General features: G+C 45.0%; 1 long non-coding RNA gene across 1 annotated transcript; it reads left to right on the top strand.

Annotated features, from left to right (window-relative positions):
- Positions 1–34785: 34785 nt before the first annotated feature.
- LOC116988254 lies at positions 34786–42851 on the top strand. The gene is made up of 3 exons (XR_004415901.1): positions 34786–34798; positions 37864–37867; positions 42699–42851. It is a non-coding gene; the product is annotated as an uncharacterized LOC116988254 (long non-coding RNA).
- Positions 42852–72089: the final 29238 nt, after the last annotated feature.

Raw genomic sequence — 72089 nt, 5'->3', positions numbered from 1 at the left:
GCAACTCCAAAATAGAGTGCGTTACAGTAATCCAGCCTAGATGTAATAAAGGCATGGATTACTGTCTCAAAATGCTGCCGCTCGAGAATGGGCTTCACCTTTGTCAGCTTCCTTAAGTGAAAGAAGCTGGACTTAACCACCGCGCCTATTTGGTGATCTAACTTAAAGTCACTGTCCATCCTAAACCCCAGGTTCAAAACTGTCGGCTTCACATACCGTGACAATGGACCTAAATCAACAAATGGAGGTTCACGGCAGCCATTGGGATCAAATAAAATCACCTCTGTCTTCTTTTCATTAAATCCTAGAAAGTTTAGGGCCATCCAGGACTTAATGTCCTCAAGACAAGACAGAAGTGATTTTACAGAAAAGGCGTCTTCCTTCCTCAGCGGCAAATAAAGTTGGGTATCATCTGCATAACAATGGAAAGAGATGCCATGCTTTCTAAGGATGGAACCCAGAGGAAGTATGTATAGTGAGAAAAGCAGGGGCCCCAGAATCGAACCCTGTGGAACCCCATATGACAGGGGAGCGGAAGAGGATTCAAAACCAGCAAGGCTAACACACATGGTTCTGTCTGCCAGATAGGACCTGAACCATCCCAGGGCACTGCCGCAGATGCCCACTAACTGCTGTAGCCGAGATAATAAGATATTATGGTCCACTGTATCAAAGGCGGCAGATAAGTCCAGCAGGACAAGAACCACACAATGTACAGGTTTGGAGGCTAATTGGCTTGGCATAATTGTAAATTGTCCCTGGAGTGCAGGACAGTGTTAGTGTGCAGGGATCACTGATTGACATGGACTCGGTGAGCCGAAGGGCCTGTTTCTGCATTGTATCTTAAAACTAAACTAAACACTGCTTAGCAAACCAAGACGGATAAGAATGGATGACCCTAAACTTTATCCAAGAAAGAGATTTTTGTGTCTACCTTCGATTTAAACGAGCATCTGCAGTTTTTTTCTACACATAAAAGATTTTAAGGGACAGATTTTGTCTATTGACTCCATCTACACTTCATGCTGCCTCGGCAAGGCCAGCAGCATAATCAAGGACCAGCCTCAGCCTGGCCACACCCTTGTCTCCCCTCTCCCATCAGGCAAGAGATACAGAAGTTTGAAACCACATTCCTCCTGATTCAGGGACAGTTTCATCCCAGCTGTTATCGGGAAACTGAACTGAACCATTCTCTCACCTGCTAGAGAGCAGTCCTGATCCTACCATCTACCTCATTGGAGACCCTTGGACTATCTTTTATCGGACTCTAGTAGACTTTATTTTGCACTAAATGTTATTACCTTTCCTACATGTGGACGGCTTAATTGTAATCATGTACAGTCTTTTCGCTGACTGGATAGCACGCAACAAACAAGCTTTTCAAGGGACCTAGGCACACATGACAATATTAAACTAAACTAATTTTGCCGAGAACACCAGAGATTAGGCACTTGGCAGCCAAAGGGAAAGGAAAGGTGATGCAGATATTACATTCCGATTTAGTGGATTGCAGGTATCTCAGGGGCTTAACACAAAAAGCTGGTGTAACTCAGCGGGACAGGCAGGATCTCTGGAGAGAAGGAATGGGTGACATTTCGGGTCGAGCCTGAAGAAGGTCCCTTCAAAGACAAAAAGGCAGCCAGCATCATCAGACGCACACCACCCTTGGCCACGCTCTCATTTCACCCCTGCCATCGGCAAGAAGGAGCAGGAGCCTGAAAACTGTAATGTCAAGGTTCAGGAGCAGCTTATTCCCTGCAGCCATCAGGCTATTAAACACTACAATCTCCAAACAAGCTCTCTGAACCACATAGACTTGGGGACAATATTTTTGATTTTGCATTGCTATGGTCTGTTTCTTTTTTTAATATCATACCGAACTTCTTTTGTTGGGTGGTTATAGGTTTTACAGAGTACTATGTTTACATATCTGTTGTGCTGCCGCGAGTAACAATGGAATTGTTCTGTTTCAGGACATATGACAATAAAACACTCTTGACTCTTTAATGCAAAGATGAGTTGGAAAATATTAAAAAGGTGATGCTGGAGAAATACAAGATCTGCTAAATATTGAAGTTAACACACATTGATGTACAATGAACTCTCTGGTCTTGCGGCACTTCCAATCAAGGGTTCTTCTACAATCATATTTCAGAACTTTGTCATTGTCATTGGTAGTTGTTAGGCACTTTCCCCCCCCTGGTGAATGCTATGTACTTACCTCTCTGTTTCTCTCCCAAGTACAGGCCTCGTGGCTGTGAGTCTGGAATCGAGGGGTTAAAGGCTCCTGTACCCGATTGGCCCAGCTGCGTCAGGTGACGGGTGACTCATCTGAAGTATAAATACGAGAGCTTCCCAGGATTCTCTTCTCTTCGTCGTAGACTCTGACTGATGAGCAGACTGTTGGTGGGGGCTGAGGAAGCCTGACCACATGGCATAGAACTTTGTGTATTTTCACCATTCCTTGTTAACATATATTGAATTGGGATGGATAAGGGCTGACCTTAGAGTTTTCGTGTATTTTGGTTTCAGGGTTGTATCTCTTTGGGCAGGTTTTGGAATCTCCGGTTCGACGGCCCATGGCGTGGCTGGCTGGAGCATTGTTAAATTGTTTGTCGGTTTATCCATATCCCTGACTGGGTTGTTTAAATCAGGTTTGAGTTTTGTGTTCCAAATAATAATTAAAACTGTTTTTTGAACCTGAACCTGGTTTTTGACTTGTGTTACGTGGCTCTGAAGTACTTGCATTCGGGAGTCGTAACAAAATGGGGGCTCGTCCTAAGTTTTGAGGACCCTAGACGTTTTTAGGGGGTTGTTTTTTGGTAGGCTTCTGGACTGAGGAAGTCTGTGTGTTGTGAAGGAATTTTTTCTTCCCTGTTTGTGGTAGCATTAGTGCCCAGGTTTTAGCTGGTGGTTTGGGGCTACATTAGAAAATGGAATTTAAGGTGAAAGAATTTGTTGAGGCTCCTAGTCGGGAGTTGTTTGATAGATGTACGAAGGAGCATTTGATTTTGCTGGCTGAGAACTATGCCGTGACTATTGACAAGCATTCAAAGAAACACTCCATTAAATCGGAGTTGTGGGCTGCGTTGGTGGAGGCTGGGGTTTTGCCTGGTGGTACAGACAGTCCCCCACCTTCTGTTCAGCCTGGTCAGAACATGGAGGCCGTCATAAAACTGAAGGAGATGGAGCTTGAGTCACAGAGAATTGCCTCTTTGTTAAAAGAGAAAGAGCTCATGCATGTTCTTGAAATGAAACGGCTTGAGCTTGAGGAGGAAACCAAAAGGGCTGAATTTCAGCTGCGGGAAAAAGAAATAGATAATTCCCTGGTTTCTTCTAGGGAGCGGGAGTTTGATATGAGCAAGAACATCCGCCTGGTTCCCCCGTTTCGTGAGGAGGATGTGGACAAGTATTTCACAGTGTTTGAATGGGTGGCTTTGTCCTTGAAGTGGCCTAGGGACGTGTGGACCTTGCTATTGCAGTGTGTCCTTGTGGGTAAAGCACGGGAGGTGTACTCGTCTTTATCTGTTGAAAGCAGTCTGGACTATGAGTGTGTGAAGTCTACAGTATTAAGGGCTTATGAATTAGTTCCAGAGGCGTACCGGCAGAAGTTCCGGCGCTTTAGGAAGTTTGATAGTCAGACTTATGTGGAGTTTGCTAGGGAGAAGGAGGCACTTTTTGACAGGTGGTGCGCTTCTCAAGGAGTGAAGGATTTTGAGCTACTGCGGGCCTTGATAATTATGGAAGACTTTAAGAACTGTCTCCCTGAGAGGGTTACTACTTACCTTAATGAGCAGAAGGTGAATGAGGTGTCTAAGGCTGCGGTGTTGGCAGATGAGTATGTATTGACTCATAAATCTGATTTTGTTGGGCAATCCTATAGTTTTGGTGCACGGCCGGTTGATCGTGGTGGTGTCGCCGGTGGCAGTGTCAAAGCTGTTTCTGTGCCTGCAAGTGGCAGCACGTTGATACAGGGGGAGGTCCGAGCTGATAAGGTTGATGGAAATGTGAGGACTAATGAAGGTCCTGTGTGCTACTATTGTAGAAGGAGAGGGCACATGTTAAAGTCGTGTCCCGTTCTGAAGCAGAAAAATGCAAAGCCTGTGGCTTTGGTGGGTGCACAGAAGGCACCTGTCGTACCTGAGGTGCCTGAGTCTGATGAGTGTAGGAATTATTCTGCGTTCATCATGAATGGTTTTGTTTCTCTAGAGGATGGGGGTGATAGAGTTCCAGTATCCATCTTGCGTGATACTGGTGCTACTCAGTCCTTTATATTGGATGGTGTACTGCCGTTTTCTGGGGAATCATCGGTTGGGTCAAGTGTCCCAGTGGTAGGATTCGGGATGGATGACATGGTAGTGCCTTTGCATACCGTGCGTCTCGAGTCCGAGTTGGTTTCAGGCCGGGTAACTGTTGGGTTACGGCCGTGTTTTCCCGTTGGGGGAGTTTCTGTGATTTTGGGGAATTACTTGGCAGGAGGTAGAGTTTTAGTCACTCCTGAAGTGACGGCTGTTCCGATGGTGCAGAGTCCTGATAGATTGGCTATGCAGCATCCAAAGGTCTTCGCAGCTTGTGCTGTCACGAGGGCTATGGCTAAGAGCCAGGCGAAGTTTGAGGATGTGGTGGTCCTGAGTGAGAGCATTTTTGGGGATCAGGATGATAGATCCTGTGTTGTGAAGGGTGTTTCTCCATCTCAAGATGGGATAGTGTCTGGAAATGTGCCGGTGTCACTGTCACGTGACCGGCTGGTTGAGGAGCAAAAGAGTGATCCAGGTTTATCTGATCTGTGCGACTGCGCAGTGCCTGAGGGGGATATGGATTCCACAGCAAAGGGGTATTTTCTAAGGGATGGCTTACTGATGCGAAAGTGGTCTCCCTTGGATATATCTGGGCATGATGATTGGAGCGTGGTTGATCAAATTGTGATGCCTCGTCGGTATAGGGACGAGATACTCTGTTTGGCTCATGATGGTCCCCTGGGTGGACATTTGGGGGTCAATAAGACGTATGACCGCATCTTACGGAATTTTTTTTGGCCAGGGTTGAAAAAGGACGTGAAACAGCACTGCAGGTGTTGTCACATTTGCCAGGTGGCAGGAAAGCCGAACCAATCGATTGTTCCTGCGCCTTTATATCCAATCCCTGTGGTCGGTGAGCCGTTTGAGCGGATTCTAGTTGATTGTGTGGGCCCTCTACCTCGGACAAGGATGGGCAACAAGTTTTTATTAACAATTATGTGTGCGACTACCCGCTTTCCGGAGGTGGTCCCTTTGCGTAGAATTACTGCCCCTGCAATTGTTAAGTCTCTCACTAAGTTTTTTTCGTTGTTCGGTTTGCCCAAGGTTGTGCAAAGTGACCAAGGTACCAACTTCATGTCGAAGGTTTTTAGTCAGGTAATGAAGTTGTTAGATATTAAGCATTGTTACTCCAGTGCGTATCATCCTGAGAGCCAGGGAGCTCTCGAGAGGTTTCACCAGACTTTGAAATCTATGTTGAGGACTTACTGCCTGGAGTTTGAAAAAGACTGGGATGAGGGGGTTCATCTAGTTATCTTTGCGGTGCGTGAGGTCGTGCAGGAGTCTTTAGGGTTCAGTCCTGCTGACCTGGTGTTCGCGCATACTGTACGTGGTCCGTTGAGGGTCCTGAAGGAGAAATGGTTGCAGGAGGATACAAAACGTAGTATTTTAGACCACGTCTGTACTTTTCGCTCTAGACTGAGGAGGGCATGCGAACTGGCAATGGGTAATCTTGCCTCTGCTCAGTCTAGGATGAAGGACTGGTTCGACAGGAAGGAGCCTGTGGAGGTTGATGGGTCGGAGCTAAGTCCTTCTAAGCATGTTTTGGCTGCAGTGGTGCTGCCCCCTGACACGGGTGGTGATGTGGGGGAGGCACGGTTGTCTGTGGCAGTAACGCAGGGAAAGCTGAGTAACTCTGAGGCTTTGGAGACGCTTCCCTTGTGGTTGTCTCATTTGACTGGCATATCCGTGGCAAGGATGATGTATTGGCTGATGCATTGTCACGCCAGTGATGTCTGTGTTACTGAATAGTTGCTGAAATTTGGTGGTGTTTTTTTTAGTTCATTTTCAGAAACTTATTCAGTATCTTTGGGTGGGGGTGTTAGGCACTTTCCCCCCCCCTGGTGAATGCTATGTACTTACTTCTCTGTTTCTATCCCAAGTACAGGCCTCGTGGCTGTGAGTCTGGAATCGAGGGGTTAAAGGCTCCTGTACCCGATTGGCCCAGCTGCGTCAGGTGACGGGTGACTCATCTGAAGTATAAATACGAGAGCTTCCCAGGATTCTCTTCTCTTCGTCGTAGACTCTGACTGATGAGCAGACTGTTGGTGGGGGCTGAGGAAGCCTGACCACATGGCATAGAACTTTGTGTATTTTCACCATTCCTTGTTAACATATATTGAATTGGGACGGATAAGGGCTGACCTTAGAGTTTTCGTGTATTTTGGTTTCAGGGTTGTATCTCTTTGGGCAGGTTTTGGAATCTCCGGTTCGACGGCCCATGGCGTGGCTGGCTGGAGCATTGTTAAATTGTTTGTCGGTTTATCCATATCCCTGACTGGGTTGTTTAAATCAGGTTTGAGTTTTGTGTTCCAAATAATAATTAAAACTGTTTTTTGAACCTGAACCTGGTTTTTGACTTGTGTTACGTGGCTCTGAAGTACTTGCATTCGGGAGTCGTAACAGTAGTAAAGAAGGCAAACACAACGCTAGCTTTTTTTTCAAGAGGGCTTGAATACAAAAACAGGGTTGTATTGCTGAAGCACATTAAGGCACTGGTCAGGTCATATTTGGAGTATTGTAAGCAATTTTGGCCTCATATCTGAGGAAAGATGTGGCTGGCTCTGGAGAGGATCCTGAGGAGTTTACGAGAATGATTCCAGGAATGAGTGGGTTAACATATGGTGAGCGCTTGACAGCACTGGGCCCCTACTCACTGGAGTATAGAAGGTTGAGGGGGGACCTCATTGAAACTTACAGAATAATGAAAGGCATAGATAGAGTGGATGTGGAGAGGATGTTTCTACTGGTGGGAGACCATAACCTCACAATTAAAGGACATTCTTTTAGGAAGGAGATGGGGAGGAATTTATTTAGCCAGAGGGTGATGAATCTGTGGAATTCTTTGCCACAGAAGGCTGTGGGGTTAATGGATATTTTTAAGGCAGAGATAAATAGATTATTGATTAGTAGAAGTGTCAGGAATTATGGGGAGAAGGTAGGAGAATGGGGTTTGAGAGGGAGAGATAGATCAGCCATGATTGAATGGCGGAGTAGACTTGATTGGCCAAATGGCCTAATTCTGCTCCAATCAGTTATGACCTTATGATTGACCACAGCACTTTCATCCCGTGTTGTGATGAGTTTAACGATGCACATCAACAGATTATAGGCAACGGCCTGAAAATAATCCAAATTGGAATAAAGTTTGTCAGGAGGTAGGTCGTGTGACACCTCGCAAATAAATCTTGATGACAGGTGTCAGAGAGTTGGTGAGTTAGATGCCTGTCCCACGATACGAGTTTACCCAAGAGCTCTCCAGAGTTAAAAAAAAAATAAAACTCTTGGTAAGTACGTAGAATGTACGTAGTGGGTACGTCGGAGCTCGGGACGTCTCTTAGTGGCTCGTAACGCTAACAGCAGGTACTCGGGAAACACGGTATGCTCGTGAAGTTTTTTCAACATGTTAAAAAATGACCATGAGAGCCCCGAGTACCTACCAGCGGCTGTTACCTTTATTCTCCGAGTTTGAATCAGGGGAAACTTGGGAGAACTGGTGAATTACCTCGTAAGGTGGGAGAAGCCCTTTATATCTCGTTAAAGGTGTTATGGAAAAGTAATGTGTTTTAAAGGCATTACGAATAATAAACATCCAATATGGAAATGCTGGTCAGATTACATAGAATCTTTGGAATGTCAAATGAAGATGTATGTGCTGAAACTCCACATCCTTCAAATACAATACACAGGTCAGAGAGCAGAGCTAAACGTCCATTATTCAGGTAGAAACAAGAAATTAGGAAACATAGTTAAAAATTAAAGAATTAGAAAAGGAAATTCAAACATTGGTTGTTTTAAAGTGCTTAACAAATAAAGTTGGATTGGATCTCCATCTGTAGATTTGCTGCCTTTCACCGCCAGAGACCCGAGTTTCATGGGTGTTGTCTATACGGAATTTGAACGCCACAGTTTTAGAATAAAGGGGAGGCCATTTAAGACTGAGGTGAGAAAAAACTTTTTCACCCAGAGAGTTGTGAATTTGTGGAATTCCCTGCCACAGAGGGCAGTGGAGGCCAAATCACTGGATGTATTTAAGAGAGAGTGTGATAGAGCTCTATGGGCTAGTGGAATCAAGGGATATGGGGAGAAGGCAGGCACGGGTTATTGATTGGGGACGATCAGCCATGATCACAATGAATGGCGGTGCCGGCTCAAAGGGCCGATTGGCCTCCTCCTGCACCTATTTTCTATGTTTCTATGTTTCTATTTTCGTGTGACCGTATGGGTTTTCCCCAGATGCTCTGGTTTCCTCCCACATTCCAAAGACGTGTAAATTTGTAGGTTAATTGGCTTCGGTAAAATTGTAAATTGTCCCTATAGTCCCTAATAGTGTTAGTGTATGGGGTGATCGTGGTCAGCATGATCACCCCATACTTCAGTGGGCTGAAGGACCTGTTCCTGCACTGTATCTCTAAAGTAGAATCCAAATCCTCAAGGGCCTGTCCCACTTAGGTGATTTTATAGAATCGTAGCAGGTCGCCGAGGCAGGTCTACGACAAGCTACAACAGAAGTCGATGTCATGCTACGGCAAGCTACCGACAACCGGTGACCCATTAGGACGTCCACCTACGACCACACCTACGACATCCTACGATCACACAGGCGACAACCTACGACAACTGAAGTCAACCTACGTCCACCCGCGACAAGCTACAACAAGCAATGACCCTGTCGGCGACAACTGAAGACAATTCAGTCGCCGGTACCTGTCGCCGGTTGACATAGGTTGACGTAGGTAGTCGCCAATGGAATTCACCAAAGTCAGCACCGGCGACAACCTATGTCACCTGGCGACAACCTATGACATCACCTATATCAGGAGAAGTCAAGCTACGTTCATTGGCATCAACCCACTGTCACCAACTGTTGGCAAACATTTTTGAACATGTTGAAAATCCAGCGGCGACCAGAAAGACGCTTTGGTCGACTGAGGCAACTACTCACGCCCATACAAGCAACACCCCAGTGACCATGTCGCGACGTCTAGATGCCTGTTGTCGCCTAAAAAATAGCCTAAGTGGGACAGGCCCATAGATTATAAAATTACTTTAAAAAATGTAAGGTTGTTCTTAGACTGCAATGAAGATCAGCTCTGTGAGTTGAAAAATAATATCCTCTGTCCACTGGAGTTGATTTAGTGTCTTTACTTCTTTAGATCACTTAATAGATGTGACATCTTGACATACAGAGTAGGCGTATGTTTGCACTCTATGAAAGAACAAACACAATGCTGACAATGACCTTAATTGTGTTGAAGAGCTATTTCAGTCATGTCAAAGAGAGCAAAGGTGCCAACTATCAATCACAGGTTCCCCTTGCTACTGTGATCTCTGTCTTGCTGTGAGATTCTGCCAGTTACATTAAATGCGTTGACATTTTCACTACTGTTCTTTCAAAGTTTAAAGTCATTTCAATCTATCTTTAGTTCCTATCTAGACGGCAAAATATTGCAAACAGGAATACTGTAGCTCCAAGTTCTGCTGTTTATTAATACTTACACTGGCTTCCATCATATTGTCTTTGAGAACACATCATAGAATTTTCAGATACAGATCATCAGACATCTGTGGCTCTGCTATCTATCCATCCCTGACTCAAACTGAACCAGTTAAGCCACAAATCTCCAGGGCCTTCTCCTGTACATTAAACTGCTGATCTAAATCAAAAATGAATAGATCGTGTGACAAATAGTTATGAGACAGGAGGAGATTGGATGTGTGCACGACGTTGCAGTGGCGCAGCGGAAGAGTTGCTGCCTTACAGCGCCAGAGACTCGGATTCGATCCTGACTATGGGTGCTGTCTGTATGGAGTCTGTAAGTTCTCCCCGTGACCTGTATGGGGTTTGTCCTGGAAACTTTGGTTTTATCCCACACTCCAAAGATGTACAGGTTTGTAGGCTAATTGGCTTGGCATAAATGTATAAATGTCCCTCGTGTGTGTAGGATAGTATTAGCGTGCGGGGATCGCTTATTAGCACAGACTCAGTGGGCTGAGAGGCCTGTTTCCGTGCTGTATAGAGTCATAGTCATAGAGTGATACAGTGAGAAACAGGCCCTTCGGCTCAACTTGCCCACACCAGCCAACAATGTCCCAGCTACACTAGTCCAACTTGTCTGCGCTTGGCCCACATCTCTCCAAACCTGTCTTATCCATTCACCTGTCTAACTGTTTCTTAAACGATGGGATAGTCTCTGCCTCAACCACCTCCTCTGGCAGCTTGTTCCACACACCCACCACCCTTTGTGTGAAAACCTTACCCCTTAGATTCCTTTTAAATCTTTTCCCCTTCACCTTGAACCAATGTCCTCTGGTCCTCAATTCCCTTACTCTGAGCAAGAAACTCTGCGCATCTACACGATCTATTCCTCTCATGATTTTGTACACCTCTATAAGTTCTCCCCTTATCCTCCTGCGCTCCATGGACTAGAGACCCAGCCTACTCAACCTCTCCCAATAGCTCACACCCTCGAGTCCTGGCAACATTCTCGTAAATCCTATCTCAACCCTTTCAAGCTTGACAATATCTTTCCTATAATATGGGGCCCAGAACTGAACACAATATTCACAATCTCCAAACTAAACTAAACTAAACTAAGAGAGATTTCCCTGGATTAGAGTTTTCATTTGAATGAGTTGGATTTTCAGAGCAATTTAACTGTTAATTGATTAAAAAAAATACAAAAGATCTTGGAGTTATTCGTGCAAGTTATAACAAATGCAAATTGAAGTTTCACAACTTTTTGCATTCGCGCAAAAGTCAGCATCATCTGGGAGTTTGCCGATGTTGGAGGGGCCTTTTAAAATTAAACTGTTTTGGGGAACAAAGCCACAAAAGGGCACATTTTAAAAGCTTTTGATTTAACAAAATAACATTGCATTGACTATTTTTCACCAATTACACCAAGGATAAATTGCAGTAATCATGACTGCAATGTGGGGAGAAGCAGGAGTGTCAGAACAAAGCCCTCCGAGAGGACACATGGAGACAGCTCCACATAGATAACAGATGGGGGCAGCATGGTGGAGCTGCGGTAGAGTTGTTACCTCACAAGCGCCAGCTTCAATTCCAATTCAATTCAATTCAGAGACCCGGGTTCAATCCTGACTACGGGTGTTGTCTGTACGGAGTTTGCACATTCACCCCGTGGCCTGCGTGGGTTTTCTCCGGGTGCTCTGGTTTCCTCCCACACTCCAAAGACGTGCAGGTTTGTAGGTTAATTGGGTTTGGTAAAGATTGTAAATTGTTCTTAGTGTGTAGGATAGTGTAGGGGATCACTGGTCAGCATGGACTTGGTGGGCCGAAAGGCCTGTTTCCGCGCTGTATCTCTAAACGTAACTAAGCTAAATAACACTGAAGGCCTGGCAATATGAGGCAGCAGTGCGACCTGCGGTGTCACAGCGCTGCCCCAATTTTGTATGATAAAATCGTTTTTTTTAAATGTCACTGCCAGTAATTTAAAATAATTTTACTCACAGGAGGTGGCTCAGCCTCTGATTGAAACATTTATTGTCTGTGATTGTCAGCTACGTGAATTGAATTTCATTATTATCATTCACATGCAGCAAGGATGAACCTTTCAAGGGGAATTGTAAAGTTATTTTGAAATGAAATGGAATTGTATTGGCCGTAGCGAACTCTTGCATTTGATAATTGAAAATAAATATAACCAGAATCTGAATGATAACCATATAACAACCATATAACAATTACAGCACGGAAACAGGCCATTTCGGCCCTACAAGTCCGTGCCGAACAACTTTTTTCCCTTAGTCCCACCTGCCTGCACTCATACCATAACCCTCCATTCCCTTCTCATCCATATGCCTATCCAATTTATTTTTAAATGATACCAACGAACCTGCCTCCACCACTTCTACATCATAGTCTTTACGCTGACTGGTTAGCACGCAACAAAAGTTTTTCACTGTACCTCGGTACACGTGACAATAAACTACAGACGAAGAAGTGGCTTTTGGAATAATGTAATGGAAGTTCCCCAAAATGCTACCAAGGTTCTAAGTGCAGAATTATTAAGAAAGGGAATATAAACCAGAGTAAAGCACAAGATGCTGGAGTAACACAATGGGTCAGTCAGCACTGGCAGACATAGATAGGTGATGTTTTTGGTCAGAACTTTAAGGCTGACTGTATTGGGTGGCCATGAGGGGTGATAAATCTGGAGATGAGGTGGGAGCAGGACAAAGCTCGGCAAGGGATAGGGAGATAGACACAGAGCAATGGAGTAACTCAACGTGACAATTAGCATCTCTGGAGAGAAGGAGTGGGTGACGTTTCAGGTCGAGACACTCATATCTCTCATTTCCCTCCCCTGACTCAGTCTGAAGAAGGGTCTCGACCATTAATGATTTAGATGAAGGAATTAAATGTAACATCTCCAAGTTTGCAGATGACACAAAGTTGGGTGGTAATGTGAACTGCGAGGATGATGCTATGAGGCTGCAGGGATACTTGGATAGGTTGGGTGAGTGGGCAGATGCATGGCAGATGCAGTATAATCTGGATAAATGTGAGATTATCCACTTTTGTAGCAATAACAAGAAGTCAGATTATTATCTGAATGGTGTAAGATTAGGAAAAGGGGAGGTGCAACGAGACCTGCGTGTGCTTGTACATCAGTCATTGAAAGTAAGCATGCACGAGCAGCAGGCAGTGAAGAAAGCTAATGGCATGTTGGCCATTATAGCGAAAGGATTTGAGTACAGGAGCAAGGAGGTCCTACTGCAGTTGTACAGGGCCCTGGTGAAACAACACCTGGACTATTGTGTGCAGTTTTGGTCTCTTAATTTGAGGAAGGACATTATTGCTATTGAGAGAGTGCAGCGTAAATTCACCAGGTTAATTCGCGGGATGGCGGGACTGACACATGATGAAAGAAAGGATCGACCGGGCATATATTCACTGGAATTTAGAAGGATGAGAGGGTAACTTATAGAAACATATACAATCCTTAAGGGATCAGACAGGCTAGATGCAGGAAAAATGTTCCCGGATGTTAGAGGAGTCCAGAACGAGGGGTTACAGTTTAAGAATAAGGGGTAGGCCATTTTGGACTGAGATGAGGAAAAACTTTTTTCACCCATAGAGTTGTGAATCTGTGGAATTCTCTACATCAGAAGACAGTGGAGGCCAATTCACTGGATGTTTTTAAGAAAGATGGAGCTCTTAGGGCTAACGGAATCAAGAGATATGAGGAGAAAGCAGGAACGGGGAAGTAGTTTAGCACCATCAGCAATGATCATATTGAATGATCATATTGAATGGCGGTGCTGGCTTGAAGGGCCGAATGGCCTACTCCTGCACCTGTTTTCTATGTTTCTATGTTTCTATGACCCGAAAGGTCACCTTTTCCTTTTCTCCGGAGATGCTGCCCATCCCGCTGTTTTACTTTTTGTGTCCATCTCCAGATTAAACCAGAATCTGCAGTTCCCTCCGACGCAAGTGATAGGGAGGTTTGATGAGCAGATGAGTGGAGTAAAGGTGAAAAGGAGAGTGGCTAAAGGTGAAAAGGAGACAAAAATATATATCGAACATACTGTAGAAAAGTACAGACACAAAATGTTGGAGGAGCTCAGCGGGTCAGGTAACATCTCCAGAGAAAAGGAATAGGTGATATTTCGGGTAGAGACCCTTCTTCAGACTGAGAGTCAGGGGAGAGGGAAATGAGAGATACGAAAATGTGGAGAACAAATGGATGAAAGGTATGCAAAAGGACAAAACAAAGTCAGCAACGATGATCAACGAAAGGTGAAGCCTACAATGATTCATTGTTGGCTGTGGAGAACATCCCAGAGAAAACAAACCAAGTTTATCCAACCTCCTCCTGTAGCTAAAACCCTTTAATCTAGACAGCATCCAGCACCCAAAGCCACATTTTCCTGTCATGGGCGACCAGAACTGCACGCAATATTCCAAATGCGGTCTGACTAAAGTCCTATAGAGCTGCATCATGACTTCCTGACTCTTATTCTCAATGCCCTTAACAATGAAGGCAAGCATACCATACATTGAAACATAGAAAGTGGTGCAGGAGGAGGCCATTTGCCCTTCGAGCCAGCACCACCGTTCAATATAATCACGACTGATGATCCAGAATCAGTGCCCCGTTCCTGCTTTCTCCCCATATCCTTTGATTCCCTTCTTCTTTACCATTATATCTACTTGAACAATCACCTTCAGTGACCTATGAACTTGAACTCCCAGATCCTTCTCCACATCAATGCTGTTCAGGATCTTGCCGTTAACTGTATGCTCTCCCCTTACATTCAACCTCAATCTGCCCATTTCTGCTGCTGATCGTCTTCCTTATGGGCCTATCCCACTTAGGCGACGCTTTAGGTGACTGGCAGGGACTAGTTTTAATGGAATTCATGTACTACACCTGGTGACAACCTACGACAGCACCTACGTCAACCTATGACAACCTACGACTGCAAAATTTGCCGCCATTGTCGCCGAAAAATTTTCAACATGTTAAAACTTTTGCGGCAGTCGCCTGTAGTCGCCCAAAAAAAATCACCTAAGTGGGACAGGCCCATTACTGTTTGCAATTTCTCCAATGTTGGTGTCATCAGCAAACTCACAGGCGTGTGATCCACAGTGACTATCGTTTGGATTCACAACTGGTTTACTCATAGAGGGATTCTACTTGGATTAGAGGGTAGATTGTTTTTTTCTGGAATGTCGCAGGATGAGTGGAAACGAGATAGGTTTATAAAATGAAGAGACGCACAGATTGCACAGACAGTCAGAACCGTTTCCCAGGGTGTAAATGTCAATGACTAGAGGGCATAGGTTTAAGGTGAAAGGGGGAAGGTTTAAAGGACACCAAGTGTTGGAGTAATAGCAAGTCAAGCAGCATCTATGGAGAATATGAACAGGTGACATTTCGGGTCGAGAACCTTCTTCAGACGTCTCAACACGAAACGTCACCTATCCATGTTCTCCAGAGATGTTGCTTGACTTGCTGAGTTACTCCAGTGTCCCTCTGTGTATTAACTAGCATCTGCCGTTCCATGTTTCTATGAAAGTTTAAAGGAGATGTGTGAGGCATGATTTTAGAGAGTGGCGGGGCGCATTGCCAGGTGCGGTGTTGGAGGTAGATATGATAGTGACGTTTAAGAGGCTTCTAGATAGACACATAGATGTGCAGGGAATAGAGGGATATGGATCACATGCAGGCAGATGAGATCAGTTTAACATGGCAGCATGTTCAGCACAGACATTGTGGGCTGAAGGGCCTGTTCCTATGCTCAACAATTCTATGTAATTTAAGGACAATAAATAGTAAGATTAAACGAGAACTTACCAGTTTGAAGTTTGATCTTTATTTTGTGAGGAGTAACGTTGAGGGATTACGTGAAGACCCCGTCCAGTACGCATGCGTGTCAAACTTCAAAGCAGCGATGTGAAATCACAGACAACAGTTGTTGAAATGAACATAGTAAGATAAGAGAACCATAATACCAGTTGAACTTTATGATAGAGGGCTGGGAGCGGAGGGCACGTAAACCCTCAACGTACTCCTCATAAAATAAAGATCAAACTTCAAACTGGTAAGTTCTCGTTTAATCTTACCATTTTACTTCGGAGTCACATGAGTGACCATGTGAAGATTTTAAAGCTCTGTGATTTCATGCCGTGGAACCAACTCCAGGCGTCATACACTGCATCAGTAGGCCAATGATGAGTGAGCATTGAGAATGCAATCAGACATGACATAGATATAGACATGTTGATGCTATTAATGAATAATAGTGGCAATAGTAACCTCCCTCAACCTGGAGGAAGTATGAACCATACCTAACATAGAGTTGGCAAATTCTCCTGTTCTGGCAATAGGTTTATTCTGTATATTTGGATAGATCAATAGTTTGACCATCCTGCAACCGCAAGGATGTGGTCCATCCCCGCTGCTGAGATATAGCGGTCCTGGTGGAGTGAGACTCAATGTCAATGTACACTCCTGTATATGCCAGACCCATATAACCATCTGGAGAAGGTTCGTAGTGATACCTTCTAACAAGATTTTATGTAACTTATAATATTGCTGTCAGTCTATAAAGCTCTTAGGAACCTTGACATACTGGTGTAAATGTGTGATCACACGCAACCCAAGGTCCATGGGGTATGCAACTCTAGTTAGGTCTTATGTCCCTGTCTAATCTGCTTGATTAATCATAAACAAACATGTTATAATAGCCCGCAGATATGATCATCCTATCCAGTGTTGCAATGACTGGACCCATAGCGCTGTACTCAGTGCCATGGCGTAATCACTAGTACGTGAGTATGACCATGGGCTGGGATGTTGCTGATGCCCATCGGTGAAGTGATGTAGTACAATGTTAACAACCCATATCTCTGCGTCCCTAAACCTGGGAGGTTTTAAGCTGACGGTACCTTAATTCTCTGGATATCAGAGGGTGAGAACCGGACAGAGTGATTTATGTACTCATCAGCCAAATGATTAGGAGTACTTAAGGCACAGTAATGGAATAGTAACTTAATGTTACAATCCCATAAAACTGAATTTTAATGTGTCAGTCATCCGTGCCGAGTTAAACGTAAGGAAGCATAAACAATGCTTCCCATCTCCTATGCAGATTGCTGCTATTTGGTGCTATCCCTGCAATCTGTAGTGAGCACTCTAACGCTCATGGTTTGACAACCCAAGCCGCAGAAACGATCTCTCAGAGTCTGTGAGTCTATGATTGATTATATAATGCAGAGGATGGTTTCAACATCACAACTGAACCAGCATCTTTTTATCCGGAATTAACCATGTAAGGTTTTATGTTCATTCTTCGCCTCAGCAGGAGCCATAGGTGTATAACCCAGGCAGGCACTATGAAAACCCGGAAGCAGGAATCTTGCTGAATTTTGCAAAACCCGTCTATTGAGGCCAAATGGAGGAAGACATAAAAGAACATTCCTTCCTAGTGTAGCGAGAATGCACCCTTCGCCACTCTATGCCTCGTTCACTGTTGATTGAAACTGGATGCAAGCAACTCAATAGTTAGTGTTCTATCAATCCACATTGTCATTAAATACTTTGTGATCACACATTCATTCTGTGTTGTCATTGATTTTGCATAATAATACACCAGTGCTAAATGCGGTTTGGTAAAACTATCACCGGATATTTTGATTTGATTGTACCTTTGTGATTAACATATACCACCACCAAAGTGTATCACCTTGGACTTGTGCATGCCGCATATGCATATCCACACACCCTTTAATGCCCAGAATGCACCTGGTGTCCATTGGCAGTTGATACCATGACTGAACACTTGATAACTCATGCTAATCCCATCTGCCTCCGTAACTAGAGATGGTATTAGTAAATTACCCATCTTTGGGCAATAGCATCAGTTTGGAAATGACTGAAAATTTACGGATAAGAGGTTTTAGTGGAGCAAAGCTGTCCATCATAGTGACTTTGATTGTTTCAGCTAAAAACAGCAGAGGTCTAATTTTTATCTCAGAACTGATCCCAGACCAATAAATGGATGATTGTATCCCAACAATCAATAGATTCAGTTGGTATCAACTTAATTTAAATTTAACTGGACGGGTGTGAACCTATTCCTCAAATATAGCTATGTGGCACATAAGGCTAATTTAGTAAAATACAGTATGTTCAATATCATCCAGATTGGCCATGCTACTTATTTGTTAGCTCTGTGCAGTCGAAGCACTGATAGTAGTGATTTGGTAAATAATCTGGAAACTGGAGTTAGCCCATTGTAACGCTACTGAGTGAATCGTTGCCTCATCCAGTTAAATTTCAAATATCTTCAACCCTGTGAGTGGAAATGATCACATGGAAGTTATTCAGAAAAACAAGCGGTTTGAGGCTGTTGACAATGATCAGTCCACATCCCATTCTTGTGAGCCTTGTCTTGAAAGGCAACTCCAACCATACCTGTGTGCAGTATAAACTAATCTAGTGTTATCCCAAACCAGTGTAAATATTCAAACTCGTTTAATATTACCAACTTTTATCCGTGACTGGAGACATCATCGATGAGGTTCCATACCTTTATCCGAATGGGAGGACTTATGCAACCCGACCAGGAGCTGCCTCAAACATGTGTGCATGATTACATCTGCTCCTGGAGGTAGAGGAGCTCGCGTACGAGGTCGGCGCATCTTCCAACGAAGTCCGTTCTGGGCTGTGGCCTAAAAAAGACCTTTGTCCTGGTTGTACGGCCTTCAAGCTTTCACCACCTTCAGTTCATCTTGGTTTGCTGGTGGGTGCGTAGGGGTGCTGCCGTCGAAGATGTGAGGTCTTGCGTGATGATGTGGCCTTCCTGAACCCGACACCACTTGTCGAGCTCCTGCTGCTGGTAGTGTTGTTCCTGCACCCCCTGCACACTTGTGGTTTCTTCAGCCAAACCCCTTTCTTCAGAGTCAGCCCAGAAGTGACTCCTAATACACCCCTCTGTCGAGGGAGTAGCATTATGCAGCCCTCAATAAGGTGCTGCTATGGGCGTCCAAGGACCCCCTGGTGACTAGGCTCCATATACCGGAGCATGTCACATAGGAGCTTCTGATCCATCAACCGCTCCATGCGGGATATGCGATCACAGTTGCTTCCGCCGGCGTCCATTCCTGTAACATATTCTCACAAAACAGCACACAACGACCTTCGAGTAAGGAATTTACCTGCATGTCCTTTTAAAACCTTCTGCTGCGGGGCAACACTCCTCCCGAGCCTGGTCTCGTGGTCGTGGTTTGTTACAGGTGGGGTTCCTCTGTGGTCCTTGTAGAAACACTCCATTGCGGGTTATTTCTCCCCCCCAGCTTTTTCTCCGCAGTCCCTTATAACAGGGCTTCTCCATGGTGTTCTCCAGCTGGGGCTTTCTTCCCCCCCCCCCCCCATCTGGGTATCCCCGCAGTAACTGCAGCCGGGATATCCCTGCGGTCCCTATCAAAGGGATAGCCGCAATTTACAAAGTCGGGGGGGGGGGGGTATCCTGCTTGGGGGGGAGGGGGGGGGGGGGGGGGTATACTTACTGCCGTCTGCTCCTCGCATCCCGCAGTCAACAGAGCGGGTTCTTGGTCGCTCCCCGTATTCTACGGTCTCCGGAGCGGCTGTCCCGGTGTCCCCGGCACCAATATGAAGCCGCTGGCACCACTGCCAGCAGCTCGAAGGTGAATCCACCGCCGTCCGCTCCCCGTTTCCCGCGGTCTCCGGAAGCGGCTATGCAGGTGCCCCCTGCACCAATATAAAGCCGCTGGCTCCGCAGCCAGCGGCTCGAAGGCGAATCTGCCGCCGTCTGCTCCCCGCGGTCTCCGGAGCGGCTATGCAGGTGCCCTCCCCAGCACCAATATGAAGCCTCTGGCTCCGCAGCCAGCGGCTCGAAGGTGAATCCGCCGCCGTCTGCTCCCCGCGGTCTCCGGGGCGGCTATGTAGGTGAATCTGCCGCCGTCCGCTCCCCGTGGTCTCCGGAGCGGCTATGCAGGTGCCCTCCCGAGCACCAATATGAAGCCGTTGGCTCCACCGCCAGCGGCTCGAAGGCGAATCCCCGCCGTCCGCTCCCCGCATCCCGCGGTCTCCCGAGCAGGTTCTCCACCATATGAAGCCGTTGGTTTGCTGCCAGCGGCTCAATGGTGAATTTACCGCCGCTCACTACCCGCATTCCGAGGTTACGAGCGTCTAGGTCCGTGGGCGGGATTCCCCGTGACCGGGGTTCCCTGAAGTTCGAGACTGGGGTTTCCCCTCCGTCCCGACTTAGCCCCGGACTTTAAGCAGGACCTCTAAGTAGAGGTTCATGCAAGAAGATTTAACCTGAAAGTATTTAAAAAACTTACCTCAGGTCTGTAGTTGGCAGGAGAATCACTTCACCCTGCCAGTCGTCACGCAATGCGATAGACGATATGGACACGCATGCGTACTGGACGGGGTCTTCACGTAGTAAAATCCGTAAAATGAGTAAAATCTCAGCATTCCCTGCACTTCTCACATCCCACAAATAGAAGAATTAACTGTACTGAATATCACACAAACAACTAGTCTGGAAGCTTTGACTTTGTTGTGACAAAATAAATGGTATCAGTGACTCCAAGATCGAAATTTTAATTATTGAAAATGGGCATCATCTTAAAAAGTAATCTGTTGACATGAAGATCATTTCAGTGAAGCGTTTTTCATACTGGATGTGATGAAGTCTTGCTTTCCAAACTAATAATTTGCAATGCTTTTGATTTATTACCATCAACTGATTGATCAGATCCTCCAAACAGTATCAATTCTGTTCAACATCCTCCAAGGAATGTAGAAAAGACCTAAAGATGACAGATATTAGGGTGGCACGGTGGCGTAGTACTATCTCGCAGCGCCAGAGACCCGGGTTTGATCCTGACTACGCATGCTGTCGGTGTGGAGTTTGTACGTTCTCCCCATAACTTGCGTGGGTTTTCTCCCAGATTTTTGGTTTCTTCCCACACTCCAAAGACGTACAGGCTTGTAGGTTAATTGGCTTGATGTAAATGTAAATGTAAAAATTGTACCTAGTGCGTATCGGATGTGCTGGGTCGGTGCGGACTTGGTGGACCGAAGAGCCTGTTTCCATGCTGTAGCTCTAATATAATCTAAAACATTACACAAAGCAAACACCAAGGTGAGCAGTCAATAGTACGCTATTGACAATAAACAACTAGACTTGTACTCCTCTGCACAATAATGAAAGGCATATCTCAATACCACGACATTATTCACTACATGGACAACTAAAGTTGATGTGCCTCTTTAAAGGATTCACATTCATCTTATTCACCGAGTTACTGCTTATAGATTTCTTGAACTTGATCAATCTGATGTTCCCAAAAAAGTTTCAAAGGCAATTATCTTGGATATTGTTTAACAATAATAGTGAAACTGCCTGCGTTCACTTGCGTAAATCTGGCAATACCTCCTACATGCCCTGACCGCAGGCTATACAGATTTAGCCTGCTCATGGAGGAGGTGATCTTATAGAGGTGTAACTGATCAAGAGAGAGAGATAGGCTAGATTCACAGAGTCTTTTATTCCAGAGTAGTGGAATCATGAATCAGAGGACATAAGTTTTTAGGTGAGAGGGGAAAGATGTAATAGGAATCTGAGGGGCAACTTTTCACACAGAGGGTAGTGGGTATATGTAATGAGCTACCAGAGGAGGTAGTTGGGGCAGAGACTATAACAGTCATAATCTCATCTGCCTGCACGTGATCAGTATCCTTCCATTCCCTGCATATCCATACTATCATATCTGCCTCCATCACCACACCTGGCAATGCATTCGAGGCCTCCACCACCATGCAAGAGATTTGGACAGATACACAGATAGGGAAGGTTTAGAGTTCATGTTCATAAGTGATAGGAGAAGAATTAGGCCATTATGCCCATATAATCTATCCTCTCAACCACATTCTCCTTCCTTCTCCTCATAACCTCTGACACCGGAGAGGGATATGAGGCAAGCACAGGCAGGTAGTACCAGTGTAGATGGGGCCCCTTGTTCAGCATGGGCACACTGGGCCGCAGCGCTTGTTTCTGTGCTGTACAACTCTATGACGGGCTTGGCTGCCTGAAAGTTAAGGAATAAAATACAAGGAGAGGTAAGTTTTTAAACCAGATATGGTTTGACTGACACTGTGTCACAGAGGAAGATTCTTCAGTTTTGGGAAAGCCTCCACCAGTGGACTGGGCGGGAATGCAGTCCAGAGATTAAATCCCTGAGAGCAAATGTCTGAAGAAGGGTCTCAACCCGAAACATCACCCTTTCTGCCTCCCCAGAGATGCTGCCTGTCCCACTGAGTGAAGGGCCTGTCCCACTTTCACAACCTAATTCACAACCTTTTTTACTTGTGGACATTTTTCATCAGGCTAGAAAAACGCCCCGAACTACTTGATGCCACGAGTACCTACGACTAGCATCACGGCCTACCTACGACCTCCTACGACCTCCTACGACCTCGTGACGACCATGCTGCGAGTATGAGTCAAGGGCAAACTCATCAGAGGTCGTGAATTGGGTCGAGAAAGTGGGACAGGCCCTTTACTCCAGCTTTTTGTTTCTATCTTTGGTTTAAAACAGCATCTGCAGTTCCTTCTTACACAGAACAATAGTTTAGTTTAATTTAATTTAGTTTAGTTTAGTTTAGTTTAGTTTAGAATTACAGCGTGGAAACAGGCCCATAGAGTCCGCGCCGACCAGCAATAACCCATAAACTATTTCTAACCTACACACTAGGGACAATTTACAGAAGCCAATTAACCTATAAACTTGTAGGAAGGAACTGCGGATACTGGTTTAAACAGAAGATAGACACAAAATGTTGGAGTAACTCAGCGGAACAGGCAGCATCAGAGGAGAGAAGGAATGGGTGACATTTCGAGTCTGAAGAAGGGTCTCGACCCGAAACGTCACCCATTCCTTCTGTCCAGAGATGCTGCCTGTTCCGCTGAGTTACTGCAGCATTTTGTGTCTGACCTATAAACATGTACATCTTTGGAGTGTGGGAGGAAACCAGAGCACCCGTCGAAAACTCACGCGGTCACAGCGAGAATGTACAACCTCCGTACAGACAGCACCCAGGATCGAACCTGGGTCTCTGGAGCTGTAAGGCAGCGACTCTACCGCTGCGCCACTGTGCTGCACAAGATCTATCGACAGTTATCATTCAGCACATTCTGAACCTATTGTAGACCACAGTAAACTGGGACAGGCCTACCTGTTAGATGCTGAATGCTAACTGCTCGCTTGGTAAATGCAGGCCACAGTGACCACATCTCCAGGGTAATTTATTGATGGTGAAGATCTTTCAGACATCATGAGTGTGTGAAAGATGTTACACACACATAACCTAGGGCCCTTTGTTCTGATATTAACTTTTTATTTAAATCTTCCCATCTAAACTCCTTGAAAGAGCTATATTAAATCAGCTAAATTTCCTCGTTGGCACAGTATTCATTTAAATAATAATCCATTAATGATATTTCTGTCTTCGACTAGGATCTGGAAGTACCATTGCAAGAAATAAGACATTGAATGTTTAAGGTTTTGGTTTAATAAATCTTATACCTGGGTCAATGTAATTTGTAAACCAATGTACAAGTACTAATCTTGGAGGCAGATTGGAAAAAGACATTCAAAATCCATACATTTCTACGTTCTCCCTGTGACTGCGTGGGATTTTTCTGGGTGTCCGGATTCCTCCCACACTCCATAGACGTACAGGTTTGTCGGTTAGTTGGCTTCTGTAAATTATAAACTGTCACGAGTGTGTAGAATAGTGTGTGTGTACGGAGTGATCGCTGGTCGGTGAAGACTCGGTGGGCCGGAGTGCCTGCTTCCACACCATATCTCTACAGTTTTAAGTTTGAAGTAATGTATTGCACCTAAACTATGTAAGACTAAGAACAAACTACAGTTGTACTTAGTTGTACCGCAAGGGGACTGACTAAATGCTCTGTCAACTTTGTCTAATCAGAAACTATAATTATTTTTCAATTCAAATAAAGACAATTTCCGTTTCCATTTTTTATTCAGATTTAATATTTTCATTCAAGATTTCAAGTAAATATTCTATTTTTCCATCTACCCCCTTCAAGACTTAAGTTATTCTAATCACATTATCATTCTTTTTCACTGTTTAGTTTAGTTAAGATGTACAGTGCAGAAACAGTCCCTTCAGCCCACCGAGTTCGTGCCGACCAGCGATCTCCACCGGTACACTAATACTATCCTACACACTGGGGACAATTTAGTATTTTACTGAAACCAATAAGCCTACAAACCTGCACACCTTTGGCGTGTGGGAAGAAACCGGAGATCCCGGAGAAAACCCACGCAGTCATGGGGAGAACGTACAAACTCCATACAGACAGCCCCCATAGTCAGGATCAAACCCGGGTGCCTGGAGCTGTAAGGCAGCAACTCCACCACTGTGACATCATGCTGCCCCTATTGTTATCTCCATTATCATTTAATCTCCATGTAATATGCCGTGCACTTTGTTTTTTCCTCCCCTTTCCCTGGATTATAAAACTCATTTTATCTCTAACTTTTCTCATAGTTCTATTTACAATTGAAACATTTGTCTCACTACAGATATTCTTGCCCTGTCAAATATTTTCAGAATTTGCTTCCATTCAAGGATCAGAAAATATAACCTCAGTTTATCCAGAGATTATAAAAACAAGGATATGGATAATGATCAGTGAAGCTGAACGTCATCTAGAATGTTAATGGTAGTTGCAGGCTTTGCCTGTTCAGTACTGACATAAATATCAGGAAACTAGCTTGTCCTTATCTATTCTGTCAGCGACAAATTGTAAAAACCACAACAGAATTGTCTCACACCATATCCTTGTCATAACCCATGTTGACTTTGCACAGTGCCATTAATATCGTCTGAGGAGTCTGCCATCACTTCCTCAATAATATAAACCAGCATTTCTGCTCCAATCCTTCCCAGATTGCACACAAAGAGTGGAGTGACTTTGAACAGGTCCAATCTCAACATCAAACGATACAGATAATGCAATGGAGGTTTACCAATATCATAAGTTCTTGATTAGTATGGGTGCCAAAGGTTAGAGCAGAAGGCAGGAGAATGGGGTTGAGAGGGAAGGATAGATCAGCCATGATTGAATGGCAGAGTAGACCTGAGGCACCGAATGGCCCAATTCTGCTCCGAGAAAAAGAACCAGCCATGATTGAATGGCGGAGTAGACTCAATGGGCCGAATGGCCTAATTCTGTTCATGCAACTTATGAACTTACTGGGTTGATTCCTGACGGAGGTTTATTGCACAAGAACAGATTAAGCAGAATGAATATACCTTCTCTTGAGTTTAGAAACATATCTGATTGAAACACATAACCTTCTTACGGGACTTGGCTGGCTGGATGCAGGGAAGATCTTCATTTGGGTTCCATAAGAATGGTCATACCTAAAATATTAGCTGTTTCTCATCCTACCGATGCTGCCTGACCTGACAATTAATTGGAGCACTTTTTGTTTTATTTTTTGGATATCATGAGGATAAATATTCTTCTTCCACTGAATCTGTCGAATTCTCTGATCAGAGGTCCATGGAGTCTTAGGTAGTGGGAGAATTTGGGAAGGAATCTGATAAATTATTAATAGAACCAATAAACTACAGGGAGAGGTTGGTCAGCTGGGACTCTATTCCTTGGAGCACAGGGGGATGAGGAGTGATCTTGTAGAGGTATATAAGATTATGAGAGGCATAGATCTGGTAGACGACAGGCTCTTGACCGGAGTAGAGGAATCAAGAACCAGAGGACATAAGTTTAAGATGGGAGAAAAATTTAATAGGACCTGAAGTGGTAACCTTTTCACACAATGAGTGGTCGGTGTATGGAACGAGCTGCTGGAGGAGGTTAGTTGAGGCAGGTACTTTGCGCAAAGTTTAAGAAACATTTAGGCAGGTACATGGATAGGACAAGATTAGAGACATATTGGCCAAATGCAGGCAGGTGGGACCAGTGTTAATTGGCCCAGCTTGGCCAGTGTGGGCAAGCTGGGCAGGTGGCCCTGTTTCCATGCTGTATGACTCTAGAGTATAGAGTCCATTCACTATGCTAAAAAATATAGGGATTTTGTTGGGAAGAATTTCACCAAAATGAATTTCTTCCCAATTGTCTCAGGACAGCACTGGGTAGAAGTGAAGTGGATCGTGAATCCAATGCCACCAAAACATGGTGTATGAGCTGCTGAACAGATTGGATGGTACAGATATATAGTTCTAATAACACTCTGGTACTGCCAGATGTGACTTGGTAGCTTTGCTATTCCTCAGTGTCACTGATAGCATGCCGCTGTCAATTAGTGCTGTGATTGAGAGAGACATGCCCTGTTCCCGCGCGGCCTCACGATTTATGTGTGCAGTTAGCGCTTGCAGAAGTTGACCTGACACAATGCGATGTCCTTTCCTGACTCCATTTGTTTTCCCTGCTGGATGTCAGTCAGTTCATTCACACTTGAAGGATGATGAGGTATACCCAGATCTCAATCTCCTTATAACTGCGACTCAAATAGTTCCATTGCTGAAGTAGGGAAGATGTGATTCGTAAGATCATAAGGTCATAAGTGATAGGAGTAGAATTAGGCCATTCGGCCCATCAAGTCTACTCCGCCATTCAATAAAGGATTCAAATAATTTCATGCAAGTCAATGTCACGGGTTCAGAAAGAAGAATTTAAAGCAGGAAATCGAAGTTTGAGTTCTAGCAGGCTTGTTTCCGAGTCAAAATAAAATAAAGGCCTAACATCGATAAAAACTTAGAAACATAGAAAAATAGGTGCAGGAGTAGGCCACTCCATCTTACGAATGATCAATATGATCATGGCTGATCATCTACAATCAGATTCTTGTTCCTGCTTTTTTCCCATATCCCTTGATTCCTTTAATGCGGCTTTTACACGGGGCGACTTGACGCAAGAGTTAACCAGAGTTCAACATCGTGGGAACCTCGTGCGATAACAGTGCGGCATTCGTGGACCACCGTGGACCACCGTAGCGCTAACGGCAGGTCATCGTGTAACTTGGTCACTCGGGAGAAAATTCAAGAAAATTGGAATTTCTCCAAGAGTGACTTGTACACTTGTGGTTGAGTATTGCAACATTATATGAACGTAGTGGCCAGTGCGATATCCGTGCGATATCCGTAATAACTCTTGCGGGTACCGTGGGAACTCCTGCGAACGGTGAACCCGGAAGCTGGACAGAGGGGACAGAAGGTGATTAAAAAAGGTGGTCTCAAAAGGACACATGGGAACATGTGTCCTTCGAGGACGTCCCACCTAATTGTCATTGTTGGATAATCTTTTTAACAGGAACACTTGCAGAGATGGCTCCCAGAAAATCTCAAAGGAAGGGGGAAAAGCGGGTCAGAGATGTTTTTGCCATGCAGGAGAATGAGGAGGAGACGCAGCAAGAGAGACAGGTGGAGAGGCAACAGGAGATGCCACAGATAACACTGCCTGTGGGCTCCTTGGAGCAGGGAGAGGGTGAGCAAGGTGCAATTCAGATTGCCTCCCCAGTAGCCGTTGTAGGAATAGCCTCTACAGACGCTTATGTAAAGGGAAGATGGCAGAAGGTAAAGCCATATAACTTCACCAGGGAACAAGAGGGGGAACTTGTAGAATGGTTCCAATTTAACGAGATTCTGTACGATAAATCCAGAGAGGATTATAGAAACAGGGAGAGGAAAAGGAACCTGCTGGAGACGAAGGCTGCCGAGTTTCCCGAGTGCTCATGTGAGTTTATATAACGATATATAAGTTCATCAAGAGGAGAACCATTTAATGTTATCCAAGATTTTAAAACATACATTGCTATTGATGTAAAAGTTCTGTGTTTGAAGTAAACTTAAACTTCTCTTATAAGTCTGTCTGTCTGCCCTGCAGCTGCAAAGTAAAAAAGTCGCAGACAGCTTTTACACCCTCTGTGTTTGAAGTTTAAAGAGCCATAAAAAGAATTATGCATGAGGGCAGGCAATTCTCACTTGTAATGCTTGCCTTTAAAAAGGCCATCTGTATTTACCAACTTGTGCTCAGGTATCCAAGAAGCACAAGAAATAGCACATTAAATGCGGAGGGCAGGCTCTATTTACTGTTCAGAACTTTTAATATAACGGAATACATCCAATGCTTGAAGTTCTATTTAATTCCACCACTCTACTGTAATGCAGATGACCAACTCATGCAATGGTTCACTAATCAGAGGACCGTCTATGGAAAGGTCACCGCACTTGGGACCAAAACAGGGTCAGCTGTCAGTCTTCTTCAGCAGAGGTCCCAAATTATTCTTTAACTCATTAAAGAGCTCGGGTGAAATTCTGACAAAGTTTTTGAATGCACTTGTATCCTCTTCGCACAGCACATTAAGCAGTTGCTCATATTGTCCAAATTGAGCTCTCCGTTGAAAGATGGGCTTCACCCAGTGAGACTTCCTCTTAATTCTCTTTTTAATTAATTTCTCCCTTCTGCCTTCAAGCAAACGTTTTCGATGCACATAGTGGGCAGCTGCATGCAGCGCGACAATGAAAAAAACCAACATCCTGTACTCGAAATTATTTCGTAAAGGCATGTCTCCAAATGAGCCGATTCAACCAAGGGAGGATATATATAGTGTGTGAAAAAAAAAGTTACATCATTTGTGTCACGTGTAGTTCACGATGTTCATTCAAGATTTAACGCGACTGCTCGGGAAACGGCCAAGTAACTCGCACGAATAACATAAATGCCGAGTACCGTGGGAACTCTTTATCTACTGCCGTTATATCGTGCGAGACTCGTGCTGGACCACGACCTCTTCACTCTGGTGACATCTTGCGTCAACTCGCCCCGTGAAAAGGGGGTTTAACCCTAAGAGCTAAATGTAACTCTCTCTTGAAAACATCCAGTGAATTGGCCTCCACTGCCTTCTGTGGCAGAGAATTCCACAGATTCACAACTCTCTGGGTGAAGAGGTTTTACCTCATCTCAGTCTTAAATGGCCTACCCCATATTCTTAAACTGTGACCCCCTGGTTCTGGACTCCCCCAACATCGGGAACATTTTTCCTGCATCTAGCCTGTCCAATCCTTTAAGAATTTTATATGTTTCTATAAGATCGCCTCTCATTCTTCTAAATTCCAGATAATACAAGCCCAGTCGATCCATTCTTTCATCATATGTCAGTCCCGCCATTTTGGGAATTAACCTGGTGAACCTACGCTGCACTCCCTCAATAGCAATAATGTCCTTCCTCACATTAGGAGACCAAAATTGCACACAATACTCCAGGTGTGGTCTCACCACGGGCCCTCTACAACTGCAGCAGGACCTCTTTGCTTCTCAACTTAAATCCTCTTGCAATGAAGGCCAACGTGCTTTCTTCACTGCCTGCTGTACCTGCATGCCTACTTTCAGTGACTGATGTACAAGGACACCCAGGACTCGTTGCACCTCCCCTTCTCCTAATCTGACATCATACAGATAATAATCTGCCTTCCTGTTCTTGCCACCAAAGTGGATAACTTCACATTTATCCACATTTTATGTGGGTGGGTGTCTTTTGCTTTTCACTTAGTATGGCTGTATGGCAACTCACGTTTAACTGTACCTTATTAGGTCAAGTGACACTAAACGCAAACTTGAACTTGAACTTTAGCTACAGCGTGAAAACAAGCCCTTTGGCCCACCGTGTCCGCACCGACCAGTAGTCACCAATGTTAGTTCCGTTTAGTTTATTGTTACAGAGGACGAATCAACCTGGAAAAACTTTACGTCTTTGGAGTGTGGGAAGAAACGGAACACCCGGAGAAAACCCACACGGTCACGGGGAGAATGTACAAACTGTACAGATAGCACCCACAGTCAGAATCGAACCCGGATCTCTGGTGCCGTGAGGCAGCAACTCTACCGCTGTGCCACCGTGCCGCCCACTGCCGACTGTGACGGAGGGGCTAAGGGCATGTGGTAAACATTGAAACGTAGAAAATTGGTGCGGGAGTAGGCCATTCGGCCCTTCGAGCCTGCACCGCCATTCAATATGATCGTGGCTGATCATCCAACTCAGTGTCCTGTACCTGCCTTCTCTCCATACCCCCTGATCCCTTTAGCCACAAGGGCCACATCTAACTCCCTCTTAAATACAGCCAATGAACTGGCCTCAACTACCTTCTGTGGCAGAGAATTCCACAGATTCACCACTCTCTGTGTGAAAAATGTTTTTCTCATCTCAGTGTTAAAAGACTTCCCCCTTATCCTTATACTGTGACCCCTTGTTCTGGACATCCACAACATCGGGGAACAATCTTCCTGCATCTAGCCTGTCCAACCCCTTAAGAATATTGTACGTTTCTATAAGATCCCCCCTCAATCTCCTAAATTCTAGCGAGTACAAGCCGCGTCTATCCAGTCTTTCTTCATATGAAAGTCCTGACATCCCAGGAATCAGTCTGGTGAACCTTCTCTGTACTCCCTCTATGGCAATAATGTCTTTCCTCAGATTAGGAGACCAAAACTGTACGCAATACTCCAGGTGTGGTCTCACCAAGACCCTGTACAACTGCAGTAGAACCTCCCTGCTCCTATACTCAAATCCTTTTGCTATGAATGCTAACATACCATTCGCTTTCTTCACTGCCTGCTGCACCTGCATGCCTACTTTCAATGACTGGTGTACCATGACACCCAGGTCTTGCTGCATCTCCCCTTTTCCTAATCGGCCACCATTCAGATAATAGTCTACTTTCCTGTTTTTGCCACTAAAGTGGATAACCTCACATTTATCCACATTTTACTGCATCTACCATGCATTTGCCCACTCACTCAACCTATCCAAGTCACCTTGCAGCCTCCTAGCATCTTCACTAATTATCACTAATGCATCCACTATTTCTGGGGCTACTTCCTTAAGTACTCTGAGATGCAGCCTATCTGGCCCTGGGGATTTATCGGCCTAACCGACTATCCCGACTAACCTGGATTTCACTCAGTTCCTCCATCCCATTTGACCCCCGGTCCCCTGCTATTTCCGGCAGATTATTTATGTCTTCCTTAGTGAAGACAGAACCAAAGTAGTTATTCAATTGGTCTGCCATGTCCTTGATCCCCATGATCAATTCACCTGTTTCTGACTGCAAGGGACCTACATTTGTTTTAACTAATCTTTTTCTCTTCACATATCTATAAAAACTTTTGCAGTCAGTTTTTATGTTCCCTGCCAGTTTTCTTTCATAATCTATTTTCCGTTTCCTAATTAAGCCCTTTGTCCTCCTCTGCTGGACTGAATTTCTCCCAGTCCTCTGGTAGGCTGCTTTTTCTGGCTAAGTTGTATGCTTCATCTTTTGTTTTGATACTATCCCTGATTTCCCTTGTTATCCACGGATGCACTACCTTCCCTGGTATTATGATAACAGAGCCTTAATGAAGCTTAGGTTGCAGGAAGAGAGTAATACCAGTTCAATATACCTGACGTCAATGGCTGCAGACAAGACTGAGGGGAACAAGTTAGTAAGTTAATTGATTAAAATAAAAACAATTACAATAGTAAGGAGAGTTGACATGCCGACAAAAATCAATAATTATTGACCTAAGGCAAACTCCACAATGTATCTGAAAACTCTTTCTTATATCTCTTCCATTGATTTTGTCCCACTTAAGTTTATAGCTGTTGAAGTCTTTCACCACCCCCTTCTTTCTGCACCGTTCAAAAATCAGGTTTGTCAGTATTTATTGAGCTTGACAACAAGGCTGTGCCATGAAGCAGCTGGTTGAGCTGCAGTCTCTCAACTCCAGTGTTCAATCCTGACCTCAGTGCTGTTTATGTAAATATTTTCCCATAACAAGTTAATGGTAATTAATTTGATTACAAGGTACATGATTACCACAGAGCAAATTCATCAAGAATTTGATTTGAGATCATAACCTGGTCAAAAAACAAAGTGCTGGAGGAACTCAGCGGGCCAGGCAGCATTGTGGATGGAATGGACAAATGAGAGAGAGAGCTAGATAGGGCTCATAAAAATAACGGAGTCAGGGGATATTGGGAGAAGGCAGGAATGGGGTACTGATTAGGGATGATGAGCCATGATCACATTGAATGGTGGTGCTGGCTCGAAGGTCTGAATGGCCTACTCCTGCACCTATTGTCTATTGTCTATTGTGTAACTCTTTCATACAAGGGTGGAGGGTGTATGCAACGAGCTGCCGGAGGAGGCAGGTACTATCACAACGTTTAAGAAACATTTAGACAGGTACATACTGTAGATGGACAGGTTTCGACTGTGGACTGTGTTTGTATAAGCCAAACACAGGAAGGTGTGGCTACTGTAGATTGGGCATGTCGGTCGGCATAAGCAAGTTGGGCCGAAGGACCTGTTTCCATGCTGTATGACTGGATGACATTATTTCACTTTGTGCTTCAGTCAAGATTCCAGCATCTACAGTTCCTTGTGTCTACAGAGCTAATATATTGCCGAATGGGATATTCCAGAATCTCAGCAAGTGTGATATCATAGAGAATCAATGTCTGCAGTGAGATGCTGCAGATGTTCTACCAATCAGTGGTAGCCAATGCCATCTTCCTCACTGCTGTGTGCTGGGGCAGAGGGGGGAAGTCACAGACACCAATAAGAACAACAGGGGCGCCGCACGATTGGCAGCCCCACCAACAGCCTGTCTGTTTTTTCGTCTTTTAAAAATGTTTTAGTGTATGTTAAAAGTTTGTGTAAATGTTCTCCAGTTTGTTTTATGTGGGGGAAGGGGGTGGGGGTCAGGGGAAACCTTTTCTCAGTTTCATACCTTGCTGGAGATGCGATTGTTTTCCGGGTCGCATCTCCGGTTGCTCTGCGGCCTACCATCGATGGAGCTGGATGTCTCCTCGGAATGACTCGAGACCCACCGCGGGATGTGAACTTAACATCGGAGCTGATCCCTTGCCTGGGATCACTTAAACAGCAGCCTGTGGACTTACCATCAAGAGCCCGCAGTCTCGGAAGAGGCTGATTCGGGAGCTCCAATGATGCAGAGGCTCGACCAGCCCCATCCCGGGGTCCGATCACCTGGTGCGGGGGAGCTGACATCCCCCGAGGCAGGAGTTGATCACCCCAATGCGGCGGCCCCAAATGCCGCCGGCTACGGGAGTCAAGATTGTCCCGTCAACGGAGAGCTCGAGGCTCCCTACCACAGAAGAGCATAGAAGGGAAGAGATTTGTACTTTTTTCCTCCTTCCATCACAGTGAGGAATGTGGAGGTGTCACTGTGGTGGATGTTTATGTTAAAAAGTATTTTGTGTGTTCTGTTGCTTTTTATTTGTATGACTGATTGGCAAATGAAATTCCTCGTATGTTGCAAAACATATGAAAAAGGGTTTCGGCCCGAAACGTTGCCTATTTCCTTCGCTCCACAGATGCTGCTGCACCCGCTGAATTTCTCCAGCTTTTTTGTGTACCTTCGATTTTCCAGCATCTGCAGTTCCTTCTTAAACACTGTTGCAAAACATACTTGGCTAATAAAGTATTATTGTGATTGCGATTGTGAATGTGATCAACAAAATCATCAGGAAAGCTGGCTCCGTCCTAGGGGTGGAGTTGGATTCATGGGAGGTGGTCTTGGAGGGGACGATGCTCCTCAAACTGCGAAGCATCCTGGACAATACAGCTCACCCCCTCCATGACACACTGGTCACCATGAGGAGCACCTTCAGCAACAGACTGGTTCCACCAAGATGCAGGACAGAACGCCACAGGAGATCCTTCTTCCCTGTGGCTATCAAACTTTACAACTACTCCCCATTCTGTTGTGGGGTAGACTGAGACTGACTCCCCCAATCTTTGCACATCCCCCATGCCTTTCCACTCGTCACTATAATTTCATTCTTGATGTATTTTGTGTTTTTATGACTGTTGGCAGATCTCCAACAGGAGGGATTTCCCTCCTAGGATAAATAAAGTTCTAATGTGTCATATCGTATTGTATTGAATAGTAGCTTTAAGAAACCACGTGAAGATTATAGCTGTCATTGAAAGCTCAATGTAAAGAAGTCAAGATCAGCATCGGCAATGCAGTAACAACATTAAATGGAAATTGGGCGTATAGAACGAAGAAATGAAAATAGATAAGCAAATAAAACCAAAGAGGAAATAAAAAATGTTCAATAATAAAATGTTCTGGGCAGCACAGTGGTGCAGCGGTAGAGTTGCTGCCTTACGGTGCCAGATACTCGGGTTCGATCCTGACTACGGATGCTGTCTGTACAGAGTTTGTACGTTCTCCCCGTGACCTTCCTGGGTTTTCGCCGGGGGCTCCGATTTCCTGCCACAATCCAAAGACGTGCAGGTTTGTAGGCAAATTGCCTTGGTAATATTGTAAATTTACCCTAGTGTGTAGCGTAGTGTTAATGTGTGGGGATCGCTGGTCGGCATGGACTTGGTGGGCCAAAGGGCCAGTTTCCGTTTTGTACCTCTAAACTAAACTAAACTAATTATGCAATGACCAAAAGGATAATTGAAGAAATATTGGGATCTGTTGGAGAGCAAAGAGGAAATCTGCCGGATGTGATGGTAGATGAGGGCAGTAGGTTGTTGTAGCAGTCCATGCCAGTATGATACACCGGCACTTCTGATACGTTAAACGGTAGAGTTTTGTTTTCCACGAGACACATATATTTATTAAAGATGCCAGCTGACACTTAAATGTCTACAAAATAAATGCCTGCACGAGGGTATTTTTAATGTGTCATTAAATGTGTCATGTACCATGTCATTCTTCACAAAGGAAAGTGGGGGGGGGGGGGGGGGGGGGAGGGGGAGGAGGGCTCAGATCCATATCCTGCAATTATATAGGAATCAAAATATTGGATGAGATAAGCACTGAGAAAGGAAATGTCAAGAGATTTAAGCCCCTTAACAATGGTTGAATCACTCAACCCAGATGAAATGTTAAGAAGGGGAAGTAACACAGGCTAAATTGTCACTTTTCAGTCTTCCCTGGAGGCTTACTGCCAAACACTGAGGAATGCTAATAGGACATTGCATTACAATAGAACATCCAGTGACTAGTGGAGTTCCGCAAGGCTAGATGCTGGGGCCGCTTCACTTCACGTTGCATATTAATGATCTGTATGAGGGGATTGATGGTTTTGTGGCCAAGTTTGTGGATGATGCTAAGATAGGTGGAGGGGGCAGGCAGTGTAGAGGAAACAAGGACTGCAGATGGACTTGGACAGGTTAGGAGAGTGGGCAGAGAAGTGGCGGATGGAATTCAATGTGACAAAGTGCAGAGTCGTACATTTTGGTAACAAGAATAAAGGCGTAGATTATTTTGTAAATGGAAAGAGAATCCAGAAATTGGAGGTGCAAAGGCACTTGCGAGTGCTGGTGCAGGATTCTCAAAAAGTTAATCTGCAAGTCGAATTGGTAGTGAGGAAGGCAAATGCAATGCTAGCATTTATATCAAGAGGACTGGAATACAAAAACAGGGATGTAATGTTGAGGCTCTATAAGATGCTGGTCAGGCTGCATTTGGAGTACTGTGAGTAAATTTGGGTCCCATATCTGAGGAAGGATGTGCTGGCTCTGAAGAGATCCAGGAGAGGTTTACAAGAATGATTCCAGGAATGAGTGGGTTAACATATGATGAGCGTTTGACAGCACTGGGCCCCTACTAACTAGAGTTTAGAAGGTTGAGGGGGACCTCTTTGAAACTTGCAGAATATTGAAAGGCATAGATAGAGTGGATGTGGAAAGGATGTTTTCACTGGTGGGAGAGTCTAGGACCAGAGATCATAGCCTCAGAATTAAAGGGAGCTCTTTTAGAAAGCAGGTGAGGAGGAAATTCTTTAGTCAGAGGGTCGTTAATCTGTGGAACTCATTGCCACAGTGGGCTGTGGCGGACATCAGTGGATATTTTTAAGGCTGAGATAGACAAATTCTTGATTTGAATGGGTGTCAAGGGTTATGGGGAGAATTGAACTGAATTGAATACATTTTGTTAGCCAAGTATGTATACATACAAGAAATTTGCCTTGCTGCTTTGCTCGCAAGTAACAACACGATATCCAGTAGACAATTAAAATTAAATCATTATAAATTAAACATGTGAAGAATTAAATAAAATACCAGAGCACAAGGAGGCTACAAACATTTGGCTGTTGAGTAGAGCTACTGCTCGTGGAAAAAAAGCTGTTTTTATGTCTGGCTGTGGCAGCTTTGACAGTCCGGAGTCGCCTTCCAGAGGGAAGTGCTTCAAAGAGTTTGTAGCCAGGGTGGGACGGGTCAGACGTGATCTTACCCACTCGCTTCCTGGTCCTTGCAGTGTACAGTTCATCAATGGGGAGAAGGTTGCAGCCAACAACCTTCTCAGCTGATCGGACGATGCGCTGCAGACTCTGGATGTCGTGCTTGCTGGCTGAGCCAAACCAAACCATGATGGAGAAGGTGAGGACAGACTCTATGATGGCTATATAGAATTGGACCATCATTGCCTGTGGCAGATTGGGTTTTCTCAGCTGCCGCAGGAAGTACATCTTCTGATGGGCCATTTTGACTGTGGAGTCGATGGTGGCCTCCAATTTAAGGTCCCTGGAGATGATGGTTCCCAGGAACTTAAACGCTCCACGGATGTGACTGTGGTGTTGTTGGTGGTGAGTGGGGGGAGGGGAGGGGGAGCTCTCCTAAAGTCTACAATCAATTCCACCGTCTTAAGAGCATTGAGCTCCAGGTTGTTGCTACGGCACCAGGACGCCAGCTGCGTCACTTCCTGTCTGTAGTCAGATTTCTCCCCATCCTGGATCAGTCCAATCAGGGTTGTGTCGTCCGCAAACTTGAGAAGCTTGACAGAGGAGTCTGTGGAGGTGCAGTCATTGGTGTAGAGAGAGTAGAGGAGAGGGGAGAGTACACAGCCTTGCTGTGCTCCCATGCTGAGGGCCTGCGGGTCCGAGATGTGGTTTCCCAGCCTCACATGCTGTTTCCTGTTTGTCAGGAAGTTGGTGATCCACCGACAGAGGGGAGAGTTTGGAGTGTAGTAGCTCTGGCACAATGGTGTTGAATGCAGAGCTAAAATCCACAAACAAAATCCTCACATAGGTCCACTGGTGGTCTTGGTGCTGCAGGATGAAGTGCAGGCCAAGGTTGACTGCATCATCTACAGATCTATTGGCCCGATATGCAAACTGCAGAGGGTCCAGCAGGGGGTTTGTAATATTTTTCAGGTGGGCTAGCACAAGCCTTTCAAGGGTCTTCATGATTACAGAGGTCAGTGCGACAGGCCTGTAGTCATTAAGACCAATAATCCTTGGGCTTTTCGGTATGGGAACAATAGTGGAGACTTTGAAGCAGGCAGGGACAGTGCGGGTTTGCAAGGACCAATTGAAAATGCCTGTGTAGACCGGTGCCAGTTGTTCGGCACAGAGCTTGAGGGTAGAGGGGGAAACATTGTCCGGTCCTGGAGATTTCTGGCTTTTCTGTTTCCTGAATAGCTTCTCCCCCTCCTCAATTGCTATTGTTAGTGATGGAGAAATGGCCAGTGATGTTGGGCAGCAAGGATGCCACAGGGACTGGGCATGTGTCAGGCTGTAAGTAGGTGTGAAGTGGTGATTGGGGAGGAGTGGGTGGGGGAGGGGGTACCGGGGTTATGTTTCTGTCTATTGAACCTGTAGTAGAATTTATTCATGTCGTTGATCAGCTGACGATTGTCCAAGGAGCAGGGGGGGGGGGGGGGGGGTCTTCTTGTAGCTAGTGATTTTGTGCAAGCTCTTCCAAACTGATGAAGAGTCATTAAATGATCATTTGCTCCTCAACGTCTCAGAGTACCTTTCCTTGGCAGCTCTGATTCCTTTTCTCAGCTTGTACTTGGCCTGCCTGTAGAGGTCTGCATCCTCGCTCCTGTAGGCCTCATCTTTAGACTGGCGGAGCTGTCTGAGTTCTGCTGTAAACCAGGGCTTGTTGTTGTTGAACCAGGTCTGGGTCCTAGTGGGAATGCAACTGTCCTCACAAAAGCTAACATATGATGTCATGTTATCTATATACTCCTCGAGGCTTGTGGTTGCTTACCTGAACACATCAGTGCAGTCAAAGCAGGACTGTAGGTTATCAATGCCCTCGCTTGTCCAGTTTTTCATTGTTCTGACCACAGGCTTAGCAGATTTTAGTTTATGCCTGTAGGTCGGAATAAGGTGAACTAAACAATGATCAGAGAGACCCAGACCCGCCCGGGGAACAGAGCGATATGCGTTCTTGATTGACGTGTAACAGTGATCGAGTGTTCTCTCCCCTCTGGTGGGGCAGTCAACATGATATCTGTATTTTGGAAGCTCTCGGCTGAGGTTAGCTTTGTGAAAATCCCCCAAAACAATGACCATTGAGTCCAGGAAGTCACTCTCTAACTTCATTTGACTCACAGTTCATCAGCGAGTTGTCTTCGTGCCTCACATACGCAGGCTTGGGGAGGAATGTAAACTCCAGTGAGAATAAAGGAGTTAAATTCCCTCGGAGAGTAGAAGGGTTTGCAGTTTATAAAGAGGGATTCTAGATTGGGAGAGCAGAAATTTGACACTACCGTGATGTCGCTGCACCAGTTGGTATAGAAGCATATTCCACCGCCTCTTGATTTCCCCGCTGCCTCCACTTCACGGTCCGCTCTATGAGGTTGAAAGCCAGCCAGTTGCAGCGCGCTGTCCGGGGTCGACTCACACAGCCAGGTCTCGGTGAAGCACAGGGCAGTGGCTCGAGAGAAGTCTTTGTTTGTCCAGCACAGGAGTTGCAGTTCATCCACTTTGTTGTTGAGAGAACGCACGTTTGCCAGGAATATACCCGGGCGTGGTGTGTGTAACTCTCGTCGCCAGAGTCGGGCGAGTGTTCCCGAGTGCTTCCCCCGGGTCCTCCTCTGTCTCAAGACCTTGAACACAGCCACAGCGCCATTGACGAGGATGTCCAAATAATCCACCAATGTTTGGACCTACTGAATATGTTAATGAGTACCTCTCTCATGAAAATAATCTTTGTGGGGTTTTCACAGACGACACAAACGAACAAACATAGACAAAACAGCAAGGGTGGTGCACTGTGGCAAGAAAATGGGATTAGGAGGCCGAGATCAGCCCTGAATGAGTGGCGGAGTAGACTCGATGGGCCAAATGGCCTAATTCTATTCGTACAACTTGTGAACTTGTGAACATAAAACACTGCACTAGAACCGGCCATTCGACCCACAATGGCTGTGCTGGACATAATGCCAAGACCTTCTCTTACCCACCTGCAAATAATCCTTATCCCTCCATTGTGGCTCCATTGTGGCACCATTTGTAACATGGCATTGTTGTCCAATAATTGCAGGTTGGTCAGTCTAACTTCCGATGTGGACTAATTATGTCTTAGCTGTGGGCCAGGGCATTTATCGATGTATGATGGACTACTGTCTGACTAACTTGTCTTCTACCTGTTCCACCATACAATCATCTAGTTGTAGTTTAGTTGTTTAGTTTTAGTGTTGAAGAGACAGCATGGAAACAGGCCTTACAGCCCACTGAGTCCGCACCAACCAGCAATCACCCGTACACTAGTTCTATCCTGGGGAAAATTCACAAAAAGCCAATTGACCGACAAACCTGCACATCTTTGGAATGTGGGGGGAAACCAGAGCACCCAGAGAAAACCCACGTGGTCACAGAAATGACATACAAACTCCGTACAGGCAGCTTTTGGTGTGCTGGCCTTTATAAATCAGAGCATTGAGTATAGAAGTTGGGATGTAATGTTAAAATTGTACAAGGCATTGGTGAGGCCAATTCTGGAGTATGGTGTACAATTTTGGTCGCCTAATTATAGGAAGGATGTCAACAAAATAGAGAGAGTACAGAGGAGATTTACTAGAATGTTGCCTGGGTTTCAGCAACTAAGTTACAGAGAAAGGTTGAACAAGTTAGGGCTTTATTCTTTGGAGCGCAGAAGGTTAAGGGGGGACTTGATAGAGGTTTTTAAAATGATGAGAGGGATAGACAGAGTTGACGTGGAAAAGCTTTTCCCACTGAGAGTAGGGAAGATTCAAACAAGGGGACATGACTTGAGAATTAAGGGACTGAAGTTTAGGGGTAACATGAGGGGGAACTTCTTTACTCAGAGAGTGGTAGCTGTGTGGAATGAGCTTCCAGTGAAGGTGGTGGAGGCAGGTTCGTTTTTATCATTTAAAAATAAATTGGATAGTTATATGGATGGGAAAGGGATGGAGGGTTATGGTCTGAGCGCAGGTATATGGGACTAGGGGAGATTATGTGTTCGGCACGGACTAGAAGGGTCGAGATGGCCTGTTTCCGTGCTGTAATTGTTATATGGTTATATGGTTATCCGTAGTCAGGATTGAAACTGGGTCCCTGGCACTGTGAGGCGGCATCTCTACTGCTGCACCACAGTGCCGCACATTTGATCACTTACAAAGCATTGGGAGTCTTGTTGACTTATTGAGATTCATCTATATCATGTCCCCCTAGTCCTTACCTTTCACTCAATCATCCATCGTATACAACACATAATCCTCCAACATCTTTGCCAATGGGATCCCACTTCAGCCACATAATAATATAATAATAATAACTTTATTTATAGAGCACTTTAAAAACAACCACAGTTGCAACAAAGTGCTGTACATGACTAATCATGAACAAAATTTTTTTTATTACAAGACAATAAAAACATTAAAAACACTAAAACAGGAGCAAAGTCTCATGCAGGGTCAAAAGCAAGGAATAGAAAAGGGTTTTAAGACTGGTTTTGAAGATGGACAGTGAGGGGGCCTGTCTGATGTGCAACGGCAGAGTGTTCCATAATGTCGGAGCAGCAACAGAGAAGGCTCTATCCCCTCTGAGCTTCAGCTTAGACCTCGGTACCTCCAGGAGCAGCTGATCAGCTGACCTGAGGCACCGGGCAGGAGCGTCGGGATGAAGCAGCTCAGAGAGGTAAGGCGGAGCGAGACCATTTAAAGATTTAAAAACGAATAAAAGAATCTTAAAATGAACTCGAATGTACACCGGGAGCCAGTGGAGGGAGGCCAGAATTGGCGTTATGTGCTCCCTCTTTCGAGTTCCAGTTAAAAGGCGAGCAGCAGCATTCTGAACCAACTGGAGACGAGCCAGGGAAGATCGAGTAACTCCAAAATAGAGTGCGTTACAGTAATCCAGCCTAGACGTGATGAAGGCATGGATTACTGTTTCAAAATGCTGCCGTTCAAGAATGGGCTTCACCTTTGCCAGCTGCCTTAAATGAAAGAAGCTGGACTTAACTACCGCGCCTATTTGACGATCTAATTTAAAATCACTGTCCATCTTAAAACCCAAGTCTAAAACTGTTGGCTTCACATACCGTGCCAGGGGACCCAAGTCAACAGGGGGAGGTTCACGGCAGCCATTGGGACCAAACACTATCACCTCTGTCTTCTTTTCATTAAAACCTAGAAAGTTTAGGGCCATCCAGGATTTAATGTCATCAAGACATAACAGAAGTGATTTGACAGAGAAAGCATCTTCCTTCCTCAGCGGCACATATAGTTGGCTATCATCAGCATAACAATGAAAAGAGATGCCATGCTTTCTAAGAATGGAACCCAGAGGAAGTAAGTACAGTGAGAAAAGCAGGGGCCCTAAAATTGAGCCCTGTGGAACCCCATATGACAGAGGAGCGGAGGAGGATTCAAAACCAGCAAGGCTTACACACATAGTTCTGTCTGCCAGATAAGACCTGAACCATTCCAGGGCACTGCCACAAATGCCCACTAGGTGCTGTAACCGAGATACTAAGATACCATGGTCCACTGTATCAAAGGCGGCAGATAGGTCCAGCAGGACAAGAACCACATAATCACCAGAATCATTAGCTAGGAGGATGTCATTAAAAACCCTTAGCAATGCTGACTCTGTGCTATGCATAGTTTTAAACCCAGACTGGAAAACCTCCCGAATATTATGCTCGTCCAAGAAGAGTTTTAGCTGAGCATAAACAACCTTCTCCAGAATTTTAGAAATAAAAGGCAACTTGGAGATCGGTCTAAAATTGGCCAGAACAGTTTGATCCAGGCCAGGTTTCTTAAGTAGTGGTTGCACTACTGCATGTTTAAAACTTACGGGGACAACCCCAGAACACAAGCTGCTGTTGATAATAGCAAGAACCGACTGCCCTATACTGGGGAAAACCTCTTTAAAAAGATGAGGAGGGACAGCATCACAAGGGGAACCCGATGGCTTAATATGGCTAACCACATCCTCTAAACGTGACAATGTCACAGGCACAAACTTATCCAATACCACCAGGCATGGGACAGAAACAGAGGGGTCAGAGGCAGGAGCTGAAATGAGAGCCCTTATGGAAACAAGCTTATTAATAAAAAAGTGCAGGAAGTCATTGCACATTTCAGACGATGCTTCCAGACAGACAGGCTGTGTGGCATTAAGAACAGAGTCAATGATTTTAAATAGCACACGTGGGTTGTGACGCATAGACACAATAATGTTTGACAGGTATTCTCTTTTGGCCTCTTTAACAGTGTTCTGGTAATGACGCCAGCAGTCCTTTAGGATTTGAAATGAAACCTGCAGCTTGTCCTTCTTCCACCTGCGTTCAGCTTTGCGGCACTCCCGTCGAGCTGTACGAGTTACGTCACTGAACCAGGGCTCGGGTTTAGCTCTAGGCTGCAATGTTTTTAATGGAGCCACAGAGTCCAGTATAGTTCTGCAGGAGGAGTGAAACCAAGAACTGATCTCCTCCGTACCAAGAGAAGTGGAAGCAGAGGGGGCACAGAGCTGATCGAAAGTAGCAGAGAACTGGCCGGCAGCAAAAGGGTTGAAAGTCCGACAGCGCCGAGCAGGAGCGCCAGGTTTAACTGCAGTACAGGAGAAACCAACATCAAATAATACAGGCATATGATCAGAAACCACACTATCACAGGTCTCCAAATTTAACACAGACAAGCCATGAGAGAGAACAAGGTCTAGTGTATGTCCATGTTCGTGTGTGGGACCAGACACACACTGCACAAAATTAAAAGATTCAATAAGGCTTAAAAAGTCCTTCACCAACGGCTTATCAGGACAGCACACATGTATGTTAAAGTCACCAGCCATAAGGACACGATCATAGTTGGGCATAATCCCAGCCAGAAAATCAGAGAAGTCATTCACAAAGTCCTTATGATATTTGGGGGGTCGGTAGCTGACAGCACAAAGCACCGGGTCAGAGCGACCCACTTCAAATAAAGTAGCTTCAAAGCTGGAGAATGAGGATGATATAGCGCACTGCTTGCATTTAAGTTATTTTATAAATAGCCGCTGTTCCACCTCCACGGCCTTTCATCCGCGGCGAGTTGAAATAAGAACAGCCAGCCGGTAAAAGTTCAATAAGAGCGCTGCACTCACCAGGACCGATCCAAGTCTCTGTCACACAGAGGAAATCCAGGCCACGGGAGCAGAGAAATCCCTCAGGATAAAAGTTTTGTTTGCCAGCGATCTGTCGTTCACCAAACCAATCCTGGAAGGGGATGGACTCTGTAGATCGGCGGATCGGGGAGCCCGGAGCAGTGTCCGCAGGTTCCGGAGAGTCACCCCGCGGTGGCGGGGCCGAGGAGAGCAGCGGGGGCGAGGCCGTTCTCGTCGCAGCTTCTGATCGTAAGAAGGGGGGGGGGGGGGAGAAAGGGTCCACCCGGTGGAGTTGGCGTACCTGGTGACCGCCTTCGTCCCCTCCGAGACGGCGTGTCTGGCCAGTTCTCCGGGCAGCAGCAGGCGGACAGCGCTCTGGATCTCCCGGGAGGAGATGGTCCGGTGGCAGCTGAAGAGCACCAGGCTGGAGACCCCGGCGGCGATGCTCACGAAGATGTCGCAGACAAAGGAGTTGCTGACGCTCATGGCCTTGGAGGAGATGCCCGTGTCCGGGCGCACCCAGTTTAAACTTCACCAGTCGACTGCTGCGTTTTCCACGGCGACGGCGATGCTTCCTTCGGGGTAAGGCCCAGTCCAGGTGAGTCGGGATTCCCGAGATTCTCGAGATTCCCGATAGGAACGGGGGCAAGGTATTATGTTCGCGATAATCAAACGCACCGACATTATGTTGAAGATCTAAGAGAGATTGACGATCGTACACCAGCAGAGACTTTAACTGTATAGTGCCAAGGAAAAACACCAAAAACAGTGAGAGCAACAGATGGGCAGCCACACACACCGGCGCCATCTTAGCCACTCAATGTGCGGGGATCATCTTCCCAACTCCACTACTTTCGGCAGAGACCTTTCCTTCCACAACTCCCTGGTCAACTCATCTCTTCCCACCCAAACTAGCCCCTCCCCAGGTACCTTCCCCTGCAACCGCAGAAGTTGCAACACCTGTCCCTGTACCTCCTCCATCAACATCCCTTTCAAGTTAGGCAAAGGTTCACTTGCACCTCCTCCATCCTCATCTACTGTATCCGTTGTTCAAGATGTGGACTCTTATACATCGATGAGACCAAACGTAGACTGGGCGATCGTTTCGCTGAACACCTTCGCTCAGCCCGCCTGAACCTACCTGATCTCCCGGTTGCTGGACACTTTCATTCTCCTTCCCATTCACACACTGACCTTTCTGTTCTAGGTCTCCTCCATTGTCAGAGTGAGGTTAAACACAAATTGGAGGAACAGCATTTCATATTTTGCTTGGGCAGTTTAGCTAATCTGGACCAAAAATAATCAGATTATGGTTTTAAAAAAATCTCAATTTAGTTTTAAAATTAATAATTATTTAAAAAAGAATAGTTGATAAATGTCTTTAGTTAGTTAGTCGCTCCTAACAATTATATTTTTTCTTAAACTGTACAAATAACTGCAATTTCTTAGTGGTATGAATATTGATTTCACTAACTTCAAGTAGCCCCGGCAGTCTTTCACTCTCCATCCCCCCCCTCCCCTCCCCCCCCCCACCCAAGTCGCACCAGCTTCTTATTTTCACCCAACAAACAGCTATCAATGGCCTGTTTCCTTTATCATCATTACTTTTTTGCACATCTTCCATGCATTGCTCTTTATCTCTTTTCATCGTCGTATATATCTCTCATTTCCCTTATCCCCAACCAGTCTGAAGAAGGGTCTCGACCTGCAACGTCACCCGTTCCTTCTCTCCAGAGATACTGCCTGACCTGCTGAGTTACTCCAGCTGCTTTGTGTCTGTCTTCAATCTATATCAATTATTTTAATGCAGCACGAGTCAAACGTCTGCAACTTTGAGGATCCCGTGTCTGAATTTATTTGCTACATCTCCAATAATGTCACCACTATCTCAGAATATCATTTTCTGAAGAAAATCTACTTTGCGGATAGATCAATGTGACCTGCTTCCCTGTGCGCCCAGTCACTGAGGTAATGTTTCCTTTCATCAACGTTGAATTAATCTTCCATCACTACATTTTGTCCTTTAGAACCACTGAACTCCTCAAGGTGAAATATGTTATCTTGCTCGCCATTTTGTGTTCCCATTAAAACAAAAATGATATCAATATTCAACTTCTCCTCATCAACGTGAACGTGCTCCATAACCCAGTCCCCCGGCTCCTTCAATCATTAGAGCCATTCTCCTCTGCATCCCTTCAATGGCTGCAATGCTATTTTCGTATTGTGGTGACGAGAGTTCACCTCGTGACTAAGTATGGATGCACTAATGATTGATAACGTGACAGAATAACCTTCCCGTTTCACCTTGGTGTTGACTTTACACTAAACTCCAGCATCTCGTTTGTTGCGCTGACTGCCACACAACATGCTTGCAATTGCCTCAATTTATTCTCAGTCAAGCTTCGAGACTGCTTTGATCTCCGTTGCCCATCATTATTATTTTCCCCAGCCGGTTGACGGTCTCCTTCTACATCCTTGCATTTCTCTACATTTAGTTTTAACTCTTGCCCGCATTCCTAAGTCCCCAATTATGTTAAACCCTTCCTGATGTTCGACCGCTGTTTGACCTTTTATTAACCGCTGTCACCTGGCTTTGTGGTTCGAGTGCTTTGGTTTTGTTGTGCTCGTCATTGACCTCTGGAGAGTTAGACTCACCTTGGCCTGGTGGTGCAGTGGTAGAGTTGCTGCCTCACAGCACCAGGGACCCGGGTTCAATCCTGACTATGGATGCTGTCTGCATGGAGTTAAGTCAAGAGTCAAGAGTGTTATATTGTCGTATGTCCCGGACGGGAGAATGAAATTCTTACTTGCAACTGAATATGTGAATATGTAAACATTGTACATAACGGGGAAAAATAAAAAAATAAAAAGTTCAATAAATAACAAATATAGTGCAGTAATAATATAGTCTTTTGCAGCTCAGAGCTCAGAGCTTATTCATTGTTGTGTTTAATAGCCTGATGGCTGTGGGGAAGTAGCTGTTCCTGAACCTGGATGTTACAGTTTTCAGGCTCCTGTACCTTCTTCCTGATGGCAATGATGAGATGAGTGTGTGGCCAGGATGGTGTGGGTCCTTGATGATTTTGGCTGCCTTTTTGAGGCAGCAACTACGATAGATCCCTTCAACGGTGGGGAGTTCTGAGCTGGTGATGGACTGGGCAGTGGTCACAACTTTTTGTAGTCTTTTTCACTCCAGGACGTTCAAGTTGCCGAACCAGGCCACGATGCAACCAGTCAGAATGCTCTCTACCGTGTACCTGTAGAAGTTTAGGAGAATCCTCTTCAACATGCCCAATCTCCGTAATCTTCTCAGGAAATAGAGTCGCTGACGTGCCTTGTTTATAACTGCATCAGTGTGTTGGGTCCAGGAAAGATCTTCGGAAATATGCACGCCCAGGAATTTGAAGTTATTGACCCTCTCCACCATAGTCCAATTGATATGAACAGAATTGTGGGTCCTCATCCTTCCCCTACCAAAGTCCACAATCAGTTCCTTGATCTTACTGATGTTGAGAGCCAGGTTGTTGTGCTGGCACCATTTGGCCAGTCGGTCGATCTCACTTCTATACCCTGATTCGTCGTCCAACCACAGTTTGTACCTTCTCCCCGTGGCCGCTTGGGTTTTCTCCAGGAGCCCCTCAGACTTAGTGTTCCTCCCTCACACCAAAGACATACAGGTTTGTAGGTTAATTGCCTTTGGTAAAATAGTAAATTTTCCCTAACGTGTGTAGGATAATGGTAGTATCGGGGATCTCTAGTCAGTGCGGACTCGGTGGGCCGAAGAGCCTATTGCCATGCTGAATCTCGAAACTAAACAAATCTTACAGAATTTAAAATACAGTCGCCTCATGTTCTTTGTCAGGTGCAGATACAATGTTTGAATATGAGTCTGAAGAAGACTCCTGACCCAAAATGTCACTTATCCTTTTTCTCCAGAGATGCTTCCTGAGTTACTCCAGAATTCTGTCTCTATCTTTGATTAAATATCTAATTGGGTGGGCAGGATACAAACGGTCCACAATATTTTGCTCAAACACCTTCATCTGTATCCACCTATCACTCGCCAGGCTTGTCCCACTACCAGCTCTGTTTCAGCCTTCTCCCCCCTACTTCAATCAGTCTGAAGCAGGATCAGGAGCCAAACGATCACCTTCCACAGATGCCGCCTGAACTGCTGAGTTCCTCCTGAACTATGTTCTAAGCCAAGGCATTATCATTCCCTTCATAGATGCTGCCTGACCCAGTGTTCCTGCAGCACTGTTTGTTTTGCTCAGGATTCCAGCATCTGCAGTCTCTTGTATACCCACAACATATTGAATGAAGTTTTACAACCTCAGGTCATCAATGAAGTGATACTTAAAGTGTGGCCACTTGTACAGTTGTGACGGAAAGCTGACAAATAACTTGTACACAACAAAGTCACACGAGAGAAATTACCAGAATAACTATTGTTTTTCCAATGTTAAGTGAGTAGTAAAATTGATCATAGAAAGTTCTGTTGGCATTGAAGAGGCTTTCAGAAAGGCACATGGATCTGCAGGGGACGGTAGGATATGGATCACGTGCAGGCAGAGGAGATTAGTTCAACAGCACCATGTTCGGTACAGATATTGTGTGCAGGAGGGTCAGTTCCTGTGCTGTTCTGTTCTATGTGTAGGGTGGAACTGCAGGTGTTGGTTTAAGCTGAAGACAGGCACAAAACACTGGAGTGACTCAATGGGTCAGGCAGCATCTCTGGAGAAAAGGAATAGGTTATGTTTTGGGTTGAGACTCTTCTTCAGACGGAGTCAACTTGAACAGAACAGGGAGTGCTCATTAAGAAGAGTCTCCACCCAAAATGTCACCGATTCCTTTTTTCCAGAGATGCTGCCTGACCCGCTGAGTTATTCCAGCACTTTGCGTCTATCGCCTGTACTGTTCTATCTCCCTGATACAACAGTAAGTGATCCTTCTACTTGAGAAGATATTTAGGTGGCTTGGTTTAACATGGGAGGGAGTGTTTCAGTTCATTCTGAGGAGGTTAAAAGGTAACATGATGGAGGTAGATAAAATTACCAGGGTATGGACATGCTGTATTGCAGGAACAATGTCCCCATATAAGAGGTTGATAAACTCGTGATCAGAAGAGATTTAGAGGGGATCAGAGGAGGTCAAGAGAATGGTGAGTACCTGGACTACATTGCTTGAGAGAGTGGTGGAATTCTTGATGACCCCTTGAATTGTCTAAGCAGGGAAGACGAGCAGCCAAGTGCTGGGAGATGGCATTAATATGTTTGGGTGCCTGCTGGGTGGTCTGAATGTGGCGGGCTGAATGGCCTGTTTCCACACTGTTTGATTCAATAACTCTATGGCATTCACGCATCAGATCGTTCCTTGCACACCACAGTCCTCAGTCCCCAAACACTACACTGGCTTAGATTCTCAAGTTTCTGGCAAGAGATGGTCTAATGCTCATGTGTTTCAGCAACTACCCTGGCAAGTTCCACAAATGTGCAAAACTATAACTATTTACTATTACTCGTAGCTGCATTAAGAAAGCAGCTGCCACCATACTGTGGGTTCACCATACAGTTCAACATACTATGTAAACTACTCTCTGTGTAGGAAGGAACTGCAGACGCTGGTTTACACCGAAGATAGACACAAAATGCTGGAGTAACAGCGGGACAGGCAGCATCTCTGGAGAGAAGGAATGGATGACGTTTCTGGCCGAGACCCTTCTTCAGACTGACTGACAGACTTCAGTCAGTCCGATAAAGGGTCACGATCCGAAACATCACCCATTCCTTCTCTCCAGAGATGTTGCCTGTCCCACTAAACTGCTCCTTCTATTTCTCTGCTACAGGTGAGGTTATTGTCATCTGTACAAGTCGACGGTCTGTGGTTCATTATGGTGAGGTGCAGGTTCAATGAAAATATTGCTTACAGTAGCATCGCAGGCATGTCTCACAAACAACACTTAAAACATATATTATGCACAAATTATACATAAAATTCTGCAAAAAAAGAAAAATGCTTGTGCAGAAAGTAAGGCATTAGTGGTAAAACACAATATTAAAAAAACAAGTCTATGGTAGTTCATAGTGTTCCCTTGCTGGGATAGGATTAGGGTTGTGTTGGTTGGTTCAAGAACCCTTACAGTTTTACAAAAAGTTCATACATTTAGGTTACATTTACAGTCTAGTTTATTGTCACGTGTACCGAGGTACAGTGTAAAGCTTTTAACTGGAATATGCGGTGCTAGTTGTTGAGTTTGTGAGTGGCCTCACTCTAGCAATAGAGGGGGCCAAAGGGCAGAAATGTCGGGTTGGGAAGGGGAAGGGGAGTTAAAATGGTTAGCAACCAAAGGATCCAGCAGGCCTTGGTGTAACGAGCGCAAATGTCTGGCACATTGGTATCCTAGTCTACGCTCTGTCTCGCCGATGTAAAGGAGGCCCACATCGGGAAGCATCTGCCTGCATCAGCCTGGAACGTTGACCCTGCCATTTTGCATCTATCTTATTGACTCTTTACGGTTCTGGAGGATCACAAGTTATTTCTTCTATCTTGGGATCAAGAATGACTTCTTCCATTCTAGTCTTGTAGATTCAGAGGTTGCTGATGGAACCAATGTTACAAAACTTTGGTTTCGTAATTTACCTACATTCCAAAGATGTGCAGGTTTATACGTTAATTGGCTTGGTATAAATGTGAATTGTTCCTGGTGTGTGTAGGCTAGTGTTACTGTGCAGGGAATGCTGGTCGGTGCGGACTTGGTGAGCTGAATACCCTGTTTCCGCACTGACCTAAACTAAACTAAACAACCCATTTTTTTTCCATGTGACTGTTTCAGATACAGTTGAAGGAATCGGGGCGGCATGGCTGCCTTACAGCGCCGGAGACCTGGGTTCAACCCTGACTACGGGTGCTGGCTGTACGGAGTTTGTACGTACTCCACGTGACCTGCGTGGGTTTTCTCCGGGTGCTCTGGTTTCCTCAACACTCGAAAGACATACGGGTGCATAGGCTAATTGGCTTGGTATAATTGTAAATTGTCCCTACCATGTGTAAGATAGTGTTGGTGTGCGGGGATCGCTGATTGGCGTAGACTTCGTGGGCCGAATAACCTGTTTCCGCGCTTTATCTCTAAATGAAACTAAAGACTGTATTTCATTGAAAACTGACAACTGATTATTCAACACAATGTCAGCGCCACATTGAAAATGATCCAATGTTTCTTCAAAGCCATTATTTTGCTTGTTTCTGGTTGCAGTTCAATAATGCACCAAATTCAGATATTATCACTTTCATTTGTCATTAGGCTGTGGATTCACAGTTAACACCCAGCTCCTTGGGTTTTTTTTTTCTAGTGCAGACAAATTAAATAAAATAACAGACTTAAGTACTGCGTATTTATATTTTTGTGAAACAATATGCAGATGTCTTATTTGCATTTGACACCCCATTGAGATTCAGTGAAACAAATTGTGGTACACATCTGTTAACATATTTGAAGGTCAGAATGATACCTGGAGTAATCTGCAATATCATTTTCTAATGTAATTCACTGTTATTAACAGGCCTGAAACAATTCCTCTTTCACGTAGCATTTAATTCTCTGCTTCTAAATGATTTTATGTCATCTGGAGGCCCATTACATTCTAACCATATTAATGATATTAAACTGTCTACAGAATGAAAGACACTACCATTGAAAGAGAAGGTAGATTACAAAGAGCAGAAGGAATAGTGAGATTAAATGAGAACTTACCAGTTTGAAGTTTGATCTGTATTTTATGAGGAGTTACGATGAGGGATTACGTGAAGACCCCGTCCAGCACGCATGCGCGACATACTTCAAAGCAGCGGTGTGGAATCACAGAAACAACACAATAATTGAAATAAACATAGTAAAGACAAGGAGAACTAAGTTACCATTGATCTCTATAATTGAGGGCGGGAGTGGAGGGCACGTAATCCCTCATCGTAACTCCTCATAAAATACAGATCAAACTTCAAACTGGTAAGTTCTCGTTTAATCTTACTATTTTACTTCGGAGTCACGTGAGTGACTACGTGAAGATTTTAAAGCTCTGTGATTTCAAACCGTGTAACAGTTCATACTTCACTCGCTGCCGAAGTCATCCAAGGGAGGAAGTATGTTATCGTAATCAACCATGAATCTGTTTGTAAAATAATAATGGTATTTATTTCAACAATAACAAAAAGAAAATAATGCTCCCCCGGGCTTAAATTATATGTTTGCAGAGTCTAAAATTATTTCTGTAAATAAAACAGGTTCCGCTAACGGCTTGTCGTAGAACGTTTGGAATGTTTTCTCCATGGACCACCCCGCTGTAGCCAGGATGTGGTCTAATGGCACGTCCATCCTTTTAGCCGCCGATGTGGATGCTGCCCTGGTGGAGTGAGTTGTGTAAACGTCAGTATCCACTCCAGCAGCTCCCAGTACCTGCTTGAGCCATCTGGAGATGGTTTGGCTCGACACCCGACCATGAGGTTTTTTGTGGCTGACCCATAGAGCTTTTTCTCTCTCTCGGGAATCTCTTGTTGTGTTGATGTAAACCAGCAAATGAGTCATGACACATAACCGGGGGTCAGGTGGATACGCCCAGAAATCCATAACGAGGCCTGAAGTCCCTGGTCTGCTCTACTTTACCAGTTCCTGAATAGTAAATGTGATACGGTCTGGTGTTATAATCATGTTGTCCAGTCTAAGTAGGTGAAGGGACTGGACCCTTTGTGCTGAGACTAGCGCCATCAGCATGACCGTTTTCAGGGTTAGCTGTTCCAGAGTGAGGGATCTGGCTGGTGACCATCCCCTTAGGTATGTCAGGGCAACACTGACATCCCAGATCTTGGTGTACCTAGGTTTTGGGGGGTTTGAATTAAAGATTCCTCTCATTAGTTTGATCACCAGCAGATGAGACCCTATGGCCTGTTGTCCTGGTGCCTGTTTTAAGTATGCTGACAGAGCACTTCTGGCGCTATTGATGGCGCTATAGATCAGTCCTTCATTATGGTGAAGGCCGGCCAGGAACTCCAGTACATTGGTCACGGTGGTTGATGAATATGTTGTCCCTGTTTTCGAGCAGTATGTTTCCCACTTCCTTATGCTCGAGAGGTATTGTTTCCTGGTGGATATACGGTGGGACGCTGTTATCGTGTTCATGGTCTTGTTAGATGATCTCAGGCCCAGCAATGGTCTTTTCAGAATCTGCAACCCAATTCTGTCATGGCATGGATGACTTATGCCTGACACCGGGTGAATCAATAGGTCTGGGCTACTGGGAATGGTCATTGGAGTTTCAACGGCCCTGTCAAGGACCACTGGGAACCATGGCTGTGTAGGCCAGTCGGGTGCTACCAAAATGCCTGACGCAGAGTCCATCTGGATTTTGTGTAGTACCCGACTGATGAGGCAGAAGGGGGGAAAGGCATAGAAAGAATAGTTCCCCCAGTTCAGCGCAAATGCATCTATCGCTGCTGCCTCAGGGTCTGGTTCCCAAGCGACATACATCAGTACCTGGTGATTCAGTCGGGATGCAAAGAGATCGATGTCTGGTGTGCCATATTGCTTTGTCATTTCAACAAATACTTTAGGGTTTAACATCCATTCGGTGTTATCATTGAACTTGCGTGACCTGGTGTCTGCCACTGCATTTAGCTTACCTGGTAGGTAAGTTGCTGATAGCCAAATATGTCTATCGACACACCATTGCCAGATTGTGTTGACCAAATTGTCACATGATATCGATTTTATCCCGCCCATATGGTTAATATAGGCCACCACCGTGGCATTATCAATCTGTAAACGAACATGCATATGGTGCATATTTGTACAATATGCTTTTAAACCATAGAACGCACCCAACATTTCCAAATAGTTTATGCCCAGTGTTTGTAGTAGTGATGATTCTAGGTTAGTCCATCTACCACCTGTGCTGGATATGGTATTAGTTGCTCCCCAGCCTTGAGCACTGGCATCTGTTTGTATAGTTAACGTTGGGTTATTGATGATGATAGGACTGGAACTATGCCAAATGTTCTCTATCCACCATTGTAACTCTGATATTGCTTCAATGGATAATTTCATGGTTCGATCAAAATGACCTGCATGTCGTTTTAATGCTTGTACCTTTGCTCTTTGTAAGTTTTGATAGTGCAAAGGTCCAAATTGTGTAGCTGGAAATGCTGCTACTATTTTGCCAATTACTCTTGCCACTTGTCGGATAGTTGGTCGTTAAATTGTTACACGTCTGCGCCAATTCTGCTGATTTCTCTTTGGCAATGTTATAGTCATGTGGACTGTGTTAATTGTGCATCCCAGATAGTCCATAGTTGTGGATGGCGTCAACTTATGCCTACTATCAAAATATCATCAAGATTTGCCATGACTATATGTTTTTGTTTTCTTAATATTGCCAAGGCTGGTTTTAATATCTTGGTAAACAGTCTTGGGGCTGATGTTATACCATTAGGCAACGCTTTAAACTGCCATTGTTGCCCCATACAGGTAAATTTTAGGTATCTATGATGATCCTTATGAATACAGTAGGTACTGAATAGTAGGCATCTTTTATATCGTTGCTTGCCATAAAGTATCCTTTGGAAATCAGTTGTTTGGCAGTCACAAATGTTTCCATTTTGAAGTGTATATACTTAACGAAAGTATTTAACGTAGTTAAGTCAATGATGATGCGACATCCACCATCTTTTTTGGTTTTGGTAAATATATTTGAGACAAATTCCAAAGGTTCATGTTTAGTTTTTTCAATGATACCCTTTGTAAGTAACCTCACCAGTTCTGATTGACCCTCTAGTTTTTCTTTTAGTGAGAGGGTAAAATCTCTTTGGGGTGCATGTTGAACTGGTGGCATGTTTTCTTGAATAAATTTAATTTTGTATCCACGAATACTGTTAAGTATATAATTTTACTTCGGAGTCACGTGAGTGACTACGTGAAGAACCCGTCCAGCACGCATGCGCGACATGAGCGTTCAGGCAGTGCAACAGCGACGAACGGGAGTACAGGGCGCTCCCGCTACAGCTTACAGGTAAGTTTATTCTGAGGTCGTTTTTCGAAAAAAGTTGCTTTGCTTTGTCTCACCAGGTCGAGACAACTGGAAACATGAGCAAAACAAGGCAAGCTAAAAAGACCGCCCCCCGTTCGACTCCAACAGAGGAGCATTCCATCAGTGGGGGGGGGGAGAGGCGGTAGGACCGCACACCCTGCGGTCCGCAATTCCTGACACCGAGCCGAGCCGAGTCCCGCTAGCGCAGCCTGAGCAGCGGGCTGGAAGTAAATCAACACGGAAGACAAACCGGCCGGTAATGTCCGACACCTCCGACGAGGACGTCTCACCGCCCGAGAGTGGCAGAGACAGCCGCCTGGGCCGCTTGGAGCGGCTCATGGAGCAAATGCTCCAGTGAGACTTGCTTCGGGAGCTGGAGCAGTCTCGCCAAGGGAGTTGAGGCACTCCCGCCACAGTGCCTCACAAGGCACTGGCCATCGCTTCCCCCTCAGCCGAGGGCAGCATTGGCGACCAGGGCTGGGCTGGTCAAAAAGAGGGGTCACTGGCTGAAGATGTCGGGAGTACGCTTGGGGTACAGGACCAGGAAGAGCTGCTGGGTGTGGTCAACCGCTACATGGCAGCTCCACGAGCAGGACGGCCATTAGAGCCAAAACTGGCGGCCAGCATAGACTACCTGTCCTTCAAACCCCTACAAGAGCAGGTAGTCGATGAGGCACTAGTGCTGTATTCGGCCCCAGAAAATTGCGCCTCGCGCAACGTGCCAGCCGTCAACAGCCAAATCTGGGGACACGTTAGGCAGAACATCCGCAACCAAGAATTAAAATTACAGTGGATTCTCAGGCTCCTGACGTCAGCCATCACTTCTTATGCTCGTTCCGTGGATGGGGTGGAAATGACCACAAACCAGCAAGATACATTAGCTCTGCAGTGCAACACCCAATTCGAGATCAACAACCTCCGTAAGGAAATAATAAGACCTGCCCTCAACCCGAAATTCGCAGGGTTGTGCAAAACACCGGCCTCAGAGCCACAAATCCTGCTCTTCGGTAAGGACCTCTCTAAAAAAGTGAAGGACCTGGAAGAAGAGTCCAAAACATTTGGCCTCATGAGGGCAGGCCACGGAACGAGCAGACCCACAAAACACAGACAGCAGTACCCCACCGCGTCCACCAGTCGACGTCAGCCTCATGGGACTGGTGAAAGCTCGGGGTCCACACATTATCCCGAAAGCCTTTTTTAGGCCAGGGCCTAGAGCGGACCCCATGGAAAATGCGCCACCCGCAACCAGCAGCACATCAGGCAACACATCGTCCAACGAAGAAACAGAAGAAACACCCATAACCATGGAGGTAGGTGGGTCTGGTTCCTACCAGCATATAAAAAGTGGGGGATCTATACTAACAGGGGGGAGATTACACCTGTTTGTGGAAGCATGGAGGTCTATCACGAATGATAAATATATACTCAACAGCATTCGTGGATACAAAATAGAATTTGTTCAAAAAAACATGCCACCAGTTCAGCATACACCCCAAAGGGTCTTTACCCTCTCAGTTAAAGAAAAACGAGAGGGTCAAGCAGAACTGGTGAGGCTACTCACAAAGGGTATCATTGAAAAAAACAAACATGAACCCTGTCTCAAATATATTCACTAAAACTAAAAAAGATGGTGGATGTCGCATCATCATTGACTTAACTTCACTAAATATGTTTGTTAAGTATATACATTTCAAAATGGAAACGTTTGTAACTGCCAAACAACTGATTTCCAAAGGATACTTCATGGCAAGCATCGACCTTAAAGATGCTTACTATTCAGCACCCATTCAAAAGGATCATAGCAGATACCTGAAATTTACCTGGATGGGGCAACAATGGCAGTTTAAAGCGTTGCCTAATGAGTTAACATCAGCCCCAAGTTTATTCACCAAGATATTAAAACCAGCCTTGGCAATATTAAGAAAACAGAAACATATTGTCATGGCATATCTTGATGATATCTTAATAGTAGGCAAAACCATGGAATTGGCTATATCAGCTGTCTCAGCTACCAAACAATTGTTTGAAACCTTGGGATTTGTCTTACATCCAGATAAATCTAAGTTGACGCCATCCACAACCATGGACTATCTGGGATTCACAATTAACTCAGTCCACATGTCTGTAACGTTTCCAAAAGAGAAAGCAGCAGAATTGGCACAAACATGCAACAATTTAATGGTCAACGATCGACCAGCCATTCGACAAGCGGCAAGAGTAATTGGAAAAATGGTAGCAGCATTTCCAGCTGCACAATTTGGACCTCTGCACTATCAAAAATTATAAAGAGCAAAAGTGCAGGCGTTAAAATGACACGCGGGTCACTTTGACCGAGTCATGAAATTACCCATTGAAGCAATATCAGAGTTACAGTGGAGGGTAGGGATCGTTTGGCATAGTTCCAGCCCTATCGTCATCATTAACCCAACGTTAATTATTCAAATAGATGCCAGTGCTGAAGGCTGGGGAGCAACTAATACCATATCCAGCACAGGTGGTTGATGGACTAATCTAGAGTCATCTTTACTACAGACACTGGGCATAAATTATCTGGAAATGTTGGGTGCGTTTTATGGCTTAAAAGCATATGCAACAAATATGCATCACTTGCATGTTCGTTTACAAATAGATAATACCACGGTGGTGGCCTATATTAACCATATGGGTGGTATATAATCGATATCATGTGACAATTTGGTCAACACAATCTGGCAATGGTGTGTCGATAGACATATTTGGCTATCAGCAACTTACCTACCAGGTAAGCTAAATACAGTGGCAGACACCAGGTCACGCAAATGCAACGATAACACCGAATGGATGTTGAATCCCAAAGCATTTTCTAAAATTACAAAGCAATATGGCACGCCAGATATCGATCTGTTTGCATCCAGACTAAATCACCAGGTTCCAATGTATGTCGCTTGGGAACCAGACCCTGAGGCAGCAGCAATAGATGCGTTCGCGCTGGACTGGGGAGAATTCTTCTTTTATGCTTTTCCTCCCTTCTGCCTCATCACTCGGGTACTATGCAAAATACAGATGGACTCTACTTCAGGTATTTTGATAGTACCCGACTACCCCAGTGGTCCTCGACATGGTCGCCGAAACCCCAATAACTTTTCCTAGTAGCCCAGACTTGTTAACTCACCCAGTATCAGGCATAAGCCACTCATGCCACGATAAAATTAAACTCCTGGGTTGCAGATTTTGAAAAGGCCTCTGCTGGGCCTCGGATTGTCAGACAACACTATCAACACGATGACAGCATCCCACCTCATATCCACAAGGAAACAATACTTGTCAAACATCAAGAAGTGGGAAAGATACTGTTCGAACATAGGAACCACATATTCAACTACAACTGTAACCAATGTACTGGAGTTCCTGGCAGGCCTTCACCACAATGAGGAACTCAGCTACAGCGCCATTAATACAGCCAGAAGTGCTCTGTCAGCCTACTTAATTCAGGCACCAGGACAACAGGCCATGGGGTCCCACCCGCTGGTGATCAAGCTCATGAGAGGCATATTTAACTCTAATCCCCCCAAACCTAGGAAATCTGGGATGTCAGTGTGGTCCTGACATACCTTAGGGGATGGTCACCAGCCAGGTCCCTCACCCTCGAACAACTAACCCTGAAGACGGTCATGCTGATGGCACTTGTCTCAGCACAAAGAGTCCAATCCCTCCATCTACTACGATTGGACAACATGGTTGTAACACGAGACCGTGTCTCATTTACCATCCAGGGGCTGGTCAAACAGAGCAGGCCAGGAACATCAGGCCCAGTCATAGAATTCCGGGCTTACCCACCTCAAAAGCTGCCTACCCCCCACACTGGATCCCTATCAGTTTGCCTACTGCAAGAACAGGAGTACGGAGGATGCCATCTCAACGGCACTTCACTCCGCCCTCTCCCACCTCGACAACAGAGACACTTACGCAAGAATGCTGTGCATCGATTACAGCTCAGCATTCAACACCATTATACCATCAAAACTGATCACCAAACTCGGTAACCTGGGCATCGACCCCTCCCTCTGCAACTGGATACTGGACTTTCTAACCAACAGACCCCAGTCTGTTAGGTTAGACAAGCACACCTCTTCAACCCTCACCCTGAACATCGGCGTTCCACACGGCTGTGTGCTGAGCCCCCTCCTTTACTCCCTCTTCACCTATGACTGCTCATTGTAGACTTCAGGAACTCCAGGGGCAGCACACACACCCCCATCCACATTGATGGGACGGAGGTGGAACGTGTTTCTAGCTTCAGGTTCCTGGGAGTCAACATCTCCGATTACCTCTCTTGGACCCACAATACCTCAACTCTGATCAAGAAGGCTCACCAGCATCTCTTCTTCCTGAGGAGACTGAAGAAGGTCCATCTGTCTCCTCAGATCCTGGTGAACTTCTACCGCTGCACCATCGAGAGCATCCTTACCAACTACATCACAGTATGGTATGGCAACTGCTCTGTCTCCGACCGGAAGGCATTGCAGAGGGTGGTGAAAATTGCCCAACGCATCACCGGTTCCTCGCTCCCCTCCATTGAGTCTGTCCAAAGCAAACGTTGTCTGCGGAGGGCGCTCAGCACCGCCAAGGACTGCTCTCACCCCAACCATGGACTGTTTACCCTCCTACCATCTGGGGGGCGCTACAGGTCTCTCCGTTGCCGAACCAGCAGGTCCAGGAACAGCTTCTTCCTGGCGGCTGTCACTCTACTCAACAACGTACCTCGGTGACTGCCAATCACCCCCCCCCCCGGACAGTTATTATTATTTATTCAAATCATTTGCTATGTCGCTCTTCCAGGGAGATGCTAAATGCATTTCGTTGTCTCTGTACTGTACACTGACAATGACAATTAAAATTGAATCTGAGTCTGAATCTGAATATATGTCATGACCCACTTATTGAACTACATTGACACAACAAGAAATCCTCGAGGGAGAGAAAAAGCCTTATGGGTCAGCCACAAGAAACCTCATGGTCGGGTGACGAGCCAAACTATTTCAAGATGGCTCAAGCAGGTGCTGAAAGCCGCTGGTGTAAATACTAACGTGTACAAATCTCACTCCACCAGCGCAGCATCCACATCGGCGGCTAAGAGGATGGACGTGCCTATGGACCACATCCTGGCTACAGCGGGGTGGTCTGGGGAAAAAACTTTTCAAACTTTTTATAACAAGCCGCAGGCAGAACCCTGCATCGTTTGCAGAAAAATATTAGAATCTGCAAATATATAATTTAAGACCGGGGGAGCAATTTTGTTTTTTGTTATTGTTTAATAAACACCATTATTGTTTTTACAAACAGATTCATGGTTGATTACGATAACATACTTCCTCCCTCGAATGACTTCAGCAGTGAGTGAAGTATGAACTGTTACACGGTTTGAAATCACAGAGCTTTAAAATCTTCACGTAGTCACTCACCTGACTCCGAAGTAAAATAGTAAGATTAAACGAGAACTTATCAGTTCGAAGTTTGATCTGTATTTTATGAGGAGTTACGATGAGGGATTACGTGCTCTCCGCTCCCACCCTCAATTATAGAGATCAGCTGGTATTTAAGTTCTCATTTTCTTTACTATGTTTATTTCAATTATTGTGTCTTTCTGTGATTCCACACCGCTGCTTTGAAGAATGTCGCGCATGCGTGCTGGACGGGTTCTTCACGTAATCCCTCATCGTAACGCCTCATAAAATACAGATCAAACTTCGAACTGGTAAGTTCTCGTTTAATCTTACTACTATCATGTGTGATAGTCCTCCATGCTTCCATGAACAGGTGTAATCTCCTCCCCGTTAGTACAGTTCCTCCACTTTTTATGTGCTGGTAGGAACCAGACCCACCTACCTGCATAGTTATTGGTGTGTTCCTTTCTTCTGTTTCTGACTCTTCGTCTGTCGGGGTGGAGCTGAGTGGGTGGCGCATTTTCCATGGGCCCTGGCCTAAAAAAGGCTTCCGGGGATGGTATGCGGGCCCCGAGCTTTCACCAGTCCCATGAGGTTGACGTCGACTGGCGGATGCGATGGGGTACTGCCGTCTGGGTTGAGTGGCTCTGCTCGTTCCGGGTCCTGCCCTCATGAGGCCAAATGCTTTTGATTCCTCTTCCACGTCTTTGACCTGTTTGGACAAGCCCTTGCCAAATAGCAGGATCTGTGGCTCTGCGGCCGGTGTTCAGCATAGTCCTGCAAATTTAGGATTGAGGGCAGGTCTGATTGCTTCCTTGCAGAGGATATTGATCTCGTACTGAGTATTACACAGTAGAGCCAGGGTATTTTGCTGATTGGTGGTCATCTCTACCCCGTCCACGGACCGAGCATACGAGGTGATAGCTGACGTCAGGAGCTTTAGAATGCATTGCAGTTTCAGTTCTTGGGTTCTTATACCCTGCCCAATGTACCCCCAAATTTAACTATTGACGGCGGGTACGTTCAGTGAAACGCAGTTCTCAGGAGGCGAGTAGAGGTCCAACGCCTCATTGACTATCTGTTTATTGAAGAAGTTTGAATGACAGGTAGTCAATGCTGGCCGCCAATTTTGGTTGCAACGGCCACCCCGCTCGTGGTGTAGCCACGTAGCAGTTTACCACACCCAGCAGCTCTTCCTGTTCCTGTACCCCGTGCATACTCCCAATATCTTCGGCCAGTGACCCCTGTTCTTGACCAGCCCAGCCCTGGTTACCAACGCTCCCCTCAGCTGAGGGAGATGCGATGGCCAGTGCGTTGTAGTGCACTGGTGCGGGATGCCTGTGCTCCCTTGGCGAGCTTGCCCCATCTCCCGGAGCAAGTCTCGCTGGAGCATTTGCTCCATGAGCCTCTCCAAGCGGCTCAGGCAGCTACCTCTGCTGCTCTCGGGCGGTGAGTCTTCTGCACCGGACTCGTCGGAGAATACCGGCCGGTCGGACTTTCTTTTCGCCTTGCCTCCAGTCCGCTGCTGTTGATCAGGCTGTGCTAGCGGTACTGGGCTTGGCTCAGAATTGCCGTCGGTGTTTGTTGATCGCAGCGTGTGCGGTCCAGGTGCCGCCAATCGCTCCCCACTGATAGAACCCTCCTGTTCCAACGGAGTCGAACGGGGAGCGACCTTCTTTCCCTGTCTTGCCTTCTTCATCTTGCTAGTGCACAAAACAGAACAAGGTTTTGGAAATACGACCTCAGAGTAAGTTACTTACCTGTAGGTCCCGTTTTTAAACTTCTAGCGGGAGTGCCTGTACTCCCATTCGTCGTTGTTGCACTGCGTGAGACGCTATGTCGTGCATGCGTGCTGGACGGGGTCTTCACGTTGCCACTCACGTGACTCCGAAGTAAAATGTATAACATTTTCTCTCCACTTGCTGTAATTCCAGTAAGTGTATTTGAAAAAAGTTTAATATATTTAAAAGTGGTAAAGAGGGTTCAGTTCATTTTAATTTATTGTCACGTGTACCGAGGTACCGTGAAAATCTTTTGTTGTGTGTTATCCAGTCAGTGGAAAGACAATACGTGGTTACAATCGAGCCCTTACAGTGTATAGATACATGATAAGGGAATAGCATTTAATACAAGGTTAAACCAGTAAAGTCCGATCAAGGATAGTCCGAGGGTCACCAGCGAGGTAGATAGTAGTTCAGCCCTGCTCTCTGGTGCATGGTATGTTTGGTATGTTTGTCATCATTGGTCAAGGCATTGAGTATAAGGAAACATGATGGCGTTTTGTAGGACTTTGGTTAGGCCACACTTGGTGTATTGTGTGCAGTTCTGGTTAGATGGGTCTGATAAATGACCGAACAGATCCAGCGGCCCTTGAAACTACAGGGGCAACCAAGTACATTGCAATTATTCTCTCTTAATTCACTCAACAGCGACCGTGGGAGAATTGATCAGTTTTAACATGTTACCCCACGCACATCCTTTGATGAACAAAAGCAAATGCAAGGAAATACAGCTTGCCTGTGGCAGGGTGACATTCATATCATAATCATAAAGCATAGAATCCCAGCCTACTCGAAGGTGCTGGCTTGAAGGACCGAATGGCCTCCTCCTGCACTTCTATGCTATCTTCTATGTTTCTATTTTCTATCTTAATAATAATCATAATCATACTTTATTAGCCAAGTATGTTTTGCAACATACAAGGAATTTGATTTGCCATACAATCATACCATTAAAAAGCAACAAAACACACAAAATTCATTTTAACATAAACATCCACCACAGTAACTCCTCCACATTCCTCACTGTGATGGAAGGCGAAAAAAAGTTCAATCACTTCCCTTCTTTGTTCTCACGTGGTCGGGGACCTTGAGCCTTCCGTTGACGGGATGATCTTGGCTCACGTAGGCGGCGGTCAAGCCCCCTGTATCAGGCCGATCAAGCTCCTGCATCAAGGGGGACTTTCAGCTCCCCTGCTCCGGGCGATCTACCCTGGGTCGGGGCTGGTGTATCGTTTGGAGCTTCCCGACATCGGTCTCTACCAGAGACTGCGAGTTCCTCGATGGTGAAATCCGCAGGCCTGCTGTTGGAGTGTCGATCCCAGGCAAGGGATCGCAGGATCCGATGGTTAGTCCACATCCCCGCGGTGGGGCTCAAAGTCCTGAGCCAGGCCTCCAGCTCTATAATGTTAGGCCGCAGAGCAACTGGAGATATGATCTGGAAAACAATCATATCTCCGGCAAGGCAAGAAATTGAAAAAAAAAAGTTTCTCCCGACCCCCTCCCCACCTCCCACATAAAACAAACCAGAGAACATTAACACAAAATACCAAAAATAACAAAAAAAAGACAAAGACATGTGGCGCCCCCACCACAGACAAATACTCCCATTATTCTTCCAAATGGGGGCTGGACAAGCTAGATGCAGGAAAAATGTTCCCAATGTTGGGCGAGTCCAGAACCAGGGGCCACAGTTTTAGAATAAAGGGGAAGCCATTTAAGTCTGAGGTGAGAAATAACGTTTTCACCCAGAGAGTTGTGAATTTGTGGAATTCCCTGTCACAGAGGGCAGTGGAGGCCAAATCACTGGACAGATTTAAGAGAGAGTTAGATAGAGCTCTAGGGGTTAGTGCAATCAATGGACATGGGGAGGAGGCAGGCACGGGTTATTGATTGGGGATGATCAGCCATGATCACAATGAATGGCGGTGCTGGCTCAAAGGGCCGAATGGCCTCATCCTGCACCTATTTTCTATGTTTCTATGTTTCTATTAGTCATCAGCACAAGTCTCTCATTGCAAAAGAATCGCTCCATTGATTAACACAGACTGATAGAGTTCGAAATGCAAACACGTCTGGAACGCAGGATCAATAATTGAAGCACTATCTACTCAGCTCCAGTCTATTCAAACGTATATTTACATTTCCAACAACCTAGCAGTCTCACCACTGCTAGGAGGAGTGTTCCTTGTTTACCTGTGGCGGACTGTTACTGCTGCAGATTGCTTAGTTGTGGACACATACTTAATTAAACTGAATCCATTAAAAAACAGAATTAGGTTAGGTCAGACGAGGACCACCCAGCTGTAAGGAAAAATTGTTCTATATGCAAAAAATCTGGGTACAAGCCTAACGGTGGGAGGCACAGATAGGGTAGACAGTCAGAACCGTTGTTCCAGGATGCAAGTTTCAAATACTAGAGGGCAGAGTTTAAGGTGAGGGAGGCAAAGTCTAAAGAGATGTTCGGGGCAGGTATTTTACACACTTAGAGTGGTGGGTGTCTTGTCAAAAAAGCATTTGGTACATTGGCCTTCATCAGTCAGAGTATTGAGTATAGAATTTGGCAGGTCATGTTGCAGTTGTATAAGACGTTGTCAAGGTCAAATGGAGAGTATTGTGTTCAGTTCTGGGCACCATGTTATAGGAAATATTTTGTCTAGCTGGAAAGAGTACAGAGAGGATTTACAAGGATGTTGCCAGGGCTCAAGGGTCTGAGTTATAGGGAGAAGTCGAGTAGGCTGGGACTCTATTCTTTAGAGCACAGGAGGATGAGGCGTGATCTTATTGAGGTGTTTGAAATCAAGAGACGAATAGATCGGGTGGATGCACAGAGTCCCTTGCCCAGAGTAGGTGAAGCGAGGACAAGAGAACATAGGTTCAAGGTGAAGGGAAAAAGATTTAATAGGAATCCGAGGGGTAATTTTTTCACACGAAGGGTGGTGTGTTTATGGAACAAACTGCCAGAGGAGGTAGTTGAAGCAGGGACTATCCCAACATTTAAGCAACTGTTAGACAGGTACATGGATAGGATGAGTTAGGAGGGCTATGGCCCAAATGCGGGCAAGTGGGACTAGAGTAGCTGAGACATGTTGGTCGGTGTGGGCATGTTGGGCCAAAGGGCCTGTTTCCACACTGTATCACTCCATGACTATGATGATATAGATCATGAGCAAGCAGAGGATTAGTTTAACTTGGTATCACATTCAGCATAGACATTGTGGGCCGAAGCGCCTGTTCCTGTGAATTGCTCTATGTTCTAGGTTTTAAGTTGGTCTCCAATAATATTAGTTTAGCAAGGAAGTTATGGCTAAAGGTAATTTTAGAGCCAAATGTAAAAACTACGATGGAATAAGATCCTAGCAAGATAAAAAAAAGAGGTGAAAACATTCTCCTCAAGCTAATTATGAAATCTAGACTGATGTGTATATCAACCTCATTTAGCCATCTTTGCCCCAATGTCTGAAAATGTATTCTAAGATCAAAAAGATTAGAGTTAAAAATGTAACACTCCAAAGCATTGAACAAGTGAGCAATGTTTTAAATTAGATTGCGATCAGCAAGAGTGTCATAGAGTGACGGAGTGACAGAGTTATACAGCATGGAAACAGGCCCTTGGACGCCAACAAAGATGCCCATCTATGTTTGTCCCACCTTCCTGTATTTTCCCATATCTAGAAACATAGAAACATAGAAAATAGGTGCGGGTGGAGGCCATTCGGCCCTTCGAGCCAGCACCGCCATTCATTGTGATCATGGCTGATCATCCCCAATCAATAACTTGTGCCTGCCTTCTCCCCATATCCCTTGGTTCCACTAGCCCCCAGAGCTCTATCTAACTCTCTCTTAAATCCATCCAGTGACTTGGCCTCCACTGCCCTCTGTGGCACGGAATACCACAAATTCACAACTCTCTGGGTGAAAAAGTTTTTTCTCACCTCAGTCTTAAATGGCCTCCCCTTTATTCTAAGACTGCGGCCCCTGGTTCGGGAATCTTGTCTACCCGTGTCCCTGTCCAAATGTCTTTTAAATGTTGTTATAGTTTCTGCTTTAACTCCCTCCTTTCATTCACATTCTCATTCCACATACCCATCACCCTTTCTGTAAAAACAGTGACTCTCAAATTCCCATTAATTTTTTCCCTTTTCATCTTAAACCTATAACCTCTGGTTCTTGAGTCCCCTATTCCGAGTAAAAGACTCTGTGCATCTACCTTATCTATTCCCCTCATTATCATATAAATCTCCATAAGATCATCTTTCATCCTCCGATGCTCCAAGGAATACTGTCCTCGCTTGCCCCACCTTTCCCAATAGCACTGGCCCTCAAGTCCCGACAACATCCTTTTAAACATTCACTGCACTCTTTCCAGTTTAATAGTAAGGTTAAACGAGAACTTACCAGTTCGAAGTTTGATCGTTATTTTATGAGGAGTAACATTGAGGGATTACGTGATGAACTCGCCAGGACGCATGCGTGTCATTCTTCAAAGCAGCGGTGTGAAATCACAGATAACAGTAATGACTCAACATAGTAAGATTAGAGAAGAGGATACCAGTTGAGCTTTATGATCAAGGGTGGGAGCGGAGGGCACGTAATCCCTCAACGTTACTCCTCATAAAATAACGATCAAACTTCGAACTGGTAAGTTCTCGTTTAATCTTACTATTTTACTTCGGAGTCACGTGAGTGACTACGTGAAGATTTCAAAGCTCTGTGATTTCATGCCGTGGAAACGAGTCCATACATCACATCTGCCTTAATTGACTAAGGGAGGAATTGTGTTAACATGTTTAAACATGAATCCGACATTGAAAATCCATGATAAATTTATTAACATCAAATTATAGCCCCTATTTCATGGGGTGAAATCATATTACAGAACTTAAAATTGATTCTGCAAAAGTTCCAGGTTTAACCACTGGTTTATGGTAGAATTGTTGGAACGTTTTTTCCCTTGGCCATCCTGCTGTCTCCAGGATTTGGTCCATCGGTACGTCCAACTCCATAGCTGCTGATGTAGCTGCATCCCTAGTGGAATGAGATTTGAATATGTTAGTATCCACCCCAGCTGTTGTTAAAACCTGTTTCAGCCATCTGGAAATAGTTTGAACCAACACTTTTTTGTGGGGTTGCTTGTGGCTGATTAGTAGTGCCATCTCATTGCCTCTGATGTTTTTGGTGTTCTCCATATATAACAATAAATGTCTTATTATACAGAGACGATCATCTATAGGGTAAGCCCTAAATTCTATTTTGAGGCCTGATGATCCCGGTCTGTTCTGTTTGACTAATTCGTGAATATAAAAAGTTATATTTCTTGTTGAAGAAGTCATATTGTCCAGCCTTAACTTATGTAAAGACTGTACCCTTTGTGCTGTGACCAAAGCCATCAGCATGACTGTTTTATGCGTCAGTTTTTGCAGGGACAGAGCTGTTGCTGGAGACCAGTTTCTTAGCAACGTTAGGACAATACTCACATCCCATATTTGAGAGTACCTGGTTCTTGGGGAATTGATATTAAAAATTCCCCTCATAAGTTTGGTTACCAGGGGGTTAGTCCCAACAGAATGACGCTCTGATCCTCGCCATAGATATGCTGAAAGGGCACTTCTGGCACAGTTAATGGCACTATAAACTGAGCCCCTCATCATAATGGAGGCCTGCCAGGAATTCCAGAACAGATGTTTTGTTCATCGAGCTGTAAGTGATGTTGTTTCTGTGACAATATAACTCCCATTTCCTGATGTATACCAGATATTGTTTTTTGGTGGACTGCCTGTGAGCTGCTGAGATAATGTTCAATGTTCGGTCTGTCAGTCCCAGTTCCAGTAGAGGTTTCTTTAGACTCTACAAATTAATAAGTTTGTCGTATTATGACATGGATGGCTATCCCCAGTTACGGGATGAACCAACAAATCTGGTCGTTTCAGGATGGTGATTCATGGTTCTAAGGCCATGTCGAGTATCACAGGGAACCATGGTTGAGTAGGCCAATCGGGTACTACCAAAATACCAGACGCCGAGTCTTGTTGTATGTTGCGTAATACCCGACTGATGAGGCAGAAAGGAGGGAATGCATAGAAAAACAATTTCCCCCAATGCAGCGAAAAAGTATCTATCGCTGATGCCCCAGGGTCTGGTTCCCAAGAAACATAGTTTGGTAACTGGTGATTGAGTCTAGATGCAAATAGATCGATATCTGGTGTTCCATACCGTGCTACAATATCAGCAAATAACCATATAACAATTACAGCACGGAAACAGGCCATCTCGGCTCTACAAGTCCGTGCTGAACAACTTTTTTTCCCTTAGTCCCACCTGCCTGCACTCATACCATAACCCTCCATTCCCTTCTCATCCATATGCCTATCCAATTTATTTTTAAATGATACCAACGAACCTGCCGCCACCACTTCCACTGGAAGCTCATTCCACACCGCTACCACTCTCTGAGTAAAGAAGTTCCCCCTCATGTTACCCCTAAACTTCTGTCCCTTAATTCTGAAGTCATGTCCTCTTGTTTGAATCTTCCCTATTCTCAAAGGGAAAAGCTTGATCACATCAACTCTGTCTATCCCTCTCATCATTTTAAAGACCTTTATCAAGTCCCCCCTTAACCTTCTGCGCTCCAGAGAATAAAGACCTAACTTATTCAACCTATCTCTGTAACTTAGTTGTTGAAACCCAGGCAACATTCTAGTAAATCTCCTCTGTACTCTCTCTATTTTGTTGACGCAAAAAGTAAAATACTTTTATATCCAACATCCATTCGATGTTTTCATTGAATTTGTGTGACCTGGTGTCTGTCACTGAATTTAGGTTACCTGGTAGGTAAGTAGCTGATATCCAAATATTTCTCTGGATACACCATTGCTAAATTGTATTAGCCAGATTGTCACATGATGTCAATTTGATTCCACCCATATGGTTAATATATGGTGGTATTGTCAATCCGTAGTCTAACATGCTGGTGATATATTCCGGAACAGTATGACTTTAGGCCATAGAACGCACCCAACATGTCTAGGTAGTTTATGCCAAGTGTCTGTAGCAATGATGCCTCCTGTGCATTCCATCTACCTCCACAGCTGGAGATGGAATTGGTAGCACCCCAACCAAGTGCATTGGCATCAGTTTGTAGCACCACTGAGGGGTTGCTGATAATGATAGGGCTGGAACAATACCGAATGTTATCCCTCCACCATTTTAATTCCATAATTGCTTTGATTGGTAGCTTCATTGGTCTGTCGAAATGACCAGCATTAATTTTGAGTGCTTGTATTTTTGCCCTTTGTAAATTTTGATAATACAAAGGTCCAAATTGTGTGGCTGGAAAAGCAGCCACTATTTTGCCAATCACCCTTGCTACCAATCTGATAGATGGTTCACTGATGTCAATGAGGTTGTTGCAGGCCTCAGTTAAGACTGTAGCCTTGTCCTTTGGTAAAGTCACCGACATGTGAACTGAGTCAATAGTGAACCCCAAATAATCCATTATGGTGGAAGGCGTTAGTTTAGATTTAACTGGATGGATGATAAACCCCAGTTTCTCAAACAATTGTTTGGTGGCTGATACAGCTAGTTTGGCTAATTCCAAAGTTTTGCCCACAATTAATATGTCATCTAGATAGGCCATGATCATATGTTTTTGTTTCCGAAGAAACGCTAGGGCTGGTTTCAAAATTTTTGTAAACAGCCTGGGGGCTGATGTTAAACCATTTGGTAGAGCTCTGTACTGCCAACGATGCCCTATCCAGTTGAATTTTAAATAACGTCTGTGGTCAGTCCATATAGGAACTGAATAGTAAGCATCTTTTAAGTCGATGCTAGCCATGAAGTAGCCTTTGGAAATCAATTGTTTGGCTGTAACAAAGGTTTCCATTTTGAAATGAATATATTGCACACATGTATTCATTTGGTCAAATCTATGATGATGCGACAACCACCATCTTTTTGTTTTTGGTAAAGATATTAGACACAAATTCCAGAGAATCGTGTTGGGTTTTTTCAATTACCCCCTTTGCGTGAAGTCTCACCAGTTCAGCATGTGCTTCTAATTTTTCTTTTCGTGAAAGTACGAACGTTCGGTTCGGTACATGCTGAACTGGGGGACTATTTTTGTGCACAAATTCAATGGTATATCCCTGGATACTGTTTAGGATATAAGTGTCTGTAGTTAATGTACTCCATGCATCCCAAAAGAAGTGCAATCTTCCACCGATATGTGTATTATCCACACTTCCTATAATTTGTAAGGGACCAGACCCACCTACCTCCATGGTTACCAGTGGAAGGTTTACTTCTTCCTATGTAGTCTTCGAGGAGGTTGAGGCGCCGGTGTCTGGGTTTGGGTATGGGTTTGGGGTTTGCGCATTTTCCACGAAGGCCGGTCTGGGCCATGGCCTAAAAAAGACCGCTGTCCTGTATGCCCGGCCTTTGAGCTTTCACCAGCTTCTCTTGTTCTGCTGGTGCTGTTTTTGGCTGTGGGAGGTCCTTGCTGTTGTCGCCTTTATGAGCCCCAGGGTTTTTGCCTCCTCATCGAGCTCCTTAACCTGCTTGGACAGGTTTCCCCCAAATAATAATATTGGTGGCTTTGTGTCTCCAGGTTTGCACAGGCCTGCAAATTTTGGATTTAAGGCAGGTCGGATGGCACTCTTTCTGATACTATTGATTTCATACTGCGTATTGCAGAATAGTGTCAGTGCATCCTGTTGTTCTTGCGACATTTCCTTCCCATCCACTGTGCGAGCGAATGCTGTGATCCCTGCTGTTAGTAGTTTTTAGTATTCTCTGGAGCTTGACATCCATGCTTCTAACTGCTGCTCCGACGTGTTTCCAGATACAATTATTCACGACTGGAATATTCAGGGATATGCAATTTCCTGGTGCCAGATATTTGGCAGTGGTGTCCATCACAGCCTGTTCCTGTAGTTGCTTGAATGACAGGAAATCAATGCTGGCAGCTAGTTTCTGTTCTAGGTTTCGTCCAGTCTGATCCGGCTGTATGTAGTTGGACACCATGTCCAGTAGATTTTCTCCTTCCTGCACCCCCTGCACACTTGTAGTTTGTTCGGCAAACCCCTCTTCGGGGTCAGCCCAGAATTGACCCCCAGTACTCCCCTCTGACGAGGGAGATGCACTGTGCAGCCCTACGTAAGGTGCTGCTGTGGATGTTATGTATGACCCACGGTGACTAGACTCCATCTCCCGGTGTCTGTCACGTTGGAGCATTTGCTCCATAAGCCGCTCCATCCGGCTCCAGCGCGCACGGTCGCTGGCCGCTCACGGCTCCTCAAAGTCGGACTCATCAGAGTCAACAAAAATTATAATAAAAATCCAATGATACATAGCACAATTAGAACTTGGAAACAAATAAAACAGAATCTAAAATTAAGAAATCTATCTCTTTTAATGCCAATAGTCAATAACCCGTTGTTTAAACCCTCAATTATAGATAAATCATTTACACAATGGGAAAGAATGGGAATCAAAACGCTCGGAGACTTGTATGAATTAGGAAAATTATTATCATTTCAACAATTACAACTGAAATATAATTTGAATAATAATCAATATTTTAAATATCTTCAAATCCGTGACTATCTGAAAAAATACACAAAAGACTATCATAACATGCCCCCAGACTTATTGGATGAAACCATGAAGACAAAGGCTGAATCAGCAAATCTAATATCATACTTATACAACATTATTTTAAATATAGAAATACCTACAACCGATGGCATTAGAAGAGACTGGGAATAAGTACTAGCTATAAAAATGTCAAAAGAGAGCTGGGATAAACACTTACTATATGTGCATAAATGCTCGATCAACGTACGACATACTCTAATTCAATATAAAACATTACATAGACTATATTATTCAAAAACTAAAATAAATAAACTTTTCCCCAATGTCTCACCCATTTGTGATAAATGTCAGTCACAAGAAGCTAACATAGCGCACTCTTTTGTTTTCTGTATAAAAATTCAAAAATTCTGGAACGAAATATTTGAAATCTTCACAAAATTATTTAAAATAAAACTTGTACCAAAAGCAGAATAGATCATTTTTGGAATATCGGAAGGTAACCCCGAATTAAATGTGTTTCAAAAGAACTTACTTAATTACGGGCTAATAATGGGAAAAAAATCTCATACTCAAATTTTGGAAAAATAACCATATAACCATATAACAATTACAGCACGGAAACAGGCCATCTCGACCCTTCTAGTCCGTGCCGAACACATAATCTCCCCTAGTCCCATATACCTGCGCTCAGACCATAACCCTCCATTCCTTTCCCATCCATATAACTATCTAATTTATTTTTAAATGATAAAAACGAACCTGCCTCCACCACCTTCACTGGAAGCTCATTCCACACAGCTACCACTCTCTGAGTAAAGAAGTTCCCCCTCATGTTACCCCTAAACTTCAGTCCCTTAATTCTCAAGTCATGTCCCCTTGTTTGAATCTTCCCTACTCTCAGTGGGAAAAGCTTTTCCACGTCAACTCTGTCTATCCCTCTCATCATTTTAAAAACCTCTATCAAGTCCCCCCTTAACCTTCTGCGCTCCAAAGAATAA

Source organism: Amblyraja radiata, chromosome 27, assembly GCF_010909765.2.
Source record: "Amblyraja radiata isolate CabotCenter1 chromosome 27, sAmbRad1.1.pri, whole genome shotgun sequence".
NCBI classification, from domain to species: Eukaryota; Metazoa; Chordata; class Chondrichthyes; order Rajiformes; family Rajidae; genus Amblyraja; species Amblyraja radiata.
The sequence above is the reverse complement of the archived record's forward strand: the minus strand, read 5'-3'. Positions and strand labels throughout refer to the sequence as shown.